A 72,089-nucleotide genomic window follows, 5' to 3' on the forward strand; every position below is an offset into this window, starting at 1 on the left:
TAAATGGAATCAATTTAGGTAAAGGGGTAGTACAAAGAGATCTGGGTGTTCTTGTACACCAGTCAATGAAGGTAAGCATGCAGGTACAGCAGGTAGTGAAGAAGGCTAATAGTATGCTGGCCTTCATAACAAGAGGGATTGAGTATAGAAGCAAAAAGGTTCTTCTGCAGCTGCACAGGGTCCTAGTGAGACCACACCTCACGTACCGTGTGCAGTTCTAGTCTCCAAATTTGAGGAAAGACATTCTGGCTATTGAGGGAGTGCAGCGTAGGTTCACAAGGTCAATTCCTGGAATGGCGGGACTACGTTACGCTGAAAGACTTGAGCGACTGGGCTTGTATACCCTTGAGTTTAGAAGACTGAGAGGGGATCTGATTGAGACATATAAAAGGATTGGATACTCTGGAGACAGGAAACATGTTTCTGAATATGGATGAGTGCTGTAAGAAACAAAAGCTCACTCACTTCAATAATTTCAGTCCGAGACCAAAAATCTGAAACAGTAGTGCCGTTTATTTGTATACTTGCAAGTGGGTGCAATGTCTAATGCCAGGTAAGGCAATGACAAATACACACCAAATCCAACAAACTCTTGAAATTTATACAGTTTGAATCCCCATATTTTTTCTTATTTCATTGTTTGCTCCCTCCTCCGCTTACGTCACTCATTTCCTTAAGACTGATCCCACAACTTCTGTTTATCCGGCCTTGTCCGTGACAAATGCCTATCTCTGGCCCCCATAAGGTTGTTTGACGTCATCTCACTGCAGGTCACCGCTAGGCATATCCTTTCTTTATCAGCATTTATTCCTCTCCGGAGGCCACTCTGACCTTTATGACCTCTTTAATTAGGGTTTGTTCCTGTGTCCCCATACAAGTGGGAAAACAGGTGTTTATACAGGCTTCTCTTCACAGCATTTTATCTAGTGCCTGTATTTCTACTATTGTTTTGTAATCACGTCTCATGCTTGACATACCATTTTTTTAACGGATTATATACTTCCTCTATGTAGTTCCCATTCTTGTTAACTCAGCTCTTAGCCGAGAAACAATCCTCTATCTCAGAACTTATAATTGCAGAAATAACATTAATTCACCTATATCCCACAGCGCCAAACCAGAGGACACAGCTTAAAAATATGGGGTAGACCATTTAGGACAGAGATGAGGAGAAACCTCTTCACCCAGAGAGTGGTGGCTGTGTGGAATGCTCTGCCCCGGAGGGCAATGGAGGCGCAGTCTCTGGATTCATTTAAGAAAGAGTTGGATAGAGCTCTCAAGGATAGTGGAATCAAGGGTTATGGAGATAAGGCAGGAACAAGATACTGATTAAGGATGGTCAGCCATGATCATATTGAATGGTGGTGCAGGCTCGAAGGGCAGAATGGCCTACTCCTGCACCTATTGTCTATTGATAGAGTAGCATTTGTGAGGGCTTATAAAGGTGGTATTAAAATGGGGAGATGACAACTATTGGGAAAAACTAAATAGGTTGAGACACTTTTCTTTAAAAAAAAGACTTAGGAATGATCTAAACAAGGTATTTAAAATAATGAAGGTGTTTGATAGGCATAGAGAAAACATTTCCACGTGTGAGTGAATTCGAATGCACGGGGCATAAATATGAGATAGTTACTAATAAATCCAATGCAGATTTCAAGAGAATTCTTTTTTCACCTAAGGAAGATAAAAAAGAATAGAATGATATGCAAGTAGAGTTAGATAACGTAGGGTAGGAGGAGGTTCAACCAGATCATGAACCCTGACACAGACCAATTGGCAAAAGTGCTTGTTTCTTTGCTTTAGATGCTATGCAATTTAGGATTGAAAGGTGATATCCTTTCAGTAGCTGATTCTCTCAGCCAACGGCCCAACATAGAAGGTACGAGCAAGAGGAGACCACTTGGCCCTTTAAGCCTGCTCCACCATTCATCACAACCATGGCTGATAGTCCAACTCGATAGCCTAACCCTGCTTTCTCTCCTTAACCCTTGATCCCATTCACCCCAAGTGCTATATCTAGTTACCTCTTGCATACATTCAATGTTTTGGCATCAACTACTTCCTGTGGTAATGAATTCTACCACTCTTTAGGTGAAGAAATGTTTCCTCATTCCTGTTCTAAATGGTCGACCCTGAAACCTCAAAGCGTGCTCTCTGGCTCTGGACACACCTACCATTGGGGACATCCTCCCTGCATCTACACTGTCTAGTCCTGTTAGAATTTCATAAAACTCTATGAGATTCTCCCTCATTTGTCTGAACTCCAGCAAAATCAATCCTAACCTAGTCAATCTCTCCTCATTTGTCAGTCCCGTCATCCCCATAAGCAGCCTGGTAAACCTACGCTGTACTCCCTCAAGAGTATCCTTCCTCAGACAAGGAGACCAAAACTGTACACAATAATCTAGATATGGCCTCACCAAGGAGAAAGTGAGGACTGCAGATGCTGGACATCAGAGCTGAAAATGTGTTGCTGGAAAAGCGCAGCAGGTCAGGCAGCATCCAAGGAACAGGAGAATCGACGTTTTGGGCATAAGCCTGAAAAAGGGCTTATGCCCGAAATGTCGATTCTCCTGTTCCTTGGATGCTGCCTGACCTGCTGCGCTTTTCCAGCAACACATTTTCAGCTGTGGCCTCACCAAGGCCCAGTATAACTGCAAAAACAACATCCTTGCTCCTGAACTCGAAACCTCTCACAATGAAAGCCAACATATCATTTGCCTTCTTTACCACCTCCTGCATCTGCAGGCTTACCTCAAGGCAAGTTCCACAAGAAATACTGAAAAAAAGGATTGTAAAGAATTAGAAAAGCTTACAGCCAATACTTCAAAAACTGTGAACTTTGTATGATCAATAAAATACAGCACAGAAAAAGAGACAAACAACTATATTGAAGGATCACACGAAACAATGATGAGGCTAACATCGAAGATATGAAACAACGCAAAATTACCAAACAATCTTGAATAAATAAATATCGGTGTTTTATAGCACAAATTGACAGCTTTTGTTCCACTGAGCCTGTGCAGTTTTGTGCCAGAGCAGTTCAGTTCGTCCCACTTATCTTCTCTCCTTGTAATCCTGTAATTATTTCCCCTTCATAGGCTTGTCTCAGTCTGTTTGAGAGCATCCATTGAAGTTGCTCCCTGCTCCCACCATCCTTTCCGGAAGTGCATTCCAGATGCTAACAACTTTCCATTGTAAACAAAAGCATTTTTCCTCATGTTATTTTTTAATTGTGCCAGTAACCTTGAATCTGTGTCCTGTTTTGACGATGGGAGCAGAGCTATTCTCATTAGATCCCTCATATTTTGAGTACCATTCTCACTGAAAGGGGGTACATCTATTTCCACGCTTTGTATTAAGTTGGAGCGGGTTTGCAAAGCCGATGCATGCCAGGGAAGATTGGGCTTTTCAGAGCCAGAAGTGGAGTCAGCAATGTAGTCACATAAATAACATTGTGCCCAGGCAGCTAGTTCGAACCAGTCTTTTGTAGCGCCAGCAAAGCCTGATAACACCCTGGGAAAGTGCCAATCTCCTCATCTGTAAGGAGCCCGAAAACACAGAACGAACAGTTATTGTTGAGGAAAGAAATCCACTGGCTAGGCATTGGCAGTGCTGGATTTACAAAACACTGCACAAGTGGTAGGTATCGACAGCGTAAGTAATTTTGTTTTCAGCATTTAGTATAATTACTTGCAAGAACTTCACTTTGACCTCTCCTAGCACAGCTTGGTTATGGGATCACCGAGATGGAAAAGGATTCCCCCGGGGTGGATTGGTAACCGGGTCCAGGGAGGGGCCTCGGGTCTGTGTCCGGCTCGCCTCCCGCAGCTGATCGCAGTTTCAGCCCGCAGGGAGCCCCAGGGGCTCGGAGAGAGAAACAGTGCGGCCGCGGCTGGTGCTGCCGCCGAGTGCAGAGGAGAACCCTTCAAGCTGGAGCTGGAGATTTCACTGAAACTGCATGACACTTACTCTCGCAGATTGAGTTAAGATCTCACAGTGAAGCACGGAGGAGTATCCAGGCAGGTTACTGACAGTATGGGAGCAAGCTTTAAGGTGGACCCTGGGGACACATTTACGCTGAAGCAACTTGTCAGAGTGCTTCGGCCACCGGACACAAGGCTGTCCTATTCCTGCTTCCCTACTCCGTGCACTGTACCCAATATCATAGGGTCAGCAACGCTTTCACTCATGTAGTCACATAAATAACATTGTGCCCAGGCAGCTAGTTCGAACCAGTCTTTTGTAGCGCCAGCAAAGCCTGATAACACTCTGGGAAAGTGCAGCACTGAAACAGACCCTTCGATCCAACCGTCCATGTCCACCAGATATCCTAACCCAATCTAGTCCCATTTGCCAGCACTTGTCCATTTACCTCTAAACCCTATTCATATACTCACCCAGATGCCTTTTAAATGCTGTAATTGTACCAGCCTTTGCCACTTTGGCAGTTCATACCAAACACCCACCACCCTCTGTGTCAAAAAAGTTACCCCTTAGGTCTCTTTGATATATTTCCCCTCTCACCCTAAACCTATGCCCTCTAGTTCTGGACTCCCCCACCCCAGGGGAAAGACTTTGTTGTCTATTTATCCTATCCATGCTCCTCATGATTTTATAAACCTCAATAAGATCACCCCTCTGCCTCTGACACTCCAGGGAAAACAGCCCCAGCCTATTCAACCGGTCCCTCAAATCCTCCAACCCTGGCAATGTTCTTGTAAGTCTTTTTTGAACTCTTTCAAGTTTCATAACATCTTTCCGTTAGGAAGGAGACCAGAATTACACGTAATATTCCAAAAGTGGCCTAACCAATGTCCTGTACAGCCACCACATGACCTCCCAACTCCTATATTCAATGCTCTGAGCAGTAAAGAAAAGCATACCAAAAGCCTTCTTCACTATCTGTCTACCCTGTGACTCTACTTTCAAGGAACTATGAACTTGCATTCCAAGTTCTCTTTGTTCAGCAACACTGCCTGGGACCGTACCATTAAGTGTATAAGTCCTGCTTTGATTTGGGTCAGTCCAATGCTGCAAGTCAGCTGAAAACAGCTGAAAAGCTTTCATTGTGAACCAGCGACACCTCTTCCTCACCTTTGTGTTTTCTGTATGTCTGAATGCACATTGGATCCTAATTCTTCTTTATCCAAAAATATACTTTGTTCATAAAATTTGTTAAAAAGTAATACATTACAAAATATTTCAATTTAAATATCACAGACCTTGTAGTGAAATCATTTGACTACAGGATGTTCCACTCTTAAGGTGCCTCAGTAAGATTGTAATAATTTTAATCATATACCTTGAAGCACTGAGGATCAAAATGAGAGTTAACCAAATGTAGGGCTAATAAAGGCCATTGGGGGCACTGCTAGGATGTCACTATCACTGGATTGTCCAACATTTACTACCCAGAGGCTGCTGCTTGAACTGTTGCACATTTTGAAATATAGACACATCTGCGGTGCGGTTGGGAAGGGAGTGCCAGGGTTTTGAACCAGCGACAATGACGGAATGGCAATCTAGTTCCAAACAGGACGTTGTGTATGGTTTCTCCCCACCCCCACCCCCACCCCCACCCTCCTCTAGCTTATCTCTCCACGCTTCAGGCTCTCTGCCTTTATTCCTGATGAAGGGCTTTTGTCCGAAACGTCGATTTTGCTGCTCGTCGGATGCTGCCTGAATTGCTGTGTTCTTCCAGCACCACTGATCCAGAATATGGTTTCCAGGTAGCAGTGTGCCCATGCATTTGCTGCCCTTGTCCTTCAGAGTTGTTTAGTTTACAGTTTGGAAGGTACTTTTGGAGGATGCTTGGTGTGTTGCTGCAGTACATCTTGTAGGTAACACACACTGTTGCCACTGTTTGTGAGTGTGGTGGTAATCAAGTGGGCTGTGTTATCTTACATTATGTCGAGTTTCTTTTCTGGTGGAATAGACTTATCCAGGCAAGTAGAGTGTATTATCACACATAAACAAAAACAGAAATTGCTTTAAAAACTCAGCATGTCTTGAAGCAAATGTGGAGAGGAAGCAGTGTTAACGTTTCGGCTTCAGTGACCCTTCTTCAGAACTGATGGTATTATTACACTCCTGAGTTATGCCTTGTAGATGGTGGACAGGTACAGTGGAGATAGGTGAGTTCTGTTTAAATGTCAAGGTCTTGCTGCATATGGACACAGACTGCTTGATTGTCTGAGGAATAGCGAATAGTGCTGAATATTTTGCAGTCCTGAACAAACGTCCCACTTCTGACCTCGTGATGCCGGTCTGAAACACTTGTTCAAGGTCAACTCTTTGGACTGGAAGGTCAACAAGATTTGGGCAGACCAAAGACAGTGGCTTTAACCGAGTTGATGGTCCTCTTGGTGTGTGTCCCAAGTAACAGACAGTAGAGTGCAGAGTCCTGCATCATGGAGCCACTCGGGATGAACGTCGACAAAAAACACTGCTGCTCTCTCCAGACCCTCTTCACAAATGTACATTCCAGAAGGAGATGTGTGTGACAGCCTACCCATACCAACACCACCCCTCTCCCCTGTTCATATCCCTCACTTCTCCGAGGGCAGTGTGCGGTGGTGCAGAAAGTCCGGGCGTAGTGAAAGATTTTGGGTTGTCCCCTTCTCATCACCAGACAAAGCGATGTCTTTGTGCTTGTTGGAAAGTTCTGGTGATGTGGCATTCAGGCAAATCACTTTGACAGTATGTTTGTGCAACAACCTGACAAGAGGCATTGTTTCCTTCTCCCACAATGTTTCAAGGACTCTAGATCTGACCACCGCCTGATGGACTTGTGGTCAAAGGTGTTTCTATTTGTAAATTTCTCCATGAAGGATGTCCAACGACCTGGAGCATTCTGTGGTACTGAGGCCAGTCCCATCCTTTGCCACATTGGGAACAGTTAGTACAAAGTGACACTTGGTGTTTGTGTTCCTAGGATCTATGCACAGCTTGATGCAGCTACACACAAAGGTGGTCATCAAGGTGAGGGAGGCATTGGGCATCAGAGCTTTGTACCTGGTGTTCCTGTGGACATAGTCCATCTTTGACCTCAGGTGACTGCAACAGTGCAGCTTCTGCGAATGGGCCAGACCTGCACCTTGTTCAACAATTGAGAGTACCTCACACCCGGATGACCAGGTTTTTACCTGCAATGGAGCAAGAGCGGTGCTTCCAAAAGCCCAGTTTCCTCCTCACCTTGACAATACACTCCTCTCAAATTTTTGTACATGCCTGGCACCTCTGATCCTTATTCCCAGCACCTTCAGGTAATCTCTCCTGACAGTGAAGGGAAAAAGGATAAGTTGACCCAGTCTCCAAAGAAAATGACCTCCCTTTTGACTCGATTTACCTTGGCTCCCTAGGGCACTTCAGACTGGCCACAGATGCTCAGCAACCTGCACACTGATAGTGGATCCAAGCAGAAAACAGTGACATCATCCATGTAGAGGGAGGCTTTGACCTGCAAGCCCCTACTGCCTGGAATGGTCATTGCTCTCAGGCTCACATCCTTCATAATGGACTTGGCAAAAGGCTCTATATAGGACAAACAAAAGGCAGGGGAGAGTGGGCAGCCCTGCCTGAGCTGAAAATGTGTTGCTGGAAAAGCGCAGCAGGTCAGGCAGCATCCAAGGAGCAGGAGAATCGACATTTCGGGCATGAGCCCTTCTTCATGAATTCTTCAGCCCTGCCTGACTCCAGATCTGACTGGGAAGCAGTCTGATTCCCACCCATTGATTGAGACTTTACTAACCATGTTGGTGTAGAGATCCAATTGCAGATTCCCTCCCCAAAGTCCATTTTGGAGAACACGTCCCACATATAGGTGTGCAATATCCTGCTAAAGGCCTTCTCCTGGTCCAGGCTGATGAGGCAGATATCCACCCATGTCCTGCATGTAGGTGATCATATCCCTGAGGAACACAAAGCTCTCAGATATCGTCCTGTTTGGTACAGCACAGGTTTGGTCGGGGGGGATCACCAAGCCCAGAGCAGACCTGATCTGGTTGGTGGACACCTTAGACAGGATTTTGCAACCTGCATTCAGCCGTGAGGCTAGTCACCAATTTCTAATTTCCTCCCTCTCCCCCTTCCACTTGGAGATGAGGCTGATGATACCTTTCCTCACGGCTTCACACTTGCCACCAGCCAGAAGCACACTGTTGTACACCTCCAGCAGGTCCTGGCCAATCAGGACCCACAGAGGCAAACACAATTTGGCTGGTAAGACGTTGTCTCTGGGAGTTTTATTCTTTTCTAAGGACTCAAGGACCATGGTCAGCTCATCCAGAGAGAACAGCTGGTGCAGCCTCTCCCACGTGCTGTTGTCTGAAACCTGAGATAGAGGACAGGAATGTCTCGGAGGCTGCGCTGTCTGCGGGCTGTCTGTCGTACAGAGTGGAGTTAAAGGATTTTCTGATCCTCAGGATGTCAGACTAAGATGATTTTACTGAGACATCTTCTCCATTCAGGCTGCTCTCTGTGCACCTTCTCGAAGAGCAAACGTGAGCATGTGTCATCCTATGGATCGTGGATTGGAAGATTGGCTTGGAGGCCTCCGAGGGAAAGAACAAAGTTTGCTGACTCTTCATCTCCTGGAAATCTTCCTTGATATCATCCCATTGTCTGCAGAGGAGAAGATTCTACATGCTTTTTTTGGAGTTTGGACCATTTCTTCCCCCCCCCCCGCCTCTCTTTCTCTCACCTTCTGAGTACCTTTACGATAAAGAACTGCTTGATGATCCCCCTTGACTGCTTCCCACCAGTTTGCTGGCCATCAGTAGTTATATGGCTGTTGCAGCTCGAGGAAAATCTGTCTGTGTGCTTCATTTGTTGTTATCTTATTTCAAGATAACAATAGTACATTCAGCGTTACTGCTGTTCAAGAATATATTTTGCATCAGTGGAGTTCATATATGAATGCTTCCTGCGATATTCTTCTTTGTTTGAATACCAGAGTCAGCATCTGCTTAAAACAATGTGCAGAGAAATGTGATATCGGTGTGATGCTCATTCACAAACTTGCTTGTTGCAAGACATATCATAAATGCAAAAGGATTTGAAGTTTTAAAAATAATGTACACTTTATTCCTTTTTGCACACTTTTTTTCAGATTTCTTACCCCTCCACCCTCACCTACTGCATGCCAAAGTCTGTGTAAGAAGATAGGAATGGAGTAATATTTGATCATGAGAAATATATTTAACCAACTCCAAGTGCCATATTGCCTTTGTTCTTTTGAAAACTCCTCAAGCCCTTTGATGGCACTGACAAGCAGCACAAAGTCAGATATTTTCTGTTAAGTCGTGAAGCTATGACTTGCCATGCAGTGTTGAGAGCAAATGTTCAGCACTACTGAAGGGGTGCTGTGCTGTCCTCCTGGAGTTACACTCTTTCAGAGAAAATGTTTAACGCTGTGTGTTCTTTTGGAAGTCAATGATTATGGGATAGTTTTTCAAAGAAGGGCAGAGGAGCTTTTTCCAGAGTCCTAGGCAACATGTATCCTTTTTCTCACAACTAAAATATATTGTGGCGGTTGTGGAATCTTGCCATGCACAAACTGGCTGCCACGTTTCCTATATTGCAATACTGACTACATTTTAAAGATATTTAATTGGCTGATACTGTTGTGATGTATTGAGGTGCTTTGCATTTTTGGGGAGGGGCAATGTTGTATTTTAGTTAAAACTTTAAATACAGTCTAATTTCTCTGGTGACATGGATGTAAAAGGTAGTAAGGTATTGATCACAAGTGATTACCTGTGTCCTGGCTGCTGTTTCTTCTTCAGTGCTAGCTATGGCTTGGTTGGTAACACTCTCACCTCAAGTACTTTGTGAGTCTGAGAATCAAAGCTGAGGGACTCCTGCATTGTTAGAAGTATTATTTTTTGAATGTATCATTGAGATAAGTTCCCTTTTGCTGAGGCACATGGATTACTGATTCCACATCATTGTTTTGAAGAAGAACAGGGAGTTATCCCACTGGAGAAAGTGAGGACTGCAAATGCTGGTGATTAGAGTCGAGAATGTGGTGCTGGAAAAGCACAGCCAGCCAGGCAGCATCCTAGAAACAGGAGAGTTTCAGGCATAAGCCCTTCATCAGGAATGAGGTTTGTGGGCCAAGGGGGCTGGGAGATAAATGGGAGGGGGAGTGAGGCCGGGGGAAGGTAGCTGAGAGTGCAATAGGTAGATGAAGGTGGGGAATGAAGGTGGTAGGTTGGAGAGGAGGGTGGAGCGGATAGGTGGGTAGGAAGATGAGCAGTGTAAGAGGGCTGGGCTGAGTTGGAAGGTTGGATCTGGGATGGTGGGGGAAGGGTAAGTGAGGAAACTGGTGAAATCCACATTGATTCCATGTGGTTGGAAGTTCCCGAGGCAGTAGTTGAGGCGTTCTTCCTCCAGGCGGAAGGCGGTAAGAGTTTGATGATGGAGGAGGCTCTGGATCTGCATGTCCTTGGGGTTTGGGAGGGGGAGTTAAAGTGTTCAGCCACAGGGCGGTGGGGTTACTTCATGCATGTGTCCCAGAGATAGTCTCTGAAGCGTTCCGCAAGTAGGCTTCCGCAAGTGGATTTCACCAGTTTCCTCATTTCCCCATCCCCCACCTTATCTCAGATCTCTGGACCTGTCCTACCTGTCCATCTTCCTTCCCGCCCATCCACTCCACCATCCTCTCCGACCTATCACCTTCACCCCCACCTTCACCTACCTATCGCACACTCAGCTACCTTCTCCCAGCCCCCTTGGCCCACAGGCCTCATTCCTTACGAAGGGCTTATTCCCGAAACATTGATTCTCCTGCTCCTCGGATGCTGCCTGACCGGCTGTACTTTTCCAGCACCACACTCTCGACTGTGATCCCTCGTGTTCCAGCCGGTATTTATTCCTCAATCACCAACACAATAAAGAGGTTATGTGGTCATCATCACATTACTATTTGTGGATGTTTGTGTCTAAATTGTCATTTCCTATGTAATAACAGCGACTACATTTCAAAAGTGTTTGGCTGTAAAATTATTTGAGGCATCCATGAAAGACACGATATAAATAAATGCTTTTTCTTCTTTCTCAGTGAGCACTACCAAAAGCAGCTTATTTGACCCATTGGACAGGAAATCATATTAAAATAACTTCAAAGTGAATGCAAATGGCTTTGATATTGCCTTCAAGGTGTGTTGCAGATTAAATATTAGAACACTATTTACCAGCTCTATATTCACTGGGTGCATTGTATATTTCCTTGCCTGCTCTTTGACAACAATTGAGATAATGACGGAGATGAAGGAAGCTTGCATGTACTTTTTTGCAACTATATTAACAGTATACACTATAATGTTAAATAAAATTAGCAAATGTTAAAACATTGAATCTACACTTTAGCTATAATGCCGTGATCTAATACAAAGTTAAGCTCATGTATGTGGCCAAGATGAGCAACATGAAATTTTCAGCATAGTTCACTGTAGCTGTTTGCAGTTAACTTGTTAATCAGCCATCCTCACTTTATTATTATTTTCTTTGTGATGTCAATAATGGTTTGTAATCATGTTGTGCTTTGTAACAGCATTGTCTTATCACTAATGTATTTGTTCTTGAAGAAATAGATCGTTCACCATTGTTGCATTGTCTCATCTAATGTACAGTATGTATTCTACAGCCATATACCTTTGTGAGACTGTGCTGAGTTCATTTCCTGTGCCAGATATAAGGGAGGAAAGTATAGTCTTTGTAGCTGGGAAAGCAATATGCAAATACATAAAGTTAAAGTTAAAAATCAACAACACCAGGTTATAGTCCAACAGGTTTAATTGGAAGCACACTGTTGGACTATAACCTGGTGTTGTTGATTTTTAACTTTGTACACCCCAGTCCAACACCGACATCTCCGAAACATAAAGTTAAGGTTGACTTAAGAGAAGAGAAGGAATAAAAATAAAGAGAAAGGGTACTTTTTTTAAAGAAATAAAACTAATTCATTCATTTTAATCTTTAGTTGATAGACAATGGCTATGACAGATCGAAAAAGCTTTCATATCAACACACCACTTAATGAGAGTCTCTCGCTCTCTAAGGTGGCAGGGACAACAGTTTACATCAAACTTGACAACGTACAGCCAACTGGCTCCTTTAAGATAAGAGGAATTGGGCATTTCTGTATAAAGGTAAGCAGCAGGAAAATATGTAAGTTCGTTTTTGTTTCATACTAATGTTACTTAGAATTTATAATCATGTCCACCATGCAAAAATAAAAACCTGTATATCACTCTTTCAGGCTGCGGAGAAAGGCTGCAAACATTTTGTATGCTCTTCAGGTCAGTAACAATTAACTGGTGAGCCCTTCAGTTTGGTAATTGCACTAAGGCTTGTTAACATGATTCAAATTAATTTGAGTACAGTCTGATTTGAAAATTTATTTGGAATAGTTTATGTGGATGTTGTGATTAGTGGTATTCAAACTGAATGCCAAAGAGTGTGTTTAGTATTTGATAAGATTTTCTGATTGTATAAACGTCATAGCTTGGATTCAGCCTGAGAGAATGGGAAGTCGAAAATAAAACAGGGTCTAAAATAGGGCGGCACAGTGGCTCAGTGGTTAGCACTGCTGCCTCACAGCACCAGGGACCCAGGTTTGATTCTGGCCTTGGGCAACTGTCTGTGTGGAGTTTGCACATTCTCCTCATGTCTACGTGGGTTTCCTCCGGGAGCTCCGGTTTCCTCCCACAGTCCAAAGATGTGCAGGTCAGGTGAATTAGCCATTCTAAATTGCCCATAGTGTTAGGTGCATCAGTCAGAGGGAAATGGGTCTGGGTGGGTTACTCTTCGGAGGGTCAATGTGGACTTGTTGGGCTGAAGGGCCTGTTTCCACACTATGGGGAATCTAATCTAATCTAAAAGCAATTAACCAATTCTGCATGTGATCATGTGCAAAATATAATGGTGGTAAGCATATAAACTAAAAGACTTGCTCAAATCCTTATCCACCAAGGTTTGCGTGGAGGGGAGGACATTAACTCTGAGTTAAGTCACTTAAGTTCAAATTTGCAGTGGAATTCTGAAGTGGAATTAATGGTTAATCTACATTATTTTTGTGAAAAGCAAGTACATTTGGAGCTGGGTAAATCCTGATGGAAAAACATTCCTGATTGAGTAAACTTAAAGCTCATCCAAAAGTAGTTGCTATGTCCTAATTCAACCAAATCCTTTTTGACTGTTACTCCTGTCCTCATTGACCTACACAGATTCCAGGTTAAGTATCTCCTTTATTTTAAAACTCTCGTTTTTTTTGTTTGAAATGCCTTCATGATCTTGTTTCTCTCCTGCTGTCCCACGATTCTCTGAGCGTCTCTGTTCCTCTAAATATTGCCTTATGTGCATCTCTGACTTTAATCACTCTATCAATAGTAACAGTATCTTCAGCTGATCAGGCCTTTCCTAATGCTCTACCCTTCCAATTCTCTTTAAGTCAATCCTTAAAACCCACTACTTTTTGTCCAAATGTCTGCTTATGAGACACGACCTTTACTTTATTGCTCTTGTGGTATTATGTTTCATAAGAGTTATTTATAGTGTAAGTTATGAGCATAATAATGAATCCAACTTTTAACCTAGAATCCATTCAGCTATTGTAAATGAGAAAGTGAAACCTACTGTGACTTGAATAGTCCTCCATTCACTGATGCTATATATATATATATTAACACTGGTGACTTGGTGTTTCTGTGTAACGGATCCTATCCCTTCAATGCACTTCAGTGCAGTAATGAAAACAACAAAGTGCTTGAATAAAATTGATTCAATTTATTTGCTAAATTGCAAGTGTAAATAAATTTCAAATCACTACATTCTGGCCTTTGGAACCTTGTAAATGAGATTACTGTTTAGAGTTTACTCCTGGAGACAAACAACGCAAAATTGCCATCAATGGAACAATGCACCTAGAAAGGCAAGATTGTTATGAAGTAAGATATATTCTTATGGCTCTCTATATCTCTGTGACTCTGCCTTTTAAAACAATTGTAGGAATACAGATTTTTTTTCTCATAATTTATTAGCCACAAGAGTCTATACTGCATGATGCAGAGTCTGCAAATCAAATGGGAGGTCTTGAATTCAATTGTTTCTCCAGTAAGTATCAGCTAGGAAAAACATTACAGGTATTCTTATTCCTATTGTCACTTGACACCACGAAACTTCCAACACAAATCACTTGACTGTGATTTGCAGTGAAAATCTAGAGCAATTTTTTTCCCGACTCCTTAAATGTTGACGTTAAGACAAATTAAATGCTGATGGCAGTTTCCCCTGACTGAAGAATCTAAAATCTGGGATCTATGTTCTCAGGAGAAGGGATTGACCATTTGAATTGAGGTGAAGAATGCTTTGTGTTTGGAGCCCTATGAATCTTTGAAATTCTCTGGCTCATAAGGCAATGGATGCACAGTACTAGAGTAGTTCAAGAATGAGATCGTCAGATTTTTGGACATGAAGGAAAACAAGGGATAAGGAAATGGAGAGCAACGTGGGGTTAGTATCAAATTAGCAATGACATTATTCACTGGATGATTAGTCTTCAGGGTCCACATCACAAAGTTCTGCTCCTATTCCTTATGTTCAACACTCCATTGTTGCTTAATTATCACTACAAAGATAAATGTGGGTGAAGAAATTCAGCTGCTCATATTAGGTTCTCAGAAATAGAGCAGGAGGAGGCTATATACCCCTCATGACTTTGCTCCATCATTCGATAAAATTCTAATATTTTCAGATCAACCCCACTTTCCCTATTGACATTCCTGTATACTCCAAGTTAACAAATCAGGTAACTAATCCCAACTATGAATATACTTAATGGTAGACCTCTGGAGTCAAAAATTCCAATGATGCACGGTGAGTGAATCAGTTTCTCTGCATTTTATTCCTCACTGGCCAGCTGAGACTTCTTGCTCTGGACTCTTCAGTCAGGTGAAGCAACCTCTCAGCATCCTGTCAAAAATTTATGTGTTTCACCTCTCAATTTCCTAAACTCCAAACAAAATGGCCCATTCTTCTCAACCTGTCTTATTAGGACAGTACAGTCATTCCAGGAATTAGTCCAATAAATCTTTGTTGCATTCCAAGTAAGGCAAGTACATTATTTTGTTGATATGGCAACCAAACCAGTAGTCAGGTGTGGTCTCACTCAGCCCCAAAATGGCACCAAGTTTTCCTTATTCTTGAATTCCAACCCTCTTGCAGTAGAAGCTGACATTCCATTCACCTTCCCAATTACTTGCTGAGAAATTTTCAATCTTTTGTATACAGTAGAAGAGAATCCAAATTTATTGTGTTCATTGTAGAGTACAAGTGACAATAAATTATTCATTCATCAAACTTCTCTGAACATCAGTATTTAATAGTTCCTCATAATTAAAAAATACTGTTCTTATATTCTTCCTACCAAGGTGAATACCTTCACATTTGCGCACATTGTACTCCTTCTGCCAGAGAAATACAGAAAAATAGGAACAGGAGTAGGCCATTTGACCCTTCAGTATTCTCTGCCATTTGTTATGATCGTGACTGATCATCCAACTTAAAAGTCCTAGCACTGATTCCTGCAGTATCCCACTCGTCAGTGTCTGGCATTTTCAAAAAGACCCATTTATTCCTACTCTTTGTTTCCTATCTGCTAACCAATGTACTATCAATCTCAATATACAATCCTATGTGCTTTAATTTTGCACATTAATATTTTATGAAAGCCTTCTGAAAGTTCAAAGAAACTACATCCATTGGCTTCCCTTTATCAACTCGAGGAATTTCAGTAGATTTGTCAAGTCATTTTGTTGCCCAATTGTTTAGCCCAATCCACATCGTTTGCAGCCTTTGTGACCGTTTCAATTCACTTTCCCATAATTGTTACTTTAAGAACACCTCAGGTCCCTCTTTGCCTTTCTTCAGTGCTGATTAATTTGAACTAAATTCCATCTAATTTGTTGCTAATGACTTGGTTTTCAGTCTCTCCAGCTAAGTTATCATGTAGAGTTCCCAAATCCAATGTCATCAGTTGTGAATGCCTGAACAAGCATGTGATTCATTTTATAATTCAGTCTTTCTTTGGATTTGTGTGTCATTGACAAGTCAGGGTTTGTTGCCCTTCATAGAATCGTAGAATCCCCGTAGTTTGGAAGCAGGCTATTCGGCCCTTTGAGTCCACACTGGCCTTCCGAAGAGTATTCCACCCAGACCCAGACCACTACCGTATCCCTATAACCCTGCATTTCCCCTGGCTAATCCACCTAGCCTGCACATCCCTGGGCTGTGGAAATCCACAGATGGAAAGAACCCACGAAGAGAATGTGCGAATTCCACACAGCCAGTCGCTCGAGGCTGGAATCAAATCCGGGACCCTGGTACTGTGAGGAAGAATTGCTAACCACTGAGTTACCATGCTGCTTCCTAACTGTCTTTGAGAAGGCGCTGGTGAGTAATAGAAGGTTTTAATCAAATTCTAGGAATGTGGTGTTTGAATGCTTCATAGTTTGACAGAATGTAGTGATCTTTTTAACAGGTTAATGAGCAAGGAAATGGGAAACAGTGCAACTTTCATTCCTGGAACAAAGGAATTTGCTGATGCTTTTAAAAAGTGATGACAATTTTCTTTTCTCTCCTGAAGCTAATGTCTCTAGCTGGCTGATAACATATATAAATATAACAAGTGAATTCTAGCCATTTTTCTGAAACCTTGTTCTTGAAAAGAAGTGTTTCATTTATCACCCATCCTTAATTTCCTTGACCAGTCCTGAACCACTGTGCTGCTGTGGGAATAGTGCTGTTGGATAAGAAATTCCAGAAATGATGAAGTTGCAGTGATAACATATTATCCAAGCTAAGGTAGAATGTGACTCAGGGGGAAAAGTGAGGTGATATGTTCCTGCTGCTTTACTTCTTGCTGCAGGAGTTAACTTTTGAGGAATTTTAGCATCATCACTATCAATCCAGATAGCTGAGCATATGTAGCTGGAGACTAGGTTCAAACCTGGTCTGTAAGAAGGCACCTGGCGTGTTGGCTTTCATTAGCAGGGGATTGAGTTTTAAGAGCTGCAAAGTTGTGCTGCAGCTCTGTGAAGCCCTGATTATCCACACTTGGAATATTGTTTTCAGGTCTGGTCGCCTCTTTATAAGAAGCTTGTGGAAGGTATAGAGAGAATGCAGAGGAGATTTACCAAGATGTTGCCTGGACTGAAGGGTATGTCTTATGAAGAAAGGTTGAGGGAGCTAGGGCTTTTCTCATTGGAGCGAAGAAGAATGAGAGGTGACTTGACAGAGTTATACAAGATGATGAGAGGCATAGATAGAGTGGATAGCCAGAGACTTTTTCCCAGAGCGGAAATGCTATCACAAGGGTGCATAATTTTATGTTGATTGGAGAAGGTTTGGGGGAATTTCAGAGGTAGGTTCTTTATGCAGAGAGTAGTGGGTACATGAAATGCACTGCCAGCGGTGGTAATAGAGTCAAGTACATTAGGGGTATTTAACTGACTCTTGGACAGGCACATGGATGATTGTAAAATGAAGAGTATGTTTGTTAGTTTGACCGTAGAGTAGGATAAAAGGTCGGCACAACATCAAGGGCTAAAGGGCCTGTACTGTGCTGCATCGTTCCATGTTCTATGTTTGTAACATTTAGTTCCATACTGGGGAAGAATGTTTACTGGTTCAGCCAAATTACCTTTTTTGTCAAATTTTCACACCATACTCATCAGTTGAGCTTCGACAAATAATAGCTTCAAACATCAATAGCAAAAAGCTTTTTTGAACTCTTTATAAAAAGCCACCATGTGTTAATTTGGTGAAGCCCACCAGTTATCAGTGTTGTTCTAATAGTTGTAGCTGTTTTGACCTTGCAGGAGGGAACGCCGGCCTCGCTGCTGCCTTTGCTGCTCAGAAGCTCCAGATTCCTGCCACCATTCTGGTTCCCAGTAGCACACCAGCATTTACCGTTCAGAAATTGAAAGATCACGGAGCATTTGTGGAAGTCGTTGGTAAGGTGTGTCCTTGTCAGAATGTTTTGTGAGGCTGCATCTATCATCTGGGTGGGTGAGGAACTGACTGGGAGGTACGGAGGGGGGGAAGATGTGTGAGGTACTATTTCACAAATATGGTGGCTGGGTTTGTAAATATTATCCACGCTGGGATGCTGATATGTCAGGCATGGCTCACTTGATAACTCTTTGAGTCGCAAGGTTATTGGTTCAAGCCTCATTCTAGGTCTTGAGCACAAAGACCAAGGCTGCCACTTCAGCATAATACAACACCGTCAGAAATGCCACCTTTCAAGTGAGGTGTTAAACCAAGGCGTCAGCTATTCTCTGTGGTGACCCTAAAAAGATCCATCGCTCTATTTCAAAGTACAGCGGAGGTGTTATCCATGCTATCCTGGCCAATATTTATTCCTCAGTAACATCTCAAGATTAACATATGTTGTTTGTGGGAGCATGCTGAGCACAAATTGGCTGCTGTGTTTCCTTTATTACAAAAGTGAATACATTGCAAAAGTATACCTTGGCAGTAAAGAATTTTGGGGTGTCATGAAGTTGTGAAAGATGCTATATGATTGTAAGTCCTAATTTGTGGATCTTGCAGTTTCAAACAAATTCTCAAAGCTAGGAGCATTCTATTTGTTGGATAAGTAAAATGATGTGTGCAGTCTAATCCCAAATTTGTGGTAGGTTATGTTGTATCAAATCAGAAGCAAACTTGATGAGGAGGAATAGACGTCTGACTTACTGAAGCAGTCCATGTTAAACTGCAAAATGATTTGGACAATATCCAGGGTTAGGATGACAAGTGGCAACAATCACTTGTATTTTTGTAAATATGACAAAATATCACCAAGGTGCTCAACATTTAATGATACAACTAATATTTAGACAATGCAAAGGCTAGGTAATGACAAACTCGACAAGAGAGAAACTAAACAGACTCGCTTTCACATTAATGGCAATACCATCACCAAATCTTCGCTATCAATAACCTGGAGGTCAGCAAGAATCTGAAACAAAGCAGCCTGCCCATATGAGCTTCCTCTACCAACAATGTAACAATGTCTGCCACCTACAATACCTCACCAGGACTCCATCTTAAGCAACATATTCCAAAATCAGGCTTCAATCTAGGAGGACATGGACATTTGAACATATGAACTAAAAGCTGGAGCAGGCTATCCAGTCCCTCAAGCTAACCATGCTATTCACAAAATCATGGCTGATTTGATTAAAATTTCAAACCCACAATCCCACCAACCCCTGATAAATTTTCACCCCCTTGCTTAACAAGAATCTATCCACTACAGTCATCTTTTCAAGAAGAGAGTTCCAAAGGCCCTCAAAGAAATAAAAAAGGGCCTCACTTCTGTTGTAAGTGGCTGACCCCTGACTTTTAGCGGTGACTCCTAGTTCTATGTCTGCCAAAAGATAAAATATCCTTTCTGCATTCACCCAATCAAGACCCCTTGAGACCCTTGATGTTTAAATCAAGTTGCCTCTTACTTTTCTAAACTACAATGGTCTCAAGCCGAGCTTGTTTAACTTTTCTTCATAAGACAACCAACCAAAATGTTTCTGAACTGCTTCCACTGCATTGATGTCTTCCCTTAAATAAGATGATCAATATTGTGGACAGCAATCCAAATGTGGCCTCACAGTGCTTGAAGCATTACCTTCCTAATTTTGTATTCAATTCCCTGTACAATTAATGGCAACATTCTCTTAGCTTTCCAGATTATTTGCCTGACTATTTCCTGAAATGACAAATAATCAGGAAAGCTAAGAGAATGTTGCCATTAATTGCCTGTTGTGATTCAAGCACGAGGACACCAAGAGTAACAGCTACAAGAGAACACCATCACTTGCAGGTTCCCCTTCGAGTCACTCACCATCCTGACTTGGAACTATACCACGATTCCTTCACCGTTACTGGGTCAAAATCCTGGGACTTGCATCCTAACAGGATTTTGGGTATCCCTTTATCAGATAGACTGCAATTGTTAAAGAAGTACCATCTTCACATGGGAAATGAGGACTTGGCAATAAATGTTGGCCCAATCAGCAACGCCCATACTCCATGAAAGATAAAAAAGAAAACTGGTACACTGAATGCATTATTTCTGCTAAACGTTCTGCATGATCTAGAAGAATCGATTCCATTTGATCAATATCAAATTTCTCCATGATTATATAAAATAACCACAAATGTTATTTTTTAAAGCTTGTTTATTATATTTCAGCATTCATCTGAAACCCATCTGTTTGGCCCAAAATATACTTTGCTATCATTAATGATGTCTTGCATTTATGTTAAGGGAGGAAAATTCAAAGGCAATGTGAAGTGTGCATTTTTTACAGAGAGTGTTGGGGGCCTGGCACATGCTGCCAGGGTTTCAGGTAGGGACAGATATAATAGGGGCATTGAAGGGACTTCTATATCAGCACATGAATAAGCAAGGAGTGGAGAGATAGGGACCATGAACAGGCAGAAAGGATTAGTTTAATTAGGCATCATGTTCAGCAAACCATCATGGATCAAAGGGCCTGTTCCTGTGCTGTACTGTTCTATATTCCATCTCTTGGTTTATGTCAGAAATATTTGCCTGAGTAAAGGCACTTTGTGCATTCGTGAAAATATCTCCAAGTGTGGCCCTGTGCCATTTGTATTCATAGTAAGAAGAGCATTTCAGAATGTCTGAATGCAAAAGAAACTTATTGAAAGATGAATGAAATAAATAGTAATTTATTAATTCTCTGCAGACCTTGGAACAAGCAGTGTTGTTTCTCTCGTTCCGTACATTGCTCTCGGTAGTTTAGCTAAACAGCTGTGCCAGCAGTCTGAGGCATTTCAAAAGCACTCTAAAGTTAGTGGCTTGAAACAGCCAGCTCAGATTCAATGAGTCTGCTGTTAAATCTGCTGAGACCTGCTGTTAGCCACAATTCCAATTCAGATGATGCTCAGCATTGGTTCACAGGAGCCCTGCCCACTGTATTCATTGGGTTTCTCTGTCTTTGCCTCTCCATTTGGTTAGCTTTGAATTTTCTGGCTCATTGAACTGAATGAACCGTTCATGTCACTCAGAGTTTTGCCTGATTTAGGCAGATATTAACCATGTACAGTCTATTCCCAAGATGATATGCCTGAGAAATGTTATGCAAATGATAGCCACTTCAGTGGGATAAAAACAAACATAAAAGTGACATTTTGGTAAAAATGGACATGGAGCAAGTGTTGATAAGAAGAAAGAGGCTTGCTAGAAAGAAAATGAGAATATATTGACTGTCACTGTTTTACTTCAGTTTATTTTTAGTAATGCCTGCGAGGATTCAATACTGAGTCGTCTCTGTCCATCTGTTTGTCACTGTGTTTGAAATGGATTAGAATAACTTGCCTATTTCGTGAAGAATTGGCTTAAAGCTTGCAACAGGGAAATGTTAAATCTCTGCTGATCTTGATTTTGGGTGTTCTCTGTCTCTGTTAGCACAGTAGCTGTTGGGGCTGTGAGTAGAGGCTCTTGTGACAGCCCTATACTATGTGGGTTAAGAAACAGACCTATAGACCACCAAGTAGGCCAGATTGAGATAGAATAGAGTGAGAATAGAGAGAAGATGGGAGTTCACTTATAGGAAATCTATTTAGTCCAGATTCAGACTTCTGAACTATTACCCACCAAATTTGAAATACTAATATAGATAATACAAAGACAGAGAAACTATTCTATGCATTATAAATGCCACTGAGAATATTATGACAGCTAATCAAGAGGACACATAAGAAATAAATTGATTTGCACACAATGATGCATTTTATGACTCCTTGTGGGGCAAGGTACAAGAAATATATCACATGTGCATCACAAAATCTTGGTCCAGCTGCTAACGGTTTTCTAGTGCGATGCTCAGCAAATCCATTTTTAACTGTCAACTGTAGTTTTATAGAGTTCAGCACTTTCAGGGAAGTGCCAATACATCTACGTTCTAAATCCAAAATACAGAGGGGGGAGTGGTCAGTTGTATTATCTTTGAAGTACATCTTCGCTCTTGGTACCAGAAAACTTTGCAAGTCACGACTTTGACTTTTGGTTCTGGCTGCATGATTGTCCCTGATGGATTCGGAAGGTGCATGGAATATTGAAATTTTGCCTGTGGTCTGATGGTTACCATGCTGTCAATGCTCTGTTGCTTTTCCAATTAACATGCCTATCCACCAGGCCGCTCTTTTGACCTTGCTCCTCCTTCGACCTTGAACTCTGTACCACCAGAAGCAAGAATTCCACCTCATTTAATCTCCATTACTGCCACTGACTTTTGCAATAGTGCTATGAAGTAAATACATCAATGGTTTCAGATAATTTGAAGGGAGGTTCAATTTTAGGGTTAGGTTTTAACCCTTTCAATGTGACACTGCTGAGTGCTCAACTATCTGTGGCTTTTCTGCATGCCGTAGATGTGGTATGACTTTGAATGTTGAGATTATCATAATAGGCTGTGTAGTTGCAAATCAATGCACCTAAGTTCCATGACAACAACTCTTATTCAAATAAATGACCTGCCATATTTTTGCAAACTGGCACATTTTGTTGCAAATGTAATGAGATAGTAAGAAATGACAACATTAAAGTACATAATAAATCATGGATGAAATCTAACTTTCACTCCATGTATGGTATCACTCTTTGAGAGTTTAGCATTGTTAGAATCAATCATTTGGTTGCACATTATCATTGATAGTCATGGGTATCACCCATGCAACATTTACACAACATAAAGAGAGGAGAGGCAAAGCAGAGGCAAACAAAGCCAACCTACTTGGGCTCAGTTTAGTTGTGCTCGAAGAATATTTGATAAAAGTCACAGTGAGTGGGAGCCATTTCCTTCTTATTTAAAGGAGATGAAGAGTCCACAGAGCAATTGATTATTTGGCAGTGACCACATAAGCCAGTGATTGTGAGGCACTCTAGTCTCAATTTGAGCTGTTGTTTATTGGGAGGGGAATGGGATGTTAAAATACAGATGTTTTGCTATAGCTGTACAGGGCATTGGTGAGATCTGGTATGCTGCATATAGTTTCAGCCTCGTTATTTGAGAAAGAACATAAATGTAAATACATTAGAAGTAGATACCTGTGATGAGGGTGTATTATTTTATGAGGCTAGGCCTGTATCCGTTGGTATTTACAAGAATGAGATGTGATCTTCATTGAAACATTAAAATATGCTGAGGGGACTTGACAAGGCAAATGCTGAAAAGATTTTTCTCATTGTTGAGGAACTGGTGGGTACAGATTAAATATAAAGAATCTTACAATTAATATGGAAACTTGAAGAAATATTTGCTTGAGGGTCATTTGTCTCTGGAACTTGCTGCCCCAGAGAGCAGTGAAGACAGGTTTGTTAATTTTTTTTTAAGGCAGAGGTGAATAGATCCTTGCTTGATTAGTTAGGGAGTAGACAGGCAGGAGCTGGAAGAACACAGCAAGCCAATCAGCATCAGGAGGTGGAGAAGTCAATATTTCGGGTACAAACCTTCTTCGAGTTCATCCAGCCTCCTGCCTGTCTACTTTAGATTCCAGCATCTGCAGTTTTTGTTTTGTCTCTGATTAGTTAGGGAGTCAGAGAGTAAGTGGGAAGGTGGAGTTGTGGCTGCAATCAGCTCAACCATAATCGTATTGAATGGCAGAGCAAATTCAAGAGGCTGAATGGCCTACTCTTGTTAGTAACTTGTATGTTCATATGTATATGTGAAAAAATATTGAAGAGGTTTCACTCTTGGGACTTCGGATTCACATCAGGAGAAACTGATGTGGCAGAAACCTCTGATCATCTGAGATGACATGGTGGCTCAGTGGTTAGCACTGCTGCCTCACAGCCCCAGACTCAGATTCAATTCCAGTCTTGGGCAACTGTCAGTGTGGAGTTTGCACATTCTCCTCATGTCTGCATGGGTTCCCTCTGGGTGCTCCGATTTCCTCCTATAGTCCAAAGGTGTACAGGTAAGGTAGATTGGCCGTGCTAAACTGCTCATTGTGTCCATGGACGTGAAGGCTCGGTGGCTTAGCCAGGGGGAATGCAGAGTTACAGGGACAGGGTGAGTCTGGGTGCGATGCTTTTCGGAGGGGCAGTGTGGACTTGCTGAATGTGCTGAATGGCCTGCTCCACTTTGTAGGGATTCTATGAGATCTATGTGAAATCGCTTATGTTAAACGAATTTGCAGACAGAAATTGAATTATGTATGAGCATAGGTCCACAACACGAAAGTGGACTGCCTCCATATTGGCAGCCTCACTCTAAGTTATGGGTTTGCTTGAAAAATGGAAGACTTGATGCTGGAGGATGAACACTTGTCTAGTTGGCGTTAGGGTGGGATAAAACAGAGGGATTGTTGTCAATGTTGAAATGATTAGATTAGATTTCCTACAGTATGAAAAAAGGCACTTGGGCCCAACAAGCCAACACCGACCCTCTGAAGAGCAACCCAGCAGACCTATTCCCCTACATTTACCCCTGACTAATGTGCCTAACACAATGGGGATTTTAGCATGGCCAATTCACTAACCTGCACATCTTTGGATTGTGATGTTGAAAAAAGTATTGAACTTCTTACAGATACCAATTTATAAAAGTCTCAGAGCAATTTACAAAAAGTGCTTGACTTCACAACCATGATTGACCTGCCTCAATTTAAGTTTGGTTTTAGGACTGAATGTCCCATTTGTATAAAGTTATTTTGCATCCAAAATTCCCCAATCTCAAGCTAGAATATCATTGAATAAGTATACAGGTTAACATAAATACTCGTGCTCAAAGTTGGAGGAGTATTGGCAGATGGCTGGGAGCAGATCTTGTCTTTTTGTCCAAGGATGTTTGATAGAAGGCATTGGACGGATTTTAACCATCAGCAGTCAGTGGAGATGGGAGCAGAGTATTCCCACTTATTGTTGCAGTGACAATGAACCGTTGAAAAGCCTTGGCTTCCTTTCCATTCCACTGATGAGCTATAGAAACGGCATTCTGGAGGTAGGTGGGATCAATGTGGGAACAAGAGAAATAACTGCAGTGCCTTATTCTTGTTCACTGGATTGAGGTGAAATACGCACTTGTTTAACAACAGAATAAAACAAAGCATCTTTGTAAATGCAAGACCATGTGGAACATTTTCAATTTTGGCAGAAAGCTTCTGGTAGGGGATCAGCTCCCTTTATACACCCTGCCAATTTTCATTTTCATCAAAGTCAATAAAATGGAAGAACTGGCGAGGTTCTTAACCAGGATGTTCTGCCCTAATTGAACTCCCATGAGAAAGGGCAGATAAGGATTCAGAATAATGTCTCATCTGGAAGATGGCATCTCCTGACAATTCAGTAGTGCATTTGAAAGAGATCTGAATTCACAACTTTTTGACTGAGTTAAGTTAAAACTGCAACCTTAAATGCCACATACGACACAGTCATCCAAAAGATGTAAAATATGCAAATGTATTGCTTCTCAAAATAGTCATAGGAAACCTTTATGCTTTTGTTTGATCTTGATTTATTCCTTCCAGTGTGGTGAGGAGGACATATAATTAATTCTGGTCTTCAACTTTTCATATTTCCTCATGGGTGCTGACCACTTAAACTCTTAATTTCTTTATTCACTGTTAAGAAACAGATCTCAACTTTAAAATGAAGTGAAACCAGTTATGTTTCTGAATATGACTGTGTTCTGTGTTTCAGATGCAATCACATCAGTAACACACACTTGCAATGATGTTAAATATATGATTCCCAGTGTAATTTGTTTTAATTAAATAAAATTGAGTACCACAGCTATCGCACTTGGTATTTCCAAAATTAGGCATTGCCACCAGTTCAAGGATGGGAATTGTCAATAAAGCCATTTTATGCATTTGCACCAGGGATTATTCTTATATAAAAATTAGCGTTGATGAAATCATCTTCACGTATGTCATGTGCAGAGAAGGCGTTTTACGTAAAATTATATTTTTAAAAGTCACATTTAAACACGTCATTTGCTATATTTAGGTGTTTTGAGAAGAAATCCAAAGCAGACACAACTATAGTTCTTAGATACTGTAAACTCAGCTTAAAGGCTTTCTTCTTCCAATCTGTGTACAACCTGAGATTTACAGCATTGAAACAGACCCTTTGGCCCAACTGATCCATGCTGGTGTTACATTCCACACAAACCTTCTTCCATCCTATTGCATCTAACTCCATCAACATTTTCTCCTATTTCTTACTTCCTCCTGTGTTTATGTAGCATCCATGTAAATGCAAATTAATATTTCCATCAAGCTTATGACTGTGAGTTCTGCATTTTGACCATTCCATAGATAGGAGAAAGTGAGGACTGCAGATGCTGGAGATCAGAGCTGAAAATGTGTTGCTGGAAAAGCGCAGCAGGTCAGGCAGCATCCAAGGAACAGGAGAATCGACATTTCGGACATAAGCCCTTCTTCAGGAATGACGAAGGGCTTATGCCCGAAATGTCCATTCCATAGATAAATAAGTTTCTCCTGAATTCCCAATTGAATTTATTAATGACCATCTTATATTTGTTTTCCCTTCTTTTTGTCTTCTCACACAAGTGTAAATCAATAGTCAGTGAAAGCAATTGGTTCTGACAACCTTCCCTATGCCTTTCAACTCCTGTCATTGGTTTGCATGGATGTATTCTTAACCCAGTGGAAAGACCTGACTTTCTTAACATGCTGCTGTTTGGTGTCTTTGATGATGGAATGATAGACATTCGAAGTAATTCATATGACTTTGAGTATTCAAACGGTGAGGCTTTTCAGAGTGATCTTTGACCTTTCTAGCATATGACAACAATGGGTAAGAAAATTAAAAATGCACTTTCAGCTGCTGACCAATGTTACTTCTTGCCTGGCTTTATGTTGTTGCCCATAATAAAATGTTGCTTTTTAAATCAGAAAGAGCTTTAAAAAAAACACAATGATGATATGTGAAGTTAATCTCAATGCAAAGTGAAAATGTTTGTATGTTTTCCAACTCTTCACAGTTTCTCTGAGGGCATTTACACTTAATACTGCACTACCTCCCCATGTTAAAATACAGTATACAAAGGTTCTTGCCATTAGAAGCTGCATCAGTATTTCAAGGGATGCACCCCAAATACACGTATTGTAATCCAAGGACCAAGTGACACTCATGGAATAAATCACATTTTATGCTCAAGATAACCTTTGTTTGTACTTCAATATTAAAAATGGGTTATAGCTCTAATATTTTGATTGTAGTAAAATCTGTGCCAGGAATGGGTAGCTGGTAATGCAAAGCTGGCCAAAAGTGAATTGATTTTGCAGGGTCAAATAATTTAAATCATTAATTGCCAAGTTGTGAAAGGCATTGTAGGACTGCAAGCTCTTTCTGTAAGAAAGCAGCTTTCTTACTAAGGCACAGTGAAATTGTGATGACAAGAATGTTGTAAAGCAATAATTAATTCAGGACAAAAGGCTCCACAATGAGCTACAAAAGGGCAGCTGAATCACAAATAAATTTCATTGATATAACAGGAACAGTGCGGATGTCATGAGCTGTGTAAAGCTTCATAACCCTGGGATTTAATTGTAATCTTAGACATGACACCCATTGCTGTTCTGTTAATGTGTGCTCTATTCTTTAGCATGTTGTGTGCGGGCAGGTTGTTCAATTTGACAGCGTGGCATCTGACCTGATCCTGATCTTTATTAAAAACATATTTTGAATATATATAATATATATATATATATAAAGTGTCTTTAGAAAATAATACTCTAAAACTATCCAAAGATCTTGAATCACTTCAGCCAAATGCATTGAATGTTCTGACCGAGAGCTGTAGCTGAGTTTCTTAATTCTCCCTCCACAGACTGAGGACACTGAAGCCTGTTGTGGCACTTTGGTCAAGGAATTGAACATTGTTAATTTTTATGGTATAATGCCACAACCAGAAGAGTCACTGAGTCAACTGGCCATTCTACTTGTTTTCCTTTCAGTTTTCTTTAAGACTCCAATTAATATGTTTTTGAAGAGTGCTTGATAAAAGGAAAAAAAATCTCCCTCAAGATCATCAGTTTGAATGTTTTAGCGTGACATGCAAGTGTTTGCTTCTGTTTTGAGATTGCTGAAGACTTCCTTAGAACCAGTTCCTATGGAACTGTCGGATCATGGCTATTCAATCTGTCATGCTGAAGGGATGTTTGGACCAGTCCAAGCAAGGTGCAAACATTGTTACTGCTTTGTCTAAAGGATATAATAATGGAGAATTCCTTGATAAATAATACTCAGTACTAATCTGTCTTCTTAAAATGCTTTGCTAGGTTTGGGATGATGCTAACAAGAAAGCATTAAAACTATCTGAAAATGACGGCTGGGTGTACGTTTCACCTTTCAACCATCCACTGGTTTGGTAAGGATTCATCAAAAAAGTCAGAAAATTTAATTCACTTAAATAATAAGAAAGGTGATGGAACAACCAATCAAAATTATTGTTTGTTTAATTTTTTTGCCTTGCCCTCTTAAATGATTGACTAAGATTCAATTCAAAAGGCTTTGAAGAATATTGAAGTTGAAGATAATATTTATTTTGACAGCATTTTTCTAATCGTGTAGTGAAAGAAAGATACAAATATGATTTTTTTATCAGTTTTGTCATAGAGTCGTAGAGATGTACAGCACGGAAACAAACCCTTTGGTCCAACTCGTCCATGCCGACCAGATATCCTAAATTAATCTAGTCCCATTTGCCAGCATTTGGCCCATATCCCTCTAAATCCTTCCTACTCATCCAGATGTCTTTTGAATGGTCCAAATGTACCAGCCTTCACCACTTCCTCTGGCAGCTCATTTCAAACATGCACCACCCTCTGCGTGAAGAAGTTGCCCCTTCGGTCCCTTGTAAATCTTTCCCCTCTCACCTTAAACCTATGCCCTCTAGGTTTGGACTTCCCCACCCCAGGAAAAAGATGTTGTCTATTTACCCTATCCTTGCCCCTCATGATTTTATAAACCTCTATAATGTCACCTCTCAGTCTCCAACACTCCAGGGAAAATAGCCCCAGCCTATTCAGCCTCTTCCTATAGCTCAAACTGTAATTGAGTATTTTGAAAAGGCTCTGATTTTGGAGGCAAGTGCTGTACATAATCAGATGCAGTGTCACGTTGCAAGGAGTCATATGTAGTGAGAGACACACGGTCCAGAGTTGGTTAGAGAGTGCCACAAACTGCAATAAGTAATGTAAACCATGGTCAAGAATCAGTTACAACGAGTCATGTAATATTTACAGGAAATGATACACAGTCAGTAGCTATTTAATTAGAACAACTAGGGAAGGGCCATACTAGACCTGGTATTGAGGTCTGAGCTCAGTTAAGTGATCAAAGTTTCAGTGGTGGAGCATTTCAGGAACGGTGAGTTTTAAATTACTGACGGATAAGGATAAGAGATGACCGTGGGTGAAAGTACTAGACTGGGGGGAAGGCTAACCATAACAACATTAGGCAGGAATGAGGGAATGTAGATTGGGGATGGCTGTTTGAGGGTAAATCCACATCTATCATGTGGGAATCTTTCAAAGATCAGTTGATGAGTGTTCAGGACCAGCATGTTCCTGGGAAAATCAAGGATAAAGATCACAAGATTCAGGAACCTTGGATGACCAGAGAAAGTGAGAACTTAAGTTGAAAAGAAGAAGGAGACATACGTAAGGTTTAGGAAGCTGAAAACAGACAGAACCCTCAAAGAATATAAAGAAAACAGAAAATAATTTAAAAAGAAGTTAGGAGGGCTAAAAGGAACCATGAAATGTCCTTGGCAAACAGGATTAAGGAAAATTCCAAAACGTTTAGTACCTGTAAAAGTTGCTAGTGGAATGTTAGGTCTACTCAAGGACAAAGGAGGGAATTTATGCATGGTGCTGGAGGAAGTGGGTGGGGTTCTTAATGAATACTTTTCACTGGTATTGAGAAAGGCGAAGGACATTGTGGATGGTGAGTGTAGAGAGGGGTATATTGATATTCTAGGGCATGTCTATATTAAAAAGGTGTTGTTGGGTGTTTTGAAAAGTAATAAGATATATAAGTCCCCAGGATACTGAGGGAGGTATAGGAGGAAATTGTATATTCTTTAATCACAGGGAGAAGTCCCAGAGGACTGGAAAATAGCCAATGTTGTTCCTTTGTTGAAGAAAAGCAACAGGGATAATCAGGGAAATTACAGGCCAGTGAGTGTTACATCAGTGGTAGGGAAGTTATTGGAGAAAGTTCTTGGGGGCAGGATTTATTCACACTTGGTAAAATATAGACTTATTCAGGATAGGTAGCATGCTTTTTTGTGGGAGGGATTTTATCTCACAAACCTGATAGAGTGTTTTGAGAAGTGACAAAGATGATTGACATGGGCTTATTGTTGTCCATATAGACTTTAGCAAGGCCATTGACGAAGATCCTTATGGCAGGCTGGTATAGAAAGTGAAGTCACATGGGATCAGCAGAAAGCTGGTAAGATGAATACAGAACTGACTTGGTCACGGAGACTGGGAGTAGAGGTAGAAGGGTGTTTTTATGAATGAAGATCTGTGACCAGTGGTGTTCCACAGGGATCAGTGCTGGGACCCTTATTATTTGAAAGGTATATAAATGATTTGGAGGAGAATATAGGTGGACTGATTAGTATGTTTGTGGAGCTGCAGAGAGTGAGGAGGATTGCCGGAGGATACAGAAAAGCTGGAGACTTGAATGGAGAAATAGCTGATGGAATTTAATCTGGACAAAAGCAAGGTGATGCATTTTGGAAGGTCTAATGCCCAAAATGTCGACTCTCCTGCTCCTCGGATGCTGTCTGACCTGCTGTGCTTTTCCAGAGCCACACTTTTTGACTCTGATCTCCAGCATCTGCAGTCCTCACTTTCTCCTAATGCAGGAGGGAAGTCTACAGTAAATGGCAGAACTCCTAGAAGCATTAACATACAAAGGGATGGAGGCAAACAGGTTCACAATTCCCTCAAAGTGGCAACACAAGTGGATAAGGTGGTCAAGAAGGCATTTGGCATGCTTTCTTTCATCAATCGGGGCATAGAATATAAAAATGGAAAGTCATCTTTAAGCTGTCCCAAACTTTACATAGGCCATGTATGGAATATTGTGTACAGTCCTGGTTGCCACTCTTCCAGAAGAATGTGGAGGCTCTGAAAAGGGTACAGAAACAGCTTACCAACATGTTGCCTGGTTTGAAGGATATTAACTATGAGCAGAGATTGGACAAACTCAGTTTGTTTTCTCTTGAGGGGTGACCTGATAGATGTTTACAAAATTATGAGAGGCATGGATAGAATGGATGATTGGAGCCTTTTTCCCAGGTTAGAAATCTCATTTAATAGGGGGCATAGGTTTGAGGTAAAAGGGGGAAAGTTGAAAGGAGCTGTGTGAGAGTGGTAAGTGCCTGGAATGTGCTGCCAGAAGAGGTGGTTGTAACAGATACAATAGCAATATTTAAGAGGCATCTTGACAGGTACATGAATATACAATAAGAGTGGAGTAAAGACAACATAGAGGCAAAAGATTTTTAATTTTGAATGATGTCATGTGTCAGTGCAGGTTGATGGACTGAAGAGCCTATTCCTGTGCTGTACTGTTTTGTTCTTTGTTAAAGAGAATGATGTGCAGTGAAATTGCAAATAGGTCTGTCCTATATCAGAATATCCAGGCTCCTGTTCCTTTCACACATCTGAGTACTAATCTGGGAATTAATCTTGAGCTGTTTTCTGCAAAATCTCAATATTCACTCTTGTCTGAAGTGAACAAAAACTGTGCACTATATTTTACTGAGACCTAAGCAAGGTCTTGACAATCAGAATCTCATAACCTGAGCAGCATCTACTGTTAACAATCAGTTGCAGGAAGTGAGACTGTCAGAGTTTTATAAAGGGAGTAACCCACAATAGGGAATTGGTTACAGGAAATGATATTTAGTTGGGAATAAGCCACAAGGAGTGGCTCACAGTGAAAATTATATACAGGAAATTATACTGCCTTTTATTGTTCCATAATGTAAATTTTATTTCCACCTCATATCAAATGTCTGTAACCATACGATGCACATGTCAACACAGACAATAAACAATCAAATTGTCAAGGTACTCAGCCAAAGGTACTTTAAGCACTGTGCTGCTGTCATATTTGGATTAACACAAAGAAAGAGGGTAATTTATCTATACAAATCAATGTGTTTAAAGTTCTCATTTAAGACCAATCGTATGCTACTGATATGCAATGCTATTGTGTATTGTGTAAGTTCTGGAAGAGGAGCTATATTTCTGTACTAGTTATTATAGCTTAAAGGAGATTTTTTTGCCAGCATGATATCTGATTGGCATGAGGTTACAACACTGTTTCTCCTCACCTCTAATTACTTAAGTGGTATAGCAATGAACAGCAAGTCAATTTTAAAGGGTTACTATTCTCATCTTTATAAATGAGTTGTTAGGTGCAAATACTCTTCAAGCACCTCAGAATAGCAGCGTTAAATTCAAGATGGGTTAATGGTATCATGTTGGTCACGAGGGATTCTGCAGATTAGTCAAGTCCTGCGTTCCTTCCTTGAGGGGTAAAAACATAAAGCAAAAGAAAAACGTATCTAATCCAATTCAATGTATTTGGTTGCAAAATAACAGCTGTGATTTTCAGCAAGAAATTTGTGTATTTTGGTTACTCCTAATATTTCTCGCAATTATTTTGTGTTGTGTAAGACAGCCTGCTCCAACTCCTGCTGTTTGATGTAATCAATCATCCATTTGGAACATCCTGGTCTCCAGTATTTGCTTACTCACCCAGTAAAGGCAAACACCATTGGTGATCGATGGTAGTACACAAACTGACTGCAGTCCATTAACTTCTCTCTCCATTCAGGGTTTGATCAATTACTACTACAGTTTTGCTGTTGAATTGCAGTCATGTAGTCTACTAAGTAAACATGACAAATTCAACCTAATTGAGACCCCTCCTTTCTTAATTATTCTTATACTCAGCATGATAGTCAGCTCACCTGATTTAATGCTTGTTATTGCTGATCTTCCTTAGGAAACCTACTGGGTGGCACATCTGTGCATTTGGCATTGATACCTGTTATGATTCACAAGCTCTCTTTCACCATTTTAATCTTTACTCGTAATTGCAGAGACACTGTAACTAAAGTCTTTTGCAGTGTTACTTCCAAAATGAAAGAAACAAAGTGAAAGTGTTCAAAGAAATGAAGTATTTTAAACTAGTTTTAAATTAAAAGATAAAGAAATTATAAATTGCATTGACAAATTTTCAAATTAGAAATTCTGATATTTCTGGTTTGTAGCAACTCTTGCTACAAATACATGCCAGTGACTCTATTGTTAAGTCATGTGCAGGAAGTTACGATGCTCATCTGCTTTGTGCCAGCCTGACACCAGAAAGTTGTTTAGGTAAGAAATGCCCTGGAGGAGGTAGCTGGAGTGGTCACTGACACCTTCCTTTTTACTCTGGTCTGTAGGATCAGTCCAGGCCAGACTGATAGAATAAAGTCAACTATAAGTTTCTACCTTAAATGAGTTAGGTAGTCTCAACCCACTTATACTCAAGCTAGGGTATGTTGTTCTGATTTTACAAACTGTTGTACAGCTTACAATCTGTGTGCCAGACAGTGGAATATTTAACATCAACATGCAATGTGCTACTGCAAGGCACTTAGTTCCGTCTTGCGGCTTAGGAACTTGACGCATTACGTAAGCTGTCATTATCAATAGATAAGTAAAAAATATTAGAATGCATTTTATATGATGATCTGTGGAAACAAATAATTCAAGGTATGACTTATACTTATCATTAAAGTCAACTGGAAATTAATGTTGATTCGGGTATGAAAGAACTCATGGTAGTTTTGTTTGTGCAATTATTTGATGCATTTCTGCTACATAAATATGAAAATTGTTTTTTAATTTATTCAATGGATGTCTCTTCTGTTTTACCTGTTCATACTGTAAGTTGTTACTTGTACTTTATATAAGGCTAAGGAACATGTAGAAATCACATGGTGCAAGTAAATTGGCGACAAGACACATACATGAGAAATGAAAAGTTTACCTTAACACCACACATGACTCACTATAGGACTTATAGAATAATATCAGTTATACCAAGGAGATGGGTGACAGTTACAGCTCCTAGTATTCTCTCCTGGCACTGGTAAGACTGCAAGAATTGCTGGCTAATTAGATTCACATCATGCTGTCACTGTGGGATAGCCTTAAACTGACTGATGTTTCTTCTGGGGGTTGGGGTGGGGGGGGGTGGGGTGGCGGAAGGTGGGGAGGTGGTTGTGGTTGGGGGCAGTCAAACAATCTCCATCCATAAGACTCAGCCTGGGGTCCTAAATGTGATCTTAAAATTCCATCCAGAATCTGGCCGATCATTATCAACACTGTCAGTTATTATGTAGTTGATAGATTTTACCAGATATTGAAGAGGTATTACTTTTTGTACAACTCAATTACAATTCTCTCTGCACTTGGTGGAAAATAATTGTAAGCATGTTTTTGGTAACCTTCTTGCACCATCAGCACAGATCAGAAGTTATGCATCCCCAGCAGATGATTTATGATCAGCTAATTTTGAAATTGGGGGAAGGCAAAAGTTGAGTGATATTATGGCTGGATAATTACCAGACATCCAGGTAATGTTCTGGGGACTCAAGATTGAATCCCTTGGCAGATGATGAAATTTGAATTGAATAAAAATCTGGAATTAGAGTCCAACGATGACCATGAAACCATTGTTGATTTTCAGAAAAAAAACTGTATTCCACTTTATATGATGTAAAGTGTAATACCCTTTATAGAAGGAAACCATTCTCCATAGCTGGTCTGTCCTACGTATGGCTCCAAACCCAAAGCAATATGGTTGACTGTTAACTAGCATCTGAACAATGGGGGATGTTCAATAGATTCTGGCCTAGCCAATGATGGCCACATAACATGAATGAATAAATTCTAAAAAAAGGTAAATATCTCCTTGGTATTTTATTGGTGGCATTTCAGCATTTTCTTTAGATTTCAATCATTAAATGGACAAGGAGGAGGAAATAATAGATTCCCCTCAGCAATATGACTTGTTTGATTCAGAATTTTGAAATCTGTTGAATGTCTATGATCGTACAATTTTTTTTTATATTATATCCGAAGGGAAGGAAATGCCACTGTTGTGGAAGAGCTTTCGGAGTCACTACATTGCAAACCTGGGGCTATTATCTTGTCGGTTGGAGGTGGTGGTCTTCTCTGTGGAGTGGTTGAAGGGCTGAAGAAAGTGGGCTGGTGTGATGTGCCTGTAATTGCCATGGAGACTAAAGGTGCAGAAAGTCTGAATGCAGCAGTGAAGGCTGGGAAATTGGTCACCCTCTCTGATATCACAAGGTATGGTGAAAATATCGATTTATAAAACTTGTAGCATTTTTACTGAAATAATAGAGATATATTTGCTGGGAGCACATTTATGCAAGAGGACGTAGTAAGAGAATGTGCTACAATATTAAAAATCACACACCAACACCAGGTTATAGTCCAACAGGTTTAATTGGAAGCACTAGCTTTCGGAGCGCTGCTCCTTCATCAGGTGGTTATCATCAGTGCTACAGTATGATAGTGCTGATCCGCTAACCTGTTCTCCCTTAGAAAATAGCCCCTTATTGACATTGAGGGATTGATTATTTTGTCCTTGTAATCATGTACAATTTAGACATTTCTAGTCAACCTGTTTAGAGATGCTATTATACACCTTTGGAGCAGGTGGGAATTGAACTTGAATCTTCTGCTCCTGAATGCACACTTTAGTAAACTACATTAAGAACTGATTCACCAGAGGTAGAAACCCAGTAGGAAAATCACCTAGTAGCAACTAGTAGTAAAGCCATCTTGTTGAAATTTTCTTATGCCTTTCAGGTTATTCCCTTGGAAGGGACTTCTTTACAGGGCTTAGTGGGTTTATTGATATTTCACGTCAATGTAGACACTCTTAGGAATCCCCTCATCTCTTTATTCACAATCCAATTACACATTATTCACTTTTTTAAAGCTGTGATTACATTATTCAACAGAAACATTCCATGTAGATAGCTATGAAAATAAGAAAAACTATTTCCAAACCATTTGAAGCTGTTCAGATTGTTGGAAAGACTTTGCATATAAATACCTCCCAAGAATCTTTGGTCCACCAACTGTTGAAATCACTTCTATTATTTACTGTATTTTCTAGTTATATTAACTGTCATGATCTTGGGTGACTTGGGTAAGAAGTGATCCATAGGGCATATGCCATCAGAAACACCAGCCAGTACGTGTAATACAAGACAGGATTGTGTGTCATTATTATGAAAGACCGGCATATGGGATAAAAATGCCTATGTTTATTCTGTTGCTTATTTTAAAAAAAGGTTTGCAGAGATGTAATAGGAGACTTCTTAAAAGGTGTACGGTTACTGTTAGCGAAAGCAAGAAATTCAATTTGCACATGATTCCCAGTGGCTGAATACTTATTACCTCCCTACTAAGTAATGATAGTATATGAGCACATCTTACTTTGAAAGATGTGTTGATGGTTTGGATTAGATTTTCAAATTATAGTCTGGGCATAAACCCACCATGGCAGATCACTGCTGTCATAGAAACTATCCAATTTTCATTTCTCCTTATTGTCTGAACAAAAAGGTATTGTAGACAATTAGAAAAGTTCATGGTTTTGGATCCCCCAGTCAAAGCTTGCATTTATTATTGATAATTATTCAGATCTGGTGCTGACAGCTGAAGTATAGCAGGTATATTAACACCTTATTATATATCCTTGGCTGTCCTGAGACTGAAAACTGAAATGACTGTGACGTTGTGCCACTGTGATGAGTGACGAGATTAGGATTATATTTTTTACAATGAAGCTCAGTCTTCATGATGTAGCTGGAGCATCATTGAGCTTAGAGACAGGATTACAGTGGTGCTGGAAAAGCACAGCAAGTCAAGCAGCATCGAAGGAGCAGGAAAATCGATGTTTCGGGCAAAAGCCCTTCATCAGGAATGAAGCCCTGCATCACCTAGCTTAATTAGTGGGTAATTTATGTCAACAACTTCACACCAATTTATGAGAATAAATGAGAAAGAAAATGGACATCATACAGAGAGATTTAGCAACTTCAAGTTAACCATTACTGGATACACATATTTGGCCAGTTTCCTAGTGATTTATGCCAGTGATAAATTTCTGAGTCTATTTCAAGGAAGTGATTACAGTATCTATGCAGGTTATGACTTCTGCATTCTCATGAGTTTATTGACCTCAAATTTCTATAACATGAAGTCAAAAAAAAAGTATCATTAACATTTTCCAATTGGGTAACTGCTAACTTATAATAAGAATAAGAAACGCTGAACATGGATTTGATTAATTTTCAGGTGGATATGTAAATGTATTTTAACGTCAATAGTACCTCAGTTAGCTAGAGAGTAAACACATTTAATTTGTGACAAGTTTAATTTGCTTACTCAAACCGAGATCAGGCAATGGAAGAAAAAGAATAGAAAAACCTTGAAACAGAGTGGCAGAAAAAACTGAAATTTATTTTCAATGCCTGCTGTGTATTTCCATCATTTTTCATTTTTATTTTAGCTTTCCAGCACTCAATTTTCCTTTGACTGTAGCTGAATGTGGTTGTTATATTGATTTGTTCAGATGTTTTTAATTCAAAATTCTTAAAAGAATGAAATAGTTTGTAATTCTTCAGTGAAGTTGGGCTCTTTACTTATGAGGACTTGTGTTTGATGTTTGTACATAACTTGCATAACTGATTTATTTTGCTCTACAATGATAATTGTGCCATCAGTTGTTCAGGACTTTCCCCACTTGGACTTTCCCCACAAACCTTTCAATTTACTACCATTAATAATGTGATACCTTAATGATTCTTCTTTGATGAACTTCTGTTTCATCTTTTAATATCTACTGCTTTGGCACAGTATCTGTGTAGTATCTCTGTGTACAACAGTGTCTGTGTGTGTGATGAACTGTTTTTCTAACCTACTATTCTTTGTATAATAGTGTAGCTATAACCCTAGGAGCTAAAACTGTGTGTGAGAAGGCACTTCAGAATGCACAGGAACATAATATTTTCTCTGAGGTAATCAGTGACCAGGAAGCTGTGCAAGCGGTGGAGAGATTTCTAGGTGAGACTTCTTATTTTCATGTACACAAATTATTGAGGATCTGACATTTCTGTTTAATATGATGGTTTGTTTTAACTTGTAAGTTCAGAATTCTGCTCAGCTGTAAGATGAATAATGAATTAGCTTTGAATTGTTTTCTTATACATCCCATTTGGAACAAAAGGCAGTTTCAGTACATTCTGATTAAATGAAAGCATCAGACACAAAATTAAATCCATTACCCTTCCACAAGAGCACAGTGAGTTGGTTGTGAGAGTTTCTCATTACAGTAACAAGAGTTGCTCTTTATACAGATGTGGCAATTTGATGCAATTTTATGTATAGAAAATTCTGTAATTATGAATATTAGCTTGATTAAAATGACTGGGTTTTTGCTTTTCATTTGGAAATGTTAAACAGGAAGAATATTTGGCAACTCATCTGAATTAATGCTTTTGCCAGGTTTTATACCGAGTTAAATTGTTATATTATTTCACAGTGTATAATGTTATTGTTTATTGTCCAATAACAGCACCCTAAAGTCTCACAAGGTATCTACTTCCATCTGGCTAGTGCATTCATTCCTGGAGTGTGAAATGCAGAATAATAAAAAGCACAGTGAGGAAAAAGAAATGTTCCTTTTGCTAATCCAAACCTTGTTAATCTCAAACTTTTGAATAAGTTGTCATACAGTAATAATTTATTTACTCAATCAAGTGAATTCGCTGCAGTAGGCCATTCAGCCCCTCTGACCTGCTTCATCATTCAATGATTCATGGCTGATCTTTTTTTTAATTTATTCACTCACAAAATGTGGGCATCTTTGGCTAGGCCAGTATTTATTGTCCATCCCTAGTTGCCCAGAGGGCAGTTAAGAGCCAACTACATTACTGTGGGTCTGGAGTCAAATGTAGGCCAGACCACATGAGGATGACAGATTTCACTCCCGGAAGGACATTTGTGGATTAGCTTTCCAAGCAATCAGAAATGGCTTCATGGTCATCTTAGACTCTTAATTCCAGATTCTTTATTGAATTCCAATTCCACTATTTGTTATGCGGGACTTGAACCAGTGGCCCCGAACATTAGCTGAGTTTCTGGATTAATAGTCGATGCCCGTAGGCCATTTCAGACAACAGAATTAAAGGGTGCACTCAATTTTGAGAATGAAATTTTAATGAACTCTAAGATTGTGGCCTTGACTCCACATTCCTGCCAATGTCCGATACCTTTTGACTCACTTGATAGTCTGGAACCTATCTATCTCTGTCTTAAAAATATTTGCAGGCACGGCCTCTGAAGGTGAGAGTTCTAAAGACCCAAGATCCTTTGACTGAGAAATGTTTCTCCTCATTTCTGACATGGACAGGAGACCCCCTTATTTTAAAACTATGTCCTCTAGTTCTGGTTTTCCCCAAAGAGGAAAGATCCTTTCAGCACCTTGGCTGCACAACAAACACCAGGATATTTCTCTACCCCTCTGTTATCACAAATGAGGAGCAGGCTCCCAGTTAAGATTTCACCATTCTAAAGCTTTTGTCCATTTTAATGGCATATTTTACGAATGTGTCTCTTATTCTGTTTTTCACCCCTGAATGGGAATATTAGTTCATTTCACTTTTTAAAGGAAGACTTTCAATAATATTTTGCACAAAGCCAGTTGGCTATCTTTTTGATTTTGGCAAAGTTGCATGCGTATGGGAAATATTAATCAATAATATTCGTTATACTATCCATTGTGGGTTTATTAAACTTTCCTTCTCAATAATGAGTGCAGCCTTCAGTTCTGTTATTTAAGAATGTGGAGCACAGCAAGATTTACTGACCTATCAGTATAGACATTGCTTTTTTGGTGGTTATGGTAAAATACAAAAATTAATGCGAGTAATCAGATTCAGGAAAGAGTTACAAAAGAGAAATGAGTGGTGGTCATGAGAGAGATGGAGGTAAATTCAGAGTGAGAGTGAATTAGGTTCGGTGTGTATATAATAGGGGGATAGGGAATAAAGGACATGAGAAAGACAAGGATGAAAAGAATGAAAGAAATGATGGAGATAGTAACGAGAGAAGGTAAATGAAAAAGAGGAGAAATGACTGCAATTGGAAGAATTAAAAATTACAATCTAGATTTTAATTAAAAGAAACAAAGCATTGCAAAAGCCATGCTGGAACCATGATGGATCACTTTTCATCATATGTTTATTAATTGCGAATATGAGTAAGCACACCAGTGCACTTCTGGTTATCTTGTCAGTTTACAGTATCTCTATTTGCACATTGAAGTTGAATAAATTGGTCACCCCTATTGTAAATACAGTTGTATTCTCTTTAGATTTCAGTTGTGATGCTCCCTTCTGCCAAGTCCATTATCAAACAAAAGATTTAATAGGGTCAGTGGGTAAGAACACCACTTGAAATGTAATTTTTTTTGCTGATGCTGCAAGTTATTCGCCAGGTTACAAAACTTAAGGAACTGGTACCTCACCAGAACTAAGTGGAGGAGATGGATTTTTGGTGTAAAAAGTTGGTTGGTATTTTAGATATTACAGGATGTTACTCAGTAGCCAGTGGATCCACTTTGAGTGCTGTGCTAGTCTCTGAGGCTAGGTCTGTCATTAGACCAGTGACCTGATATGATGGTTAAATTGGAGTTTGTGCCTTGATTTCAAACAGTTGGCTCTTTTTGCAGATGATGAAAGGTTTTTGGTTGAGCCAGCTTGTGGTGCATCGCTCGCTGCCATTTACACTGGAACAATCCAGCAACTGCAGAAAGAAGGACGGTTGGCCCAGGATCTACAGTCAATAGTAGTCATTGTCTGTGGTGGGAGCAGCATTACAATGGCACAGCTCAAAGAATATAAAATACTACTTGCACAAAGCTAAGCACAATTTTTTTTTCTGAATTATAAACTCTCTTATAAACTCTCTTTGTCTGCCAGACAGTAATCATGTGAAATGATATGACTGGAACTATTGGGGAGTGCTGGGTCCCTGGTGAACAGAATGGATGTGGCAAGGTTGCCATTTCTTATCTTTTCTCATCGACATTTGTGATCTTTTCAATACTCTCCTCCACTTTAACAATTACTCGCCCTGATTGTATTCTCTTCACCATCAGTATTCAGTCTCTCTATACTTCCTCCTTCACCTTAAATGAAACCCAACCAGTCTCCATCCACTCCCACCCAAGCCCAACAGGCTCAACTTGTTCTTGCAATGATTAACTTGCTCTTTGCCACAACTCACTTTCCCCAAGTAATAGATGGCACTGGAGGAACCCCTATGGGTCTTGGCTTTAATTCTGACATGGATGTCCACCCCTTGGATTGAATGGTTTTCATTTTGGAGGGTAATTATTAGTTAGTCACACTGTAGTGGGTCTGGAGCCTCATTTAGGCCAGACCAGGAATGGACAGCACACATTTCCTTCCCTGAAGGATATTAGTGAATAAGATAGGTTTTTATGACAATTAGTGATAGTTTCAAAAATGATCGTCACAAAACTAACTTTCAATTCCAAATTTTATTTATTGAACTTACATTATGCCAGGGGCATGGAAGCCATTTGATTACATGCCTCTAGAGAATTAGTCTGACTGCCTGGATTAAGAGTCCAGAAACACTCTCACTATATCACCATCTCACCTTTGTGGTGTGTGTGTGGCAAGTCCCTTATTCCAGTCCTATTCCTTCACTTCTTTTTCTGTACTTTGACTTAGCAGTGCTATTTTCTACTCTTAAACTGAAACAGAAAGTTTAATTGACTTTACTTCCGATTTCTGCACTTCCTTTAACTTCCAATGGTCCATCTGGCCCTTCCCTTCACTTTCTAAAGTTCTGTGTTCTATTTCTGAAGTAGATTATCAATCAATGTTCTCTTTATAGCTCTTGATTCTAGCAGACTAACATCTGCAGGAAGACTATTCCATTTTCCTAGGTTGTCTGTCGTATTTGCTCTGATAATGCTGCCTGTAACCTCAATTTAAAATTTCAATTCACCATGCTTTAAAAGGTTCCTGACCATATCTTGTCCATTTCCCACATTTTTGCTTTTGCCCCTTTCTCCTCCCTTCTAGAACCCTAATGGGATTGCCCTTGTTTTACCATCCCATGACCCTCCATATTCAATGGATCATTTTCCCCAATTTTGAATGCCCCAGCATAATGTCAGCACTGAATGTGTCTTTCTCTCCCATTCAGTAATCAGACTTCTTGATCCTCTACATCCTAATCGACTCCTCAATCATTCTTAGCATTCCCATGCAAATATCATTTTTTCTCCTGTCTTCAAACTGTCCAAGCTCTTCCGGGTGAAACAGTAACGTACTTGCACTTCCAATTTGTTACACTGTATTTGCTTCTCATGATGCAGTCTTTTCTGCATTCCCGAGATCAAACACTGATAGGTGACCATGGTGGAATACCTCCATTCAGTCCGATCCCTACCATGAGCTTCTGCCCCCTTCACTCTCTGTTACGCTCTCACCTTGTACTCTCTGGTGTTGACCTCCTGCACTGTTCCAATAGAAGTCGGAAACAGCAATCCACCTTTCGATTTGGTACTTTACAGACGTCTGAACTCCACCTTGATAATGAAATTGTTGAACTCATAACTCCTGCTTCAACTTTCCTTGACCCACTTACACTTTGTCAAGATCCTATTTTTGTTCCTTTATTTATTCTGTTACCATCTCCTTTAAACATGCACTATCACCTCTTTGTCATTTCATTTTTCTCCCCTTGCACTTTATCACTGATCTTTCCTTTCTTCTTCATTCTCTTGCTTCTTTTTCTACATCAGTTCTTGCTTGAAACCTGTTGCATCTTTAAAGATATTGACCTGAAATGTTACATTTCTCTCTTTCCACAAATGCTGCCTGATATTGGGTATGTCCAGCATTTTCTGTTTTAATCTTGCCTGGACTTGCTTCCTCTGCGCTGCAAAGCAACTTTGAAATATTTCAAACGTTATTTATCTCAAACCCGTCCTTGACAAAGCACTGCTTTCCAGTAAAGTTGACCTGCTTCCTTTGCCATCGCTGCCCGGACCATTCTCTCTTGGTTTGGATCAAGCAGGGCAAGAGGAAAGGTGGAAAGCAATCCGAATCATTGTACCGGGTGAGTGAGTGGGGAAAGGCAGAAATTTTAAGTAGTAGGAAGCAAAGAGGCAGGAGGATGATGTAAATGCAATGAAATAAATTAAAATTTATGTAACTGTTGTATTGGGAAAAAATGCATTAAGCAATTAATTGTGTAAAAAAAAACTATAATCACATTTTTCTTTGGGAAGAATTGATGATTTTTTGATTCCCTGTAATGTTCATGTTTATGTAGGCGCCCTGGGATTGCAGCTGAAAGCATTGAGCGTTGAAAGTTGTTAATTATTTTGCTTGTCATCAGGGTGAGATCCAGGCGATTGGATTAATGACATTGATAGAATCTTTGAGTGTTATTTTCATATGGCATGAAACACTTCAAAGTTCTGCTCTGTCCCTGCATGAAGTGATTCGGTGTGTACATTCCTTCAGGCAGTGTTCTAATTTAATCCAACTCAACCCAGCTGGATGGACTACACTTCATTCTGGTGGTTGCAAACAGGAATAAATATTAGCATTTAATGTCATCATAATGTTCTTGAAACAAAGTTGGTTGATAATGAATGCATTTTTTTTAAAATCACTATCAGAAAAGATGTTTCCTTTAAAAGAACAATAGCCTTCAAAAAAAGATATGTTTAATAATTTTTTTTACGTAACAGAACACATGTATCATTTTCAACACAGTGATACATCTCTCCGTCTCATTCGCATGCATTAACTGCAATGAAAGAAGCATTTACCAAATGTTGGATCGAAACACTCACATTAGATTCAGAAGATATCTTTGTGGGGCAATCATGATTTCAGATTCAGGGAGAAATTCACAAGGAGTGGAATTTTACAATAACATTTATAAAAAGGGAGGGTTTTTAAGTCCACTGGCAGCTCCTGGGTCTTAAGGTCTGCCAGTCAGGCCTACACCTGGACGGATCCAGTGGCGGGGAGATCAGATTTTCTTTTTCTTCTTGTCGTAGTCACAGAGATCTACAGCACAGAAAAATGCCCTTTGGCTCATTGCATTCCCAAACAGTCAGAAACAAGCCACCTAATGAATCTCGTCCCATTTCCCAGCACCTGGTATATCGCCTTATATGCCTTGGCATCGCAAGTGCGCATCTAAATGATCCTTAAATATTATGAGGGTTTCAGCTTCTACCGCCCTAACAGGCAGTAAGTTCCAGATTCCAAACTGTCTCTGAGTGAAAACATTTTTCCTTTCATCTCTTTTAAATCTTTTACCTCTTCCCTTAAGTCTATGCCCTTGGTCATTGATCCCTGTATGAGCGGGAAAGATTTCTTCCTGTCTGCGCTATCAATGTTGCTAATGATTTTATACATCTTAATCATCTCATTTTTCAATCTCCTCTGCTCTAAGGAAAACAATGCCAATCTGCCAATCTCTCTTCAGAACTGAAACTTTCCAGCCCAGACAATATCCCTGGTAAATCTTCTCTGCACTCTCTCTATTGCTACCATATCCCTCCTGTAATGTGGATTCCCAAAATGCAAACAATGCTCTGGCTGCAGCCGAACTAACATTTTATAAGTTCCACTGTAAATTCCCTGCTCTTAAACCCTATGCCTCAGCTCATAGAGGCAAGCATAACTCATGCCTTCTTAACCACTTTATTCACCTGTCTTGCTACTTTAAGGGACTGGTGTACATGCACACCAAGGTCCCTCTGATCCTTGCTGCTTCCCAGGCTCATACCTTTCATCATGTATTCCGTGCCTTATTTGTCCTACCCAAGTGCATCACCTCAGGTTTATCCGGATTGTATCCCAGTGGGTTGGGGGATGCAGGGGAAGGGAAGTCAGAAGGAAAGGGCATGATTTGACTTTCAGAGCTCACAATCCTCCCCTGCACCTCTAGTTGCCCCAGTTTGGAGATATTGGAGTCCATCCCATACTCAGCAAGTGGTTGACAATGATTTACCAGCCTAATCATCTTTTCTGTCTGTCAAGAGGCAGGTGGCCATCCACCTGGTGAGCTGGCATCCTTACGTGGAAACTAACTGACCACTTAGGGCCCTAATTGTCAGTAATTTGAGAAAGTCACCCACAGATCGTTTTGCCCAGACTTAGTTGTTGAGGTGATGAGGACAGGGTGAGTTTCTGTCCAGGGCTAACTCACTCCATTATTTCTCATTGTACCTCCAAAGGGGGAAAAATACACCACAAGTCTTTTTGTTTCTTCAAATTAATTTCTGAAGACATCTGGGTGGATTGCAGGTTTCCTTTGGTTAATCTCACTAATCACTGCTGACATGTTAAAACTGTGAAGTACATTGGGTTAAAGACTGTATTGACTGATGTTATTGCAATGGCTTCATTCTGTCTGGCACTATAACTCTTCTCAGCCTGTTGTTCTTAAAGATGTTCGATACTTAATATCCCAGTTGTGCTGAAGTAAGCGGTCATCTCTCAAGAGTATGTCCAAAGGTTATTTTTCATGATTTTGTGCTATTAATAGCTTACATCCAGACAGTGATCCACAAAAGCCTTCATTTGGTAATCTTTACAGAGTTAATGGCATCCCAAATCTGCATTATAGTGACTCTTAGAATTTGCCAATTACTTCGTAATGGCAAGAGCTTTTGATGTGCATCAATACAAGCAAAAAGACATGGATGACTAGCAAATGAAGGTCATGGGTTTGATTTTAAACACCATCTCCTTGGAGCATTGTATTTAATGCCAGATGACTCAGAGTGTGAATGCTTAGTCTAGTCATAGAGTTTTGTCACACAATATTTCGAATTGGAGAAAACAGAGCTTCACTTGGCAAACATAAATGCATGTGCAGATTTCTGTTCACCAGTGACATTTCTATATTACAAAAGAGTTGATGGCACTAGCACCCGCTGCCTATCATTGGAAGCTGCCTTTCAGCTAATTGCCAAATTGTTGGGTCAATTTGCCACATGTTGAGTGTTGGCATGCCATCAAAGGACATTAATGTTAAACACGTAGTGCAATTTGGGAAAGTGTTAATGTCTGAAATATATTTAACAGTTGACATGAATAGATTTTTATGTGTAAAAATTATTTTTAAATTCCTTTCTTTGCTTTGAGTTACATAACATTTCCTGCTTGACTGACTGGGGGCAGAGCATGGGAGGAAATTCAAGAAGATTAAGAAACTGTAGGGGAGATGATCTATGTGATGTGTCTCAGCAATTGCTTTTTAAATGATCACATACTAATTCTCTGACTTTATTATTCCCTATGGCTGTAACTGCTCTACTGTGTGACAGTGAAAGTAGGTGGAAGACTAACAACAAATTGTTCTATTAATTAAATGCATCCCCAAATACAAAGGGACATAAAACAACAAGTAGGCACTTAGCAGTTGTTTTTTAAATATTACTAATTTGCTAATATTTTGTGTATGACATTGAGTATACCAGAACAATATTGAATGGTACTACTGCTAATTATCAAACAAAAATTTGATGTATTAATATATTGAAAGATCATTAACATCATTACTGCAGTGTTACAAAATGTATTCCTTGAAGCATTTCCTGAATTCTTAAATGTAATTGACTATGATCTCCTGTTTTACATTTTAAGCAGTGTGACTTGTAACCAGGTTTTGGAGGTACACAATATGTGGGAGAAATTTTCATGGAATAGGTGTCATTATAAATGTTGTGATTTTTTAAAAAACATTACATTTAGTTCTGCTCCATTGCATATGGCAAAACAAACTATTACCCTGATAAACTAATCCAGCCACTAATGATTGACTGTCACTGTACTGTGTAGATTCCAAATAAATTAACAAACAGACTATTTGTACCTACTTTGTACTGCACTTTTATTGCATAATTTATTGATCAAATGTGTATCTTCCGTCTGTGTGGCCTCTAGCGGTACTGCTATTAGATTAGCTTCACCTCTGTGAGTACTGAACAGGAACAAAGTTTTCAAAACTCTCGCCAACTTGTTAACAAATTGAGCAATCACCCATAGTGCCTCATTGCCTAATTCATGCCAGATATTCTGCAGCAAGGTTATTCTAGTGAATGGGGAGAAAGTGAGGACTGCACATAGTGGAGAGTCAGAGTCGAAAAGTATGGTGCTGGAAAAGTGCAGCAGGTCAGGCAGCATCCAAGGAGCAGGAGAGTCGACGTTTCAGGCATAATCCCTTTATCAGGAAGGGGGCTGAGAGATAAATAGGAGGGTGGGAGTGGGGCTGGGTGAAGGTAGCTGGGAAAGCGATAGGTAGGTGCAGGTGGGGGATGATGGTGATAAGTCGGAGGGGAGGGTGGAGTGGATAGGTGGGAAGGAAGATGGACAGGTGGGACAGGTCAAGAGGGCAGTGTCAAGAGGGAGGATTGGGTCTGGGATGAAGTGGGGGGAGGGGTTTTGAGGAAACTGTTGAAATCGATATTGATGTTGTGTGGTTGGAAGGTTCCAAGGCAGAAGATGAGGCATTCTTCCTCCAGGCATTGGATGGTTTGAATTTGGCAGTGGAAGAGGCCAGGACTTGCATGTCTTTGGTAAAGTAGAAGGGGGAGTTAAAGTAATCGGCTACAGGGCAGTGGGGTTGTTTGGTGCGTGTGTCCCACAGATGTTCCCTGAAATGTTCTGGTGAGTTTGCGTCCTGTCTCCCCAATGTAGAGGAGACCACATCGTGAGCAATGGGCACAATAGATGAGGTGTTTGGATGTGCAGGAAAATCTCTGCCGGATATGGAAGGATGGAGGTGAGGGATGAGGTGTGGGCACAGGTTTTTTTACCTCTTGCGGCGGCAAGGGAAGGTGCCAGGAATGGAGGGTGGGTTGATGGGGAAGATGGATCTAATGAGGGTTTGACGGAGGGAATAGTCTCTGCGGAATGCTGATAGGGGTGGGTAGGGAAATATATCTCTGATGGTGGAGTCTAATCGGAAGTGGTGGAAATGGCAGACGATAATGCACTGTATCTGGAGATTAGTGGGGTGGAAGGTGAGGACCAGGGAGGTTCTATCTTTGTTGCGGTTGGAGGAGTGGGGTTCAATGTCAGAGGTGCAAGAAGTGGAGGAGATGCGCTGGAGGGCATTGTTGATCACTTGGGAAGGGAAATTGTGCTCCTTGAAGTAGGAGGTGATCTGGGATGTCCTGGATTGGAATTGCTCCTTCTGGGAGCAGATGCAGTGGAGACAGAGGAATTGGGAGTAAGGGATTTTACAGCAGGGGGAATGGGAGGAGGTATAATCCAGGTAGCTGTGGGAGTCGGTGGGTTTGTAGTAGATGTCCATGTTGGTTGGTTGCTGAAGATGGAGACGGAGAGGTCCAGGAAGGGGATGGAGGTGTCTGAGATGGTCCAGATGAATTTGAGATCGAGGTGGAAGATTTTTATGAAGTTGATGAACTGTTCAACTTCCTCATGGAAGCACGAGGTGGTGCTGATACAGTCCTCAATGTGGCAAAGAAAAAGATGGGTAATGGTGCCAGTGTAGCTGCGGAAGATAGTCTGTTCCACGTATCTGATGAAGAGGCGTGCATAACTGGAGCCCATGTGGGTGCCCATGGCTATCCTTTTGGTCTGAAGGAAGTGGAAGAATTCGAAGGAGAAGTTGTTGATGATGAGGACCAATTCAGCCAATTGAATGCATGTGTTGGTGGAGGGGCACTGGTTCGGTTCACAGGAGAGGAAGAAATGGAGTGCTTGGAGGCCTTCATCATGGCGATGGACGTGTACAGGGACTGGATAGCCATGGGGAGAATGTGGCATTGGGGCCCGGGAAACCAAGAATCATGGACGAGGTGGAGGGCATGGGTGGTGTCCAGAATGTTTGTGGGAGTTCCTGGGCTAAGAGGGATATGGAGCAAGGATATGAGGAGATAAGTTCAGTGGGGCAGGAGGAGGCTGAGATGATGGGTCGACTGGGGCAGTCAGGTTTGTGAATTTTGGGTAGGAAGTAGAACTGGGCGGAGCGCGGTTCCCACGTTATGAGGTTGGAGGCTATGAGATCCCCTGAGATGATGAGATTGTGGGTGGTCTGGGAGATGCTGGTCTGGTGATGGGAGTTGAGGTCGTGGTTGAGGGGTCAGTAGGAGGAGGTGTCCATGAGTTGGCACCTGGCTTCAGCGGTGTTGTGGTCGGTGCGCCAAACTACCACTGCACCCACCTTGTCTGCTGGTTTGATGGTGAGGTTAGGGTTGGAGCGGAAGGAGTGAAGGACTACAGTTTGTGAAGGTGAGAGGTTGGAGTGGGTGAGACCATCCCACCGTTATTGTGATTCACTCGCTTTCAAACTAAAACAAGCAAAATTAGGTAAATTATTCTGAGAGACTTTTATAAGTTTTAGGGAAATCTAAGTACTTGTGTAGCAGAGAGTGTGCTTCTAAGCTGGAGCTGTGCCAGAATACTGGAAGAAAGAGTGAGCTTTGAACTTACTACCTGCATCTGAGCTAGGAGCACTTGATAGTGGCACTGACTGCCAAAATAGAAGGTTCTCATTCCCCACTCGTAACATTTATCAGTGAAAGCACGCATGAACAAAATCAGGGGATGAAGTTAGAATTGAGTGCAATAATGTCACAAATCAAATGACTGCTGTAAACATTCTAAGCCATCATCTGTTAAAGGTTGTCTTAACAGCCATCCTGGACAGTGATTTCATCACTCACCTTTCTCATTCCCTAGACTGGTACGATTCAGTCTTATATTTGACATATGAAGCTGTCATTCATCAATAAACCAATAAATTGTCATTGGGAAATACATTATCAAGAAGATACAGAGTTTCCATTTTGAGGAGCATAAATTGCACTGATTGTATGTGTGGTTTTACTGTTGGTAAGCAAAGTAGCAGACACTTGATATTTTAAGAATTCCATGTTATGACTTGAGTTATGCAGAGTGAAAATCTTACCAGTTACAATTAAATCTACTGATGGTTCCTATGTCTCAGTGTTTGTGTTTTCCTGTGAATGAGGTCATTTAAAGTGATGGTAGGTATGTCTGTGTAGTCACGTAAGATTTTCAGGTTCTGTATAATTGAGCAAGATTAATTTTAATCACAGAAGCCATAGGGCTGAAAGGGATTTTTGCTTTTTCATCATAGAATTACCAATGTCATGTTGCAAAAAAAATTCATGGAATCCCTACACTGTGGAAGCAGGCCATTCAGCCCCTTAGATCCACACGAACCCTCTGAAGAGCATCTCTCCCCATCCCTGTAACCCTGCACCTCCCACAGCCAATCCACTTGTACATCTTTGATCTGTGGGAGGAAAGTAGAGCACCCGGAGGAAACCCACACAGACATGGGGAGAATGTCCAAACAGACAGTCACCCAAGGCTTGAATCAAACCTGGGTCCCTGGCGTTGTGAGGCAGCAGTGCTAACCATTGAGCCACTGTACCATGTGAAATTGTTTTCAATGATTTGATGCAGAACAACTGGGAAAACATAAAACTAAGCGATCAATGGATTGTTTCAAGTGGGAACATTGTGAATGATGGAAATATCAGACTTTTCCCTTATCACGGTGTGATGCTCAGAAAATTCCTTGATCAAGAAAAGGCTGTTTATGGAAATTGGAGCATTAGTTTTCCCAGTCTATGTTAAACGTAGCTATTCCTTTTGTAATAGAAATAACTATTTTAACAATAAATCTAGGTGGTCTCCTGAAAGAGTTCTAAGCTTTAACATGGACTGGGCATCAATTTTCAGTTAAGCTTTGTGCGCAACATAGAAGGCAAAAATTAGCACCATTCAAGCAGAATGTGATCCAGTGCAATTCAGAAGCACCCTACCTCTCTCTACTATTTATCATTTTGTTTTGTAATGGAGTTCCCTTTTCAAAATGAAAACGTACTGATTAAGTATGATAGCATATGTTGAAACATTACCTTTTGTGTGGCATCTCAGACATGGTGAAACTCTAAGCACTTGGAGCCTTCCCAATGCTGCACATGCTGTTATCAACTGGTATGAATAGCTTGGCTCACTAGTGCGAGGTCAGTATATATTTGGAATGCAGATGAAAGCTTTTATTTAAAATACCCTTGTCTTTTAGATTTCCTACTGTGTGGAAACAGGCCCTTCAGCCTAACCAGTCCACACCAACCCTCTGAAGAGTAGCCCACCCAGACCCATTTCCCTCTGACTAATGCACCTAACACTATGGGCAATTTTCATCTTTGGACTGTGGGAGGAAACCGGAAGAAACCCACGCAGACATGGGGAGAATGTGCAAACTCCACACAGACAGTTGGCTGAGGCTGGAATTGAACCTGGGACCCTGGTGCTGTGAGGCAGCAATGCTAATCACTGAGCCACTGTGCTGCCTTTGTTCCACTCTTTCTGAACTACATTTTGACAGATTGCGGACTTGGTGTGCTTTAAGATAGGATCATTTTGAATGTTGCTAAACAATATACTGTAAAATAGGAATAAAGCGTGTTGCATCTCCATGAATAGAGTCCCCTTTACAGTCAACATTGATTTATATATATGCAATAAAGACACAAAAAGTAATTGAACTTATATATTATACAGTGGATCAAAATATTGCAAAGGATTCGTATTAGCAATGAAAGGTTTTTCTTTGTGTTTTCATTGGAGCCACAACCACATAAATAGCAGGTGCACAAATCTTAATAGATTGTGATTTTTTTTTTTCCTTTTTCACACATGAAGTATAGACAAAGCTTCTTTCAAGAATTAAAATGAGAAACAGATGTTTGGTGATTAAAGGTGTCTAGGCGATGACAGTAACTGCACAGGTACAGTGCCCCAGCTGTCAGTATGGAAGAAGATTTCATTCCCCCTTGAGTTTTGCTCCTTGAACATTGCCCTGCAGAGTTAGCTCCTTCTGAGCTTTATCCAGCTTGTGCCATATGTTGGAATGTTTATCCACCTGAACTTTCCAGGGGAATAATAGTCGAATTTAACATTGTAGGGAGACTTTTAGAATCTAAGAAGATTTTAGTGCTGCTGTTAATGTTTCAGTACATCATTACAGTTTAATAAAGGCCCCCTAGTCCTGTGAATAAATATTTCATATAACCAAGTCTTCTATTTGGATGATTTGGTTATGCTCTCAACCTGACCAAAAAATCTGTCCAAAGAGCATCTTTGAATTTTCTAAACTACTTTGCTTAAAGTGGTTAATTTCTAGGAATCAGTGTGGAAGTATTATTCAATCATATTAAAAATGGAGTTGGTGTTTAAAATGTTGATTGTTTTCATTAGCTCCATTTACTATGGTACTGCTGGTCACTATTTGAGTTTCCATCTATTGAAACAAGTGTGCCACCTACAGGTTTAAAATCTGAAAGGCACCTTCCAACTCTGACTCGTGCAAAATGTCAACATGATTTAATTCAAATAATGTTGAAGGACCATCATTGAACTTGACTTTCAAACTGTTTTTATGGAAAACTTCTTTACCTCTCTACAAATGACTTTGGTACTAAAAACATTCCTTTTTTTGTTCAAATCAATGACAAAGGTGCAAATTGACGATTATGTTTCATTACTTGGCGGCAGGAGTAGGTTATTCAGTTCTTCAACTATGTTCAACGTTCAACCTTATCTGTTCTTTTGCGCCCTGGATTTATTCCCTCCTGGAGCATAGTTGCAGTTTGGTACCTTGGTCCAAAAAATAAGCACTTTTACTGTGATCCTTCCTGTATACTTGCATCTTTGCTTGCCACTAATTTATGCAAAGGCATTGATATAGCCCTGGAAATATTTTACTTTCTTCTGTTTTGACTGATGAATGAAATACAGTATGCAAATATTTGTAATGGAAAACTTAAAAGGAGGGAGAGAAATAACTAAACAAATCTGACAGTATGCAACACATGAAAACAACTAATTGGAAACTGTTAGTAATTGGAAACTGATAACCTAATTCGGGATAGAGTCACAGCGGTTTTACAGCATGAAAAAAGGCCCTTCGGCCCATTGTGTCCATGCCAGTCATCAAACATTCATACATTTTAATCCAATTTTCCAGTACTTGGCCCATTGCCTTGTATATTATGGCATTTTAAGTGCTCATCTAAATAGTTCTTGGAGGGTTCCAGATACCCACAACCCTCTGGGTGAAAATAATTCCTTAAATCCCTTTTAAATTTCCTGCACCTGACCTTAAAACTCTGCACTCTAATTACTGACCCCCCCCCCCCCACTAAGGGGTAACATTTCTCCATAACTACTGTGTCTAATCCCCTCAGAACATTGCACACCCATATCCAATTAACCTTCAGCCTTCTCTGCACTAAGGAAAACAACCCTAGCCTATCTAGTATCTTGTCATAGCTGAAACGCTGCAGCCCAGGCAATATCCTGATGAATCACCCCCTCCAGTGCAATCTCAACCTTACTACAGTCTTTTGACCAGAACTACGCAGAGTACTCCAATACTGTGGCCTATGGTTATGTACAGTTTTGTCATAACCTCCTTGTTCTTGTATTCAATGTCTCAACTAAGAAAGGCAACTAGCCTTCTTAATCACCTTATTGCTGTAGGGTCTGCTTGCGTTTATTGGTCAGTGCATTGAGTACAGGAGTTAGGAGGTCATGTTGCAGCTGTACAGGACATTGGTTAGGCCACTTTTGGAATATTGCATTCTATTCTGGTCTCCCTGCTGTGAAACTTGAAAGGGTTCAGAAAAGATTTACAAGGATGTTGCCAGGGTTGGAGGGTTTAAGCTATAGGGAGAGGCTGAAAAGGCTGGGGCTGTTTTCTCTGGAGGGTTGGAGGTTGAGAAATGACCTTACAGAGGTTTATAAAATCATGAGGGGCATAGATAGGATAAATAGACAAGGTTTTTTTTTCCCCAGGATAAGGGAGTTCCAAAGCTAGAGGGCATAGGTTTATGGCAAGAGGGGAAAGATTTAAAAAGGACCTGAGGAATAGCTTTTTCATTTAGAGGGTGGTGTGTGTATGGAATGAGCTGCCAGAGGAAATGGTGGAGTCTGCTACAATTATAACATTGAAAAGGCATCTTGATGGGTATATGAATAGGAAGGGTTTAGAGGGATGTGGGTCAATTGCTGGCAAATGGGACTAGATTAATTTAGGATATCTGATCAGGATAGACAAGTCCTATCAATCAATGTGTACTCCCTTGCCTTGTTATTCTTCTCAAAATGCATCATACACTTTGCAGGATTAAATTTTGTTTGCCACTGTTCAACCCATTTATTTCGTCTGTGGTCCAAAATGTTCTTCCTCACTACTTACCACACCGCCAATGTCTGGGTGATCTGCGAACTTACTGATCATACCAAGCATTCCCTCTGAGCTATGCAGCCATGTGAATGCACAGCACACCGATTGGCGGCAGCATGCCAGTTATGGCATTGATTTCCGGTTCCAGAAAACACTGCCACAAAAGGGCCTTGGAGTGCCATGCAGCTGGTAGAAAATATTAGAGGGAAGACTGACTATACTTCCTACATTCACTTCATGATCATTAACATACACAACAAACAGCAAGGAATCTAGCACCGAACACCATAATACGCCATTATACTCAGGCTTCCAGTGGCTAAACCTTCTTACTCTGAGTAAGTTCTGAGGAAGGGTCACCGGACTCTGATTTCTCTGCACAGATGCTGCCAGACCTGCTGAGCTTCTCCAGCAACTTCTGTTTTTGCTTCTTTACTTTGAATTGTTTGAATCAAACAGTTTTGATCCAAAGATGTAGTTTGCAAATCAGATTAGAAAAGGCATTCTCACTATGCCTACCGTTTCGCTAAGGGATCATTTAATAAATAATAGGAAATAATTAGACAAAGAGCATTGGTAGCATTCCCTCTTGCATTAACACTTGTACTAGATCCTTGAAAGACTGGCATTATCTCCATCGTTGTTTCAATTAGGGTGGTTTAGCTGAACAATATCTGCACTCAGTTTCCAAACTGTGTAAATCAGCAAAATATCATGCATAAATCTACAACTCCATGAACATTAATTTTTCAAGTACTTTAACAAACAAGGCTGGCCATCATTTTTAACAACGTATCAAGAGTGCTTTCTCTGTACATTGGCAGATGTTACATTTATTGAGTGAATTAGCATAAAATTTCTAATTAATTAATATTGATGTTCAGCATAGTAATGATTGGAGCAGCATGAATCATATCACAGTTTTCAATTAGTGGTCTCTGTATTAAAAATAAATTTCCACCTGCTGTGAGGATAATATTGGGGTCTCTAAAGGTCACATGATCTTGCAATCACATGTGCTCAATATGTATAAGTTTCATTTTTTCGGTTGAACAGCATAATTTGGGCCAAGTGGAAAGACAATTAATTTTAAAATGAAATTATATTAAAATTTTCGCAGTGATGAGAAACTGGGTTTTGTGCATACCCCAGTAAAAATTGGTTCAGATTTGATCACACTAAAGTGATGAAAGCCTTTCTGTGTTAGGTTCAGCAGTGAAATGTGTGTGGACAGCCTCAACTAAGTTCACAGAACTGTACATAACTGAGGGAAAATTGAAATCAAAGAAGTAAACCTGAAGTGACTGGTCTGAAAAATGACAATATTTACATCCACGAGAAGGACATTTTCAGATGAAGTATAGCTTTGCTGTTGGCAGCACAGAAAGGAGTTCAGAATCTTTTTATTCATTAACAAAATGCAGCCAATGCCACCTCACATCACTTCTCTCTAATTGCCCTCAGAAGGTAGTTAAAAGTCAACCACAATACCAAAGAGCACTGGTGGCATTCCCTCTCTCATTAACACTTGTACTGGATCCTTGAAAGACTAACATTAGCTCTAGCATTGTTTCAATTAAGATGGTTTAGCTGAATGATGTCTGCACTCAGTTTCCAAACTATATGAATCAGCAAAATATCAAAATGCCACTAATAGTCTTTGCTGTGGGTCTGAAGACACACACAGGTCAGACTGAATAAGGATGGCAGCTTTCCTTCCTGAAAACCATTAGTGAAATAGGTTCCAACAATCCAGTAGATTGTGGTCATCATCAAGATTGGGCAGCACGGTGGCACAGTGGTTAGCATTGTTGCCTCACAGCGCCAGAGACCCGGGTTCAATCCCACCTCAGGCAACTGTCTGTGTGGAGTTTACACATTCTTCCCGTGTCTGCGTGGGTTTCCTCCGGGTGCTCTGGTTTCCTCCCACTGTCCAAAGATGTGTAGGTTAGGTGAATTGGCCATGCTAAATTGCCCGTAGTGTTAGGTGACGGGGTAAATGTAGGGGTCTGGGTGGGTTGCTCTTCAGAGGGTCGGTCTGGACTTGTTGGGCCGAAAGGCCTGTTTCCACACTGTAAGAAATCTAATCTATTCCATTCCTACAGGCAGCTGAATGATTGATAATGGACAGCGCTTAATATTCACAATGATGGTCTCGTCCATTAGCTGGGGATGTTATGGGAACTGTCACACCTTGATGGCGAAGGCCTGCCAATATGAATTGCTTATTGGGCACTTGAGAAGTCAGCGTTGGTCCTTCCTCTGCATTAAGGGTCCTGTGGGCAGAAATCTCATCCTCCCATCTCAGGTACTGTGCAGGGAGGAAAAGAGCAGCATGGCCAAATTTTAAAAGAAATGTTGGTAACCATGGATGGGCTTTTTAGCTTAGGTGGCTACTGTGTGGTTCAGAATAACACCAACAGCATTTGTTCAATTCCTATTCTAGCTAAGGTAGACTTGGGACCTACCTGCTCACCCTGCCCCTGAGAGTGGAAGACAATGATGAACCACCAGACAAAAGTGCTAAAGAAATAGCCAAGGGCATAAAATAAGCCAAAGAGCTTGACTTTGAGCAGAGTGCATGTACCATATCTTTTCTTGCCATAGCTTTTATTCCAAACTTGTAAAAATTTGATTGAATTTAAATTCTCATCTGCCATGGTGAGCTTGGCATCCATGCCTCTGGATCATTAATTCTCTGGATCAGAGTCCAGTGATGTAACCACTACATGGGTGTATTCCTTGGTGCTGGCATTTGGAATAGGAGCTCAAAAAGTCTTCCATTGCTTGTACTGACAATAATTGCTTTGAAAACAAATTTACAAAGCATTAATTTAAACATTTAAATTAGTTGACGGAACTTGATACAGTTGGATGTTAAGCAACATGGCACAAAAATTGAAATAAATCATTAAATGTGAAAATTTAGCACAATTTTCTGACATTATATTCTCTCCTATTTTAATGACAAATTTAATGTGGAATGAAGGCATCCTACATTGGCAAGCAAAAGCATGCAACTTGAATGTGTTGAGTGCTTCTCTGCAAATACATCCAACATTCCCACCTCAGGCAACTGTCTGTGTGGAGTTTGCACATTCTCCCCGTGTCTGCGTGGGTTTCCTCCGGGTGCTCCGGTTTCCTCTCCACAGTCCAAAGATGTGCAGGTTAGGTGAATTGGCCATGCTAAATTGCCCGTAGTGTTAGGAGAAGGGGTAAATGTTGGGGAATGGGTCTGGGTGGGTTGCTCTTCAGAGGGTCGGTGTGGACTTGTTGGGCCGAAGGGCCTATTTCCACACTGTAAGTGATCTAATCTAATCTAATCAACAGCAATTTCAAAACTTCTTTATTAGACTTCAAAACTTTACCAATACTTACTGCTCACTTATCCACCTCGACAATTTACACTGAAGCTGATTCAACCACAGAAAGTTTCTATCTGTGCGATTGGAGTCCAGATTTCAGAGGATTAGTGGAGCATCTGGGATTATTTTGTTATGTATTCCTCTACTTGTGCTAAGCCAAACAAAGTTCTTTCACCAGCGATTTAAAGACAGACCAGAAATAGATCTGCTAAAAAGCTTTAACAAGACCAGCATAAAGGAACTAAATTAACATGAAAATGTTAGATATTTTTATTTTGTTTCTTTGGAGTCTCAATGCTTTGATACTTCATTGTGAGATCTGCGGCAAGTATTTCAGTTTACTTCAACCTCTATCCAGGAGATGGCAGCAAAAATCTTTAAACACATTGAAGTCTTAATCATCTGTTGAAAGAGGAACTGTTTTCATTGCTGTTCTATACAGAAAGACTTTGTTATAGACTTTATAAAAAAGAAGAGCCATCAAACATTCCTCTGTTCTGGAAATCTCAAAATGATGCATCCTTTCTGATTCTTCACATTATCAAAAGGTAAACTTATTAATATTCTTTTAATTTTCGTTATCACTGTTGGAAGTATTGCTGGCAAATGTTGCATTTATGTTAGGGTTTCGAAACATAATTTGTGATTGGGTATTCCTTGTGTCATTAATTCCATGTCATCTATGCTTGTTTTGTAATTATTATTGGAATATATCTGTCATGTATATTCCTGTTTTGTTGTTAAGCACAGATGAGAGTCAGTATTAAAATAGGTCCAATCACTGCTGAGACAACACTTCAATCATCAACACAGTATTACAAACCACCCAGAACACAAGCAGATGTTCATTTCAATTTTAATTGCTTATTGTAGCAATTTCTCCACTTCTACTTAGAAATCACAAGAAATGCTGTTCAATCTTTTGCAAATACAACATTATTTCACATTGCCTTTTTCATATATAAAATAAATCATCTTTTTATGTACAACAATGATATTATTTCATATACAAACCAATAAGCTTGATTTAGCTAGAATGTATGTAGCATGTGATAGATAGGGCTAAATGATCTCACAACCAACAGATCAGATGTAAGCTCTGTAGTTCTGTCACATCCAGCTGTGAATGGTGATGGACAATTAGACAACTAACTGAAAAAAAAGCTCCACAAATATTCATATCCTCAATGATGGGGCACCCAGCCCATCATGCCATAGAAAAGGTGATGAATTTGAGCTCGATTTAAGACAGAACAGTTGAGTGGGATGATTCAACTCAGCTTTCTCATGAGGTCCTCATCACAGATGCCAGGCTTCAGCCAATTTAGTTCACTCCACATGATGTCAAACAATGGCTAAAGGCATTGGAAGTGGCAAAAGCTGTGGGTCCTACAATAGATCTAAAAACTAGTGACCTAGAACTAACCATGCTCTTAACTAAGCTGTCCAATACATTGATAGCACCAGCATGTACCCAGCAATGGAAGAAATTGCTCAGGTAGGAGCTGCCTACAAAAAGCAGGATAAATCCATGCTGTTGGTCATGAGCTACCGACCTCATTACAATCAACCTGGAACAAAACCATTGAATTCAAGAGGGGAGGAGGGATTGATGGCCCTTGTTATCAAGGCAGCCTTTGATCAAGTGTGGTATCAAGGAATCCTAACAAACTAGAGTCAATGTGAATCAGAGAAAAAAAATCCACTCTGCTGATTCACTGTTAGCACACAGAAAGTAATTGTGGTTGTTTGAGGTCCATCATCTCAGACAAGCACATTGTTGCAGAAGTGAAGTCCTGGGCTCAACTATATCCAGCTGCTTCATCAATGTCCTTCCATCTATCAGCAATTCAGAAGTGGGAATGTTTGGTGATAATTACACAATGTTCAACAACATTTGAAATCCTTAGATACTGAAGCAATCTCTGTCCATATGCAGCAAGATCTGAACAACATTGAGGCTTGGGTTGAAAAGTTACAAATAACGCAAATGCCACTTATGGCCAGACAATGATTGCACCTTGTGAGAATCTAACCATCATTTCTTGACATTGATTTGCATTACCATTATTGAATCTTAGAGGATTCTGGGATTACTATTGATTAGAAACTGACTGGACCATCCATATTAATACCTACAAGAGGTGAGGATTAACTTGCTTCCTGGCTTTCTAAAGCCTGTGCACCATCTACATCTCAAATGACAGGAGTGTGGTGGAATACTCTCCAGTTATCCTCATGCATGCAGTTACAGCAACACTCATGAAGCCTTACACATAGCTGCCACTTCATTTGCACCTCATCAACCACATTTAACATTTAATCTTTACATCACTGGTGCTTGCCGGCAGCAGTGGGTGCCATCTGAAATCAATTTAGGATCGATAGTCAAATTTGCAACGGGGTGCACTTGTCTGTATTGAACTAAGATATGAGGGTCCTCTAGGCCAGAAACAACATGCACTGTGTTGGCTCCAACCCGACAAAAAATATAACAGCCATTTTCTCATTCATTTTTCAGGTAATGCCTTGACAAATCAGAGTCAAACTGCCCAGTTTAAAATGCAAACAAAGCTTGGCTGTTAACTGCTACATTCTCCATGGAATTTCCTATATCAATTATAATCCACTTGCTAATCAATCAGCATTCTCCTTTCATACATTTGTTCTGTTCCCAGCTGATGGTACTACTGGACAAGTCAAATTCCAGAGTAAAACCAGGCTTGTTGGATCACATGATTTTTTTTTGTTTAGTTTTTTAAAATGGTAAAACATAATTATATGTGGTTGCAGACTTTCCTCAACAACAGGACAAACATTTATCACACAAAGGAAGAAATGCCTTTAAAAACAAACTACTCTGAATTGGAATATAGTTAGCAAGATCTAAAACAGACAGAATCCTTCCTCTATTCATTATAGAGACTTGAGTCCAGAGAAATGATACCTTATCTCAATTCTTCAGGATTCTACTTCACTGAATACTATCAGTTTGCCTTGGACTATGAAGTCAATTCAATGAGTATTTTCCAAATCTGCTGACATGATTTTTTGACAAATCAGAGACCTTAAATTTTCTCGGTTCTAATAACCAAACTTATCTGTTTTGGAAGTTTTACAAACTAAAACTTGCTGCTGAAGTTGACTGGTTCTCTGAAAACCTTTTAAAAACTTTTCTCAGAGAGAAACCAAACTTGTTACTAAATTCAGCACTGGTGTCTTCTAAATGGAACTAAAGCTTGTTCAATCCTAAATTGTTCTCAATTAAAAAGAAAGTTAATTGCCTTAAACAAAAATCATGAATCTCTTTCCATCAACACCACCAAAGTCTACAGTCTTTCTGAAAGCTTGCTGGATTTAATCACTGTTCTGAAGAACTGCTCGACTGTTTTTTAAAGAAAATCTTTCACAAACGTAATCAATATATATTTGCCTCTATTTTAAAATTCAAGTTCCAAATGGTATTAGTATATAAAAACTGTACATTTTTGTTACACAATATAAATGTAGATTCCCTTTACATTTGCATTTCTTGTGAATTTTCCTGATGAATATAGGATGAAAAGCTTTGACAAAATGTCTTTTTTCAGCAGTACTGAAATTATTTCACTTGCAGGTAATTATCTGTGTTGAATTTGTTGGCTATTGGTTTCAATAGAAAGGAAAACTTGGGCATGAACATATGGCAGCTAATTCAATAATGCAACTTCATGCCATTGTCCAAATTAATACTTATAATATTGAAACACTACAACATTTGAGGTATAAAAGTGGCACCTAAATTTTAAAGGAAGTTCTGGGCCATACCAGGACTAAATTTTCATGTTGTAATGGCACATTTGTGAATGAGTAAAAGTGGATGCAAGTTGTTTCAATGAACATGACACAACCACTAATATCAAGCCTTACGCACTCAGATTTGCAGCTTGGAGCTATGCACTAAATATTTATGTAACTAGCATCTAGTGCAGTTTGAGTGTAGCAGCACACAACACAGCAAGGGCTGTAGGACTTCCTCAGCAAGGCAAATTTTGTTTAGATTTTCCATTAAATTTGCAATTAGCTATCCCTGCCAGGGACAATTTCAGAACTATTTTTCATTGTTGGCAAACCTTAGAAACTGTCATATCTGCATGCAATCTGTTCATCATGAGCCATATGTCAGGGTGTAATAATGTTAACAGGCTCAGGACTGATTCAAAACCCAGATTTTAGAACCACAATTTAGAAGAGCCCATGAAGATTGAATGTTCAAACCAAAGAAAACTGGAATGATTTACTTCCAGTTTGCTTGATGTAATATGAATACACCAAGACAATGATGTCCTGACCTCAGATCTTAGTATCTTACAGCACAGAGGCTGTAATTCTTAGATCAAAGTGTTTCACTTGTCATGTTGTAATTTCAGATTATTCACAAATTGATAATTCTGCATGGGTTTAATGAGTAGGTGAATTGATATTACAAAGAGTATTGTGTCAATAAGAAGAAAAGAGGCTTTACCCTTTATGCAACAGCTTTCACCCTCAGAATGTTGTAAGAACCTTATCAGTGGGAAAAACTGTGAAATATAGTCACTGTTAAAATAATGGCAACATGTCAGCAAAGGGGTACACAACAAACTCCCAAAATGGGAATGTATTCATGATCAGATGATATTTTTTCAGATGTAAGTCAAGACGCAAATACACTTAGGTCCTTGCTCTTCTTGGAAATAGTGCCTTGGGATCTTTCATGCCCAGTTTCGAGGGTCAACAAGACATTGAGCTGAGAAGCTAACATTTCACCTGAAGGCAGCACCTCGTAAACTGTCATAGTATTGCTGTGGAGCATCAACTTAGATTTTGGAATCAGACTTGAAATCTGAATCTTTGACTCAGAGGCAAAGGTAGCTAGTGACTGAGTTGCTCATAATTAGGAGCTTATGATCTCCCACAGTAGAGTTGGTGTGGAGGGCACAGCAAGGGAGGAGATGGCGGGTGAAGATGCTGGTGGTGGTTGTGAGAAATTTCAACCATTCCATGAGGTGCATCCAATAAAAACTGAACATCTTCAGTCTTTCGTAAATATCTGCTGATGCATGTAAGTGCATCAAAAGAGAACCAGAAAATATGTTTTAAAATGCTGCAGGTTATCTACCATTAAATGTATTCCTTTTATGCCTAAAGATTATAGGAGTTTCATGTTTAATACCCACAAACCAGTGAAGGGTTAGTGGATTCAGGTGGTGAAATACTGTTAGAGTCATTGCCTAATCATCTGCAGATACATTCAGCTCAGGTACTGGAGGGACAACACTGCTCATAGAATTTACTTTGAACAAAAAAAAAGTGCCTTTATATAGAGATAAAGCAGAGGTCTACTTATTTAGTCACAACCACACAAGACTGCATAAAGTAGTGCTATTCAGTGTCTCCTTTGATGTAACAGCCCTGTTTACATCAATCGACATTAATCTGGCCAAGGAAACACTGACTACACTATTAGAAGAACCAAAGACACATACACCAAACACCACCAACTTCATCAGCAAGGACAGTATTGTCAAGCTACTGGACCTATGCGTTACCGCACACTTCACCTTCAACAACACAACCTACAGACAAACCAACGGAACACCCATGGGATCGCTGCTATCTGAGCAGAAGCAGTAATGCAGAGACTCTGAACGAAAAGCTCTGCCAACCATCCAACCCAAACTTTGGGTCCGCTACGTGGATGACACCTTTGTCATCACTAAACGAATCAAATTATAGGAAACTTTCAAGACCATCGACAATACCCTTATTGGCATTAAAAAAAAAACAATAAAGAGGAGGAAAACAACAACAAACTGCCATTTCTAGATGTCACAGTAGAGCGAACAATCAATGGGCAACTTCAAACCAGCATCTACAGGAAAACAACACATGGACCAAATATTGAACGACCGAAGCAATCATCCCAACATCCACAAACGAAGCTGCATTAGAACATTTCAATGAGCCAACACACACTACAGCACAGGAACTACGCAGGGCAGAGGAAAATCATCTATACCGTGTATTCAAAATGAATGGGTACCCAAAGAACACAGTCCACCGATTTCTCAGCAACAAACCCAAACAAGCTGACAAAACACATCCAGAACCCCTAGCCACTCTCCCCTACATCAAAGACATCTCAGAAATGACTGCCAGACTACTCAGACCCCTTGGCATCATGGTAGCCCATAAACCCACCAACACACTAAAACAGCAGCTAATGAATTTGAAAGACTCTATACAGACAACAAGCAAAACTAATGTCACTTACAAAATACCGTGCAAGAACTGTAACAAACACGACATTGGAAAAACAGGCAGAAAACTAGCTACCAGGATACATGAAGACAAACTAATCACAAAACAACATGACCCTCTCTCACTAGTATCCTTACATACAGATAAGGAAGGACACGGCTTTGACTAGACAACACATCCATCTTAGGTCAAGCCAAACAGAGACAGGCATAAGAATTCCAGAAGCATGGCATTCCAACTGGAACTCTATCAACAAACACATTGAGTTAGATCTCATCTACCACCCCCTGAGAAAAAGAACAGGAAATGACATCAGCACAGGAAATAACATCACCACAGGAAATAACATCACCAACCCAAAGAAACCCAAACATATAAATAGAAGGCAGGAATCATGTACACTGCTTTGCCTGAGGCCCACTGAAGATGTTGCCTAGTAGGGTGAGGAAATGTCTAGAAATGAATCTTCCAGCTCAGCGAGCAAACCTACATCCAGAACCTCAACCTGAGCTACAAATCTTCTCAAAACTTGCTCAATGTCTCTACTCACAACTAGCTATATTCCAAGGTAGTACTTACGCCACACTTTTCTGTGGTAACACATTGGAAATCATGCCTACCCCCAAAAGTTAAAGATGTTATCAAAGTATGCAAAATCCTTTTAGATCCTTGTTGATAGAAAGCATGGAGCAGATTTCTGTACTTAACATAAATGATCATTAATTATAAATAAATAGGTTCTAGCTGCAGGAAAACAACTATGGACAGCACTGCTGTCTCACAGCGTCAGAGACCCGGATTCAATTCCCGCCTCAGGTGACTGACTGTGTGGAGTTTGCAAATTCTCCCCGTGTCTGCATGGGTTTCCACTGGGTGCTCCGGTTTCCTCCCAGTCCAAAAATGTGCAGGTTAGGTGAATTGGTCATGCTAAATTACACCGTAGTGTTAGGTGAAGGGGTAAATGGAGGGGAATGGGTCTGGGTGGGTTGCTCTTCGGTGGGTCAGTGTGGACTTGTTGGGCCAAAGGGTCTGTTTCCACACTGTAAGTAATCTAATCCAAAATAAAATCCCACTAGTTAAAATGCTCATTTCCTTATAAACTCCTTCAACATAGACACATGACAAAATTGCTGTTATGGGTGGAGAGAAAACTGGGAAGGCAGTCCACAGAGTTTGCTGAAGTGATCCTTTGGACTTAGTGCTTCTCAATCTTTCTTGTCAAAGTACTTTCACTTTCTTTTCATGAGCAAGTGGTTCACAATTTAAGAAGTCTCTGACTTATTGGCTAAAAACAACAGTTTACAGTAACTGGGGAGGGAAAATAAACTGATTTTCATCAGGATATAGGTGTTTTTTGCTGTCCCGATACTTCTGGCTATATCATTTCCACCCACAAGTTGTTCAACTATCTGTGCACCAACCACATGTTGATAGGCATATGGTCAATGTCATCGAAGACTGGTCACAATTCCACAGCCAAATCAACTACTTGTTGACAGCTGAATCTCATTTTGTACGCATTCACTGATGCCAGTTTATCTGGAACTAAACTCACCCCATTTGTTGACAGTTTAAACAACACTTAAAACAAGCAGATACTTGTTTTTAAAAGATGCAATAATCCCTTCCACAATCCTCAGTTTGTAAATCAGTTCTATTCCAATTTCAATCCACCATCAAAAATGTCGAAAAATAAAAAGAAACAGTCTTTGCACTTGTGATAAAGTATCAAGCATTTCCTGAAGTCTTCAACTTTCCCCTCAAAATCTGTTGTTTGGTAATGTCTTCATCCAACTCAAAAAGCTGAGAAACTGAATAAGTCTTGATGTTAATGTTAGTAGCATGAACACCAAGACTGTTGTTACTGAGAACAATTATCTCTGTGAAGATTTATTCACAGCGTAACTAAATACTGTCCAATTCTATCACAGGCATTACTATAGTCTAGGCTCAAAGGTGTTCACTAACTGACTTTGCAGATGGATTACAAATTACAGCAGTAGCTATTCAAGATGGATATTTGTATATAAGAATGTCACATGGCCTGACATCCTACTGATGTTACAACTTAATTCTTTTATAAGGTAGCTGCTTGCATGATCATGGATATATGCAATACTGTAACATATCCCTTTTCATCACAGAATAGGAGAAAAATGCACAAGAAAAAATGCACATCAAAGATAATACAACTGCATTTATTTTATTGAGGTGTTGCATTTTGGTCAGACAAACCAGGGCAGGATTTACACAGTTAATTGCAAGGCCCTGGGGAATGTTATCGAACAGAGAGATTTAGGGGTTCAGATATATAATTCCTTGGAAGTGGCATCACAGCTAGATATGGTAGTGAAGAAAGTGTTAGGCACACTTGCCTTCATTGGTCAGAGCATTGAATATAGGAAATAAAAAACTGAAAGGACTGCGGATGCTGGAAATCAGAACAAAAACAAAAATTGCTGGAAAATCTCAGCAGATCTGGCAGCATCTGTGGAGAGTAATCAGAGTTAATGTTTTGGGTCCAGTGACCCCTCTTCAGAACTGCAGTTGACTGTAGTTGACAGGACATTGGTGAATTCACTGTTTGAATACTGTGTACAGTTCTGCTGTAGGAAGAATGTTATTAAACTAGAAAGAGTGCAGAAAAGATTTACAAGGATGTAAAAGAGACTGGAGGGTTTGAGTTACAAGGAGAGGCTAGATAGGCTGGGGCATTTTTCCCTGGATCATAGTTGGTTGAGGGTTTATAGAGGTTTACAAAATCATGAGAGGTATGGCTGTGAATAACCAAGGTTTTTTTCCCCAAGGTAGGCATAGGTTTAAGGTGAGAAGGAAATGGTTTAAAAGGGACCTGAGGGGCAACTTTTTCACAAAAAGAGTAGTGCAAATGTGGAATGAAATGCCAGATGTAATGGTAGAGACAGATATATTTTCAACATTTAAAAGTCTTTTGCTCAGGTACATGAATAGGAAGGATTCAGAGGGATATGGGCCAAATGTAGGTAAATAGGACTAGTTTAGTTTGGGAAACCTGGTCAGTGTGGACGAGTTGGACTGAAGGGTGTGTTTCTGTGCTGTATGACTCTAGAACTCTATCTTACACGTTGACATAATGTTTCAGCAGGCTTACATGTGATCTGAGTGATTTCTTGGACAACCCTCAGGATGTAGTTGCACAATTTCATGCTGACGTATGTTAGCTGTGTGGTAGATTATTGTGGACTGTTCACTGTTACCTGATGTTAAAGTAATACCTTCAATGACTTCATCATCGTTGCCTTGGATTACCTGTAGACTATCATATACAATTTGAGTGTGTCTTCTTTTAAATGACCATTGCTCACAGAAATATTTTACAATTTGCTCTGAGCACATTTTCCCAGTACAGTTAATCATGCACTTCTGGTCAGGTAAGCAGTGTATGTGACAGAAGGTCAGAATGAACTTGTCTTCTGAATTTGCCTTTACATATAATCATAGAGACATAGAATCATACACCTTACCATGTCTATCCTCTTCCAACAAACACCAAATTAGACTGACCCCATTTACCTTCAATTGGCCCATAGCCTGGCATTTTAAGTGCTCACCAGATGCTTGTAAAATGTTGTGAGAGTACCTGCCTCCTCTATCCTCTCAGGTAGCACATTCTATATTTCTACCAGCCTCTTGGTGAAAAATCTTTTTCTTAGATCTGTTCAAAACCACTTACTCCTCATCTTAAACGTATCCCCTCTGGTCTTAGACACATTTGCTATGGGGAAAATATTCTCACAAGTTATCCTGTCAATGCCTCTCATCATTTTGGATACCTCAATCAGGTCCCCTCTCAGCCTCCCCTGCTCCAAGGTAAACAAACCCAATCTATCCAGTGTCTCCTCATAACTGAGTCTTTTCATCCCAGGCAACATCCTGGTGAATCACCTCTGCACCTTCTCCAGTGGAATCACATCCTTCTGATAGCATGGTAACCAGAACTGCGCACAGTATTCCATCTGTGAGCTAACCAATATTTTATAAAGTTGTAATAAGACTTCCTTGCTCCTTTATACTATGCCCTGGTTAATGAAGGCAAGCATTCTATAGGGTGCCTTCACCACCCTGTAAGCCCGTACTGACACCTTCACAGATATATAAACTTTTACACCGCCGTCCTTTTGTCCCTCTGTATTCACTCATGACTTATCACTCGTTATATATGCATATCCTTCCCTTATTAGACCTCACAACATGCACCACCTCACATTTATCAGGATAAAATTCCATCTGGCATTATTCTCATATTTCATCTTCTCCCTCCCGTATTGCTTTTTAGTTTTCCTCTCTTTTTAAAGTCTTTTCAATCCTCTGGCTTCCCACTAATCTTCACCACTTATGCTTTTACTTTTGCTTTTATGCTGTCCCTGACTTCTCTTGCTGCAACATGACCTCCCAACTTCTGTACTCAATACTCTGACCAATAAAGGAAAGCATACCAAACACCTTCTTCACTATCCTATCTACCTGTGATTCCACTTTCAAGGAGCTATGAACCTGCACTCCAAGGTCTCTTTGTTCAACAACACTCCCTAGGACCTTACCATTAAGTGTATAAGTCCTGGCAAACTAGACTTTTCCCCTCTCACTCCAAGTCCTAACAAACTATAAACAAGAAAATAAGAACTTTACACTCTCTCTCCCAGTATCATTCACTCAGTCTGAAGCTGCTTCCCAGCCAGCCAATCCTCTAGACCTACATCACTTTCTGAACTGTGAGGTTGCCTCAGGAGCTCGATTTCAGAATGCAGTGAAATTCCTACTCGATCTTCTCCCTTTTCCCATGTCCATTTTGACTGAACTTGATCTACTCCTCTCCCACTCCTGTTCCAATTGAGCTCAGTTCACTCTTCTTCTGTAACAACTGATCTCAATCTGCTCCTCTCCTACTCCCATTCTGACTGAGCTTGATCTACTCCTCTTTGCACCATCTGCCATGGTGGGATTTGAACAGTAGCTTGGGTTTGGGGATTACTGGTCCAGTAATATTACCACTATAGCACCATCTCCCCTTGCCTCCCGATCTTCATCCATATGTTTGTACTTCAAATCTTGAAAATATTCTTTGTGCTGGGCTTTAGATAGACATATGTCATTGCCGAGTTTTATGCTGCCTTTTGTCCTATTCCTGACAATGAGATTTACTACACAGCTTTGCCCACCTCTCTTTTGTTGTACAGAGCTCGCAAGTATCATAGAATTCTGGACATGATCTCATTAAATGGGATACACCACACTTTGAGCATGACTGAGATGGATTGTCAATCTTGCAACCATAGCTTTAAATGTTTGTCTGGTGTCTCTCAACAGTACCAACAATAGTTCATCTTTTGGATTTGTTTATGAGTAATTTTGGGCTGACTTGATTGGTGTTAAAGTTATTACCAATTCCATGTGTCTTTTTAGCCAGTTCTTCTTCAGTGAAATCACAGACTATGTGTTTGCACTGATGTCTACAAACAAAATGGTCAATTATTTCACTTGGTTGCTGACTGTACGGTATAAGTCTGTGAATTTAGATATTTACCAAATCTTGTGCTGATACCCCTATGAGTTTAAAGATCTTGTCAAGCCCATTCTTGTTGTTGTCAAAGAACCCTAGGGAATGAACTTTTCTCAAACCTTCATTTTCTAGAACACTGAGGAGTTTGACAGATTTGTTTTCTTAGTTAACTTCTTGTTGTTCACTGAAGTGGGCGATCATCTTTTGTTTGAATAATTAGAACACTTCAATGCAGTCAGTGGTTTGCCAATCACTATTGACAATTTTGTTCTCCATTCTAGCTTATTTATTATATGGTTGCTGTATCTTTACTCTCTCTGGATATACTTCTGTAGAATTGTTTCTGAACTGTCCCTAGCTAAAATGCACTGTACTTCATGCCTTCACCACTGTGGCTACTGCTTCTTCTCATTCTGGGAGAGAAATCATTGCAGCAGTGTCGCAAACCAATGGTTACTGATTGGAGATTTCAATCTCATTGACTTCAATGGGACTTAAGGTGGTCAACATTCCCGCCAAAATTAGGAAAGAAAATGGAGTCTTGTGTATCTTTCTCACATTTAATGCCTCTTTCCAAAAATTAAACGTTGGATTCAAGTGATAATTCAATAGAGAAAAGCCTTAGAAAAGCACTGAGGTGACAATCTGCAATCCCATTTGTGCTTTAGTTAGGAACCTCTACCACAGTGGAGATCATTTGTGTCATTTATAAAATTATGTATGTTTTCTACTGTTTTGTCTTGATCAATTCTCGTACCTTGCTGTTTTTTGTTTAAAAAAGTGGATCTGTTTCACCAAAGGGACATTAACTGGGAGGTTAATCAATCTCAGTGCTATCAAATAGAATATGCTCACAAATCTACTTTATCGAAAGAGGTTGTTGTCCTCCAAAGTTGAAACACTTGTGAATTGATTATTGCTCACTTGCAGCTGCCATGCTGATAATGGTCCTCTAGAGTTAACTAAAGAAATTTTATTTGGAGCATTTGCCACTGAAATTTCTAAATTCTTTTGACACTACACAATAGTTGCCACCATGATGCATTCTCTGGAGTTAATGTTGCTAACTCTGGTAACACGAACACTGGATTCTTACTGAGGAAAAGTAATGGAAGATTTATTCACAGAGTAAATGCGTACATTACAACTCTATCACAGGCATTGGTATAATCTGAGCTCAAGCCTGTGGGCTAATTGAGATTGCTGATGGATTAAAAATTGCACATTAGCTATTCATGATGGAGCTGATACCTTTTTACAAGAGCATCACATGGCATAATGTTGCGCTGAAGTCATCACTTAACTCTCTTAAATGTACATAATTGCCTGATTGTAGATAACATATAATATCTAACACAGCTGGCCACGATTCCAACTCAGGATCTTTTGATTCTCTTCACCCCTTACCTATGATCAATCCTGATACTGGCCTTCAGAAAGAATGGAGAAAATGGAAAGATATATTGTTAAAATAACATAAGGTTACATTGTTTTTATGATTATATATTTCAAATGAATTGCAGAATGCCAAAACTATCCATGGAGTTTGATTATGATAATCAACAGTAACCCCAAAAATATAGGGTTTCTGGGAAAAAGTTGTAATGCAAGTCTGTTTTGCTTTGTAATTAAACTAATTGAAATTTCAATATTTGTAAACAAAGATGCTCGCCATCTGCTCACTTTGCAATTTTAGGGTTGGCTGTCAATCGTGGATGAAGACACAGCAATGATACCTCTGTTCCATCAAAGGCTATGTACCTGTGTATGTGTGTCTGATACATTGTAAGAATGATAGTGACATCACTTAGATGATGCCTGTATAACCCCTCATGTGTCTACATTCTCTATTTTAGGTATTCTCCAGAAAAAAAAATAAGAAAATGGTTACTTTCCTTATCCACTCTGCATGTTTATGCTTTTATTTGTTAACACTTCTAATTGTTATTGCCTAGTCCATAGTCTGCTGTTGCATCCCTTTTTTCTGAGCTTTTTGGGTTACCTGAAGCACAGGCATTGCTGTCACTGCCATTAATCTTACGATGTGGCTGGTCAACAGGAATTTTAGTGCCAATAGCTAGAAATGCAAATACTGAGATGTTTCTTTATTCCATCGAATGCTTTTTGAAACTTTGGAAATCTTGGTTAATGTTGGAAGATATAATGACTATATGGCAAATATTGTTGTATTTTTAGACTTGGAATCCTTTATTCCACAGCTGTCATTTCTTCTACAGTAGTTTTGATGCATCAAAGTGAGTGTTCCCATACGTAAAATGTACAAAATTTTAAATAACATGTTTAGTGAGATTTATAGAATGTTAGTGAATGCAAATTTACAAAGTCAGACTCCTTATTTGCTGAGTTTAAGTTGATCAGACCAT

The 72,089-nt window shown here is 40.1% G+C and overlaps 1 protein-coding gene across 4 annotated transcripts; it reads left to right on the plus strand.

Annotated features, from left to right (window-relative positions):
• Window positions 1-3,411: 3,411 nt before the first annotated feature.
• On the plus strand, window positions 3,412-47,142 carry sdsl (serine dehydratase-like). Of its 4 annotated transcripts, none has more exons than XM_043715834.2 (9): window positions 3,412-3,663; window positions 11,072-11,169; window positions 11,993-12,161; window positions 12,272-12,311; window positions 17,889-18,028; window positions 28,351-28,439; window positions 35,236-35,463; window positions 38,132-38,256; window positions 40,925-47,142. In XM_043715834.2, exons 3-9 carry the CDS (start codon window positions 12,003-12,005, stop codon window positions 41,116-41,118), a joined length of 975 nt encoding a protein of 324 aa, XP_043571769.1. In that variant the 5' UTR covers window positions 3,412-3,663; window positions 11,072-11,169; window positions 11,993-12,002; the 3' UTR covers window positions 41,119-47,142. The 4 variants fall into 4 exon arrangements, with proteins under 4 accessions (XP_043571769.1, XP_043571768.1, XP_043571773.1 ...); XM_043715833.2 differs by having other exon boundaries at window positions 3,412-3,648; XM_043715838.2 differs by lacking the exon at window positions 11,072-11,169.
• Window positions 47,143-72,089: the final 24,947 nt, after the last annotated feature.

This window comes from Chiloscyllium plagiosum, unplaced genomic scaffold (genome assembly GCF_037043375.1).
Source record: "Chiloscyllium plagiosum isolate Xiang-an unplaced genomic scaffold, Cpla_swu_hap1 HiC_scaffold_24, whole genome shotgun sequence".
Classification (NCBI taxonomy): Eukaryota; Metazoa; Chordata; class Chondrichthyes; order Orectolobiformes; family Hemiscylliidae; genus Chiloscyllium; species Chiloscyllium plagiosum.

Bases quoted from the DNA above. Each gene is read 5' to 3' on its own strand.
- sdsl (XM_043715834.2), top strand. From the start codon at position 12,003: ATGGCTATGACAGATCGAAAAAGCTTTCATATCAACACACCACTTAAT. The intron at 12,162-12,271 runs GTAAGCAGCAGG...TCACTCTTTCAG, and splicing joins TTGGGCATTTCTGTATAAAG to GCTGCGGAGAAAGGCTGCAA. The intron at 35,464-38,131 runs GTATGGTGAAAA...TTTGTATAATAG, and splicing joins ACCCTCTCTGATATCACAAG to TGTAGCTATAACCCTAGGAG.